A 72,089-nucleotide genomic window follows, 5' to 3' on the forward strand; every position below is an offset into this window, starting at 1 on the left:
AGTAAGTATTATAACTACCAAGCAATTTGTTCATCACCACGGTTATTCTCTTAATTGTACATAATGTGAGCTTCAAGAATCAGAACAAAACGTCAGACAAGCTGCTGACAACTTCTACACCAGCATAGGTAAAAATCTATTCCTTAAAATACACGTAGTATGCACGAGAAAACAAATGAACATAGTTATGGACAATTTGCCGAACAAACTCGTGCATCTCGCACTTTGAATAAAGTTGCAAAGATGTTCAACAATTTCAGCTTGAAGTAAAAAAAGAAGAGGCGTATATTCAGTTATCGCGAATGCTGGTAGCGATCGTCGCTTGTTGTTCACTCTCATTACGTCACTTCCCTTCACGTTGTGGTCGGCAGGTCGCGCTGGTCGTAAATCTGAAGGAAAATGGGGCGTGGCCACGTATTTTATCCCGTTTTATTGTACTTTGTCACGCCCGGGGAGAACGTCCCGTGTCAGTGGGGCCAACTGCTCCTATATGTCACACGGGAATCGGGAAACAGGCGGGACCAGAAGATTTGTAACTCCATTCCCTGGTTCGTGGGTGGAAAAGGTCCAGGAAAAGAAGAGGAAAAAAGGTGCAAGGGGAACCAAGCTCTCACACGTGCATTTTTCGGTAGCACGCATGCACGTTCCCCCAGCAAGCAACAACTCAATTCAACTTTTTTTTTCAGCCGGGCAGCGTTTTATCTTAACTGAAATTTCACCTGTACTTGAACTCAGCCATTTATCATTCCTTTTTTCACGCACTGTGAGCTTTAATTATATGTGTTGCAAGGTAAGTCTTGATTTCGCTTTTCTCTGGAAACGTTAATTTCCGAGAAGTGTCATAAATTGTTGAGACCGAGTTACTAAAACCCAACGGTTTTAACCTCTTCGGGTCCCACGTGTCGTATACGACACAAAAAATTAACGTTTTATAGCTCGTAACAGCTCCACTGTGTCTTGGAATTCAGAAACACAAGTAGTTCTGTCGTCACTCCTAGATGTCAGGAGCAGCCGGAAAATGTTTTGTCTAAGTTCCATCAGTTTTAGCGGGAAAGTTTCACTATTCTTTGTTATAGTGTGTGCTGGACAGTGGGAAATCATGGCGCGCTATCGTAAGTATTTTTTTCTATTTTCTAATAAACTAGTTAGGCAATTTCTGTTAGTGAAACTTTGTTCTTGAAAGATCATAGAAAGAATTGAGCTGATTTACATTGTTTGCAATTATTTGGTTTGACCGTTATGATGTCTGCATTTTGCATGTGTCCTATATGACACAGTGGTTCCTAATGTATAGAAATTTACAAATATCCAAAAAGATTCTGATGTATACATAAATAATATAGATACACGAAAGAATTTTTGCTACACAAATTAATGAAAGACTGATGATTGAAATGACTTATTGTAACTTTTATGCCAACAACACATAAATAAAATGCATTAAAAATTGTACATCAAAGTCAAGATTTGGTCTATTTGTAGTAGAATGCATTTTACTTTGAAGGGATATAGGGTTTTGGAGTGAGGCTCTAGATAATCGTAATTTGAGCAGAAGTAGAGATAGTGATTTGATTTCGTTATTTTTAGGGCTGAGCGGATGCCACTTTGAACTGATACCAATGCCGATACTCTTACCGATACCCACCGATACCGATACTTGAAAATTTCGATAATTTAAATTTGTTCAAAATATTGATCAATATTGATGTGTACATTTTCTTCTCCAATTATATGCATCAATTTATAAAGAAATTTGTCTTAGAATATTCAAGAATTCCATGACAATATTAAAATGCATATTATGTAATCACAAAATATAGTTTTTCGTGCAAAATTGGTGCGAGACAGAAAGAAAGTTTGGATTCTGCATAATTCCCAGGATAATTAGACTCCGCGAAAGTGTCGCGTGGCAATTTTAGGGACCTCGTTAAGACCTAAATCCCGGACAAGTATCTGCTGGTATCGGTAGATGAATTCCAACCGATACTTTCCGATACCGATACATCGGCATCGGTATCAGCTCAGCCCTAGTTATTTTACTTCGCTTTTCTCCACTCCCCTAATCACGGGATTAGGATAACTGATGATATGACGACACTTATGAAGGGACTCGTGCCGAAAAAAGACCCATGCCCGATCACAGATTCGAGCCCAGAACCCCTAGCATCCTATCGTGACATAGTACTTTATTTTCAAATTCAAATTTTGAAAGTTTTTTGCTTGTCTGACTACATTTCTTTAGGGGGATACTTACAATACTTTTTTTCCAGTGAACCCAGATGACATTGTCCGAGAAATTGAACTTGATGGAAATATTTCCGATATTGAGGGCTTCGAAAGTGACGATTCTAACGGGACTGGTTTTCCTATAGAACAAATGAGTGACTGTTGTTCATCAGAAGGTGAACCATTGGATGATGATACTTTAACATCACATCTAGAAAACAGTCAAGGCAGTCAGAGGGTTCTACCGTGGCGACATACAGATAACTTTGAACCTTTACCGGCGTCTCCTACATTTGAGGAGGAAGTTTGGATTGGCAGTGAAAGAGACGTAAATGAATATTTTTCAAAATATATTCCAGACAGTGTTTTTGAACTTATGTCCTCTTGCACAAATCAAGTGAGTATTTCACGCTTAGGTAAGTCACTAAACACGACACCGCAAGAAATGAAAATTTTCTTCGGTTTATCGATTGCTGTGTCATATTTGGGTTACCCAAGAATTAAAATGTATTGGGCTTCGGTCAGCAGGGTGCCTAGTATTGCTGACAAAATGTCTAGAAAACGTTTCTTTTCTATCAGATCTAATTTGAAGATAGTTGTTGATGAAGATGTGACAGAAGATGTGAAATCCTGTGACAAATACTGGAAAGTTCGGCCTCTGATTAGAACCATACGCGAGGGTTGTATGAAAAATCCAAGAACAGTAAAGGTGTCCATCGATGAACAACTGATCCCTTTCTGGGGTCAAACAAGAATGAGACAGTACATACGAGGAAAACCGAATCCGGTGGGCCTGAAGAACTTTGTGGCTGCTTCACCAGATGGTCTACCTCTCGATTTTTTCCTGTATGAAGGAAAAGGAGATACTATCATTGATGGTTATGATTTTCTTGACATTGGTGGGAAAGTGGTGATGCGGTTGTCAAGATCACTACCTCCTGGATGTCACATATACATGGATCGATATTTCACATCTGTTGTACTCTTAGACTGCTTACACGCTGACCGTCAGTGCCAAGGAACAGGAACCATCCAAGAAAGTAGAGTTCCTAAGGAAGCCAAAATGAAAGCAGACAGTGACATGAAACGAAGTGGACGTGGTTCAATGGATCAGTCTGTGCGTGGTGATGGTCAAATTGCAGTTGTGAAGTGGTTTGATAATAAACCTGTAACTTGTTTCATCCACTGAGGGCAAAATTCCCACAAGTGAATGTCGCCGTTGGTGTAAGAAGAGGAAGGAGTTTATTAGCGTTATGAGACCTCAAAACGTTCTTCAATACAATGAGAATATGGGGGGCATTGACTTCCTCGATAGAGTGATATCGATGTACAGGATGAAGTACAAAACAAGAAAGTGGACTGTACGTGTAATAATTCATTTCTTTGACTTCGTGTGTGCTGCATGTTGGATTGAGTACCGAAGAGATTCAGCAGCATTGAAGAAGAAAAGAAAAAGATATAATGGACTACTTGGATTTCAAAAATGCAGTATCTGAGTGGTTACTTCATTCTGGAGAATCTACAGAGTCAGGGGATGAGTTTTTGCCAAATACATCAAAGAAGAGGAAAATATCATTGCCACACCCAAGTACACCAAAGCGAAGAATGGAGCACAACACATGCCAGAAATTGTAGTGGATGGAAAGAACCATAGATGCCGTATGCCTGGTTGTAACAGTGTAAGAGCAAGAGTGACCTGCAGTAAGTGTAAAATTAATTTATGCCTTGTTGCAAACCGAAATTGCTTCAAACTTTACCATGAACTGTAAAATTAGCAAAAAAAAAAAAAAAAAAAAAAAAAAAGATGTATTTAAAAACTGGACACATTATAATGTACCATCAGATTTAGTTTAAAAATTTGTTACTCACATATATAATTGTGTGTACAAATTCTGTAAACAAATTGCAACATATAGAACCAGTGTGTCATATATGACACATGCCTTTTTATAAAAAGTAATGTTGAAAATCAAGAAATTCATATTTTTTTGGTGTTAACAAAGGTAAATAAACAACATACATAAAAATATCTCCAAAAAAGTTATTTTCTCTGTTAGTGGTTCCGAAGAGGTTAAATGTTTCTTTGCTTGTTGTGCAGATAATGTAGATGTCTATCAAGGAAAGTTAAATGTTGGTTTGGCTTTGCGCACTTCGTTGTTTAGCCAGTTTTGTTGGAGGCGTTAACGTGCATAAGCCATTCACTTCGATGGTTTATTGTTTATCGTTTTATCGTGTTTAGAATAACGGGCAAAGAGTAAGACATTTTCAGTGATTAAGTAGGTACGGCGGGGCCAGCGGGGGGCGCGGTGGGCCAAGTACCCACTCAAAATTCCAAATAAAGTATATTTTGTTAACAAAAATTCTTGTTGTATTCTTGTGTTTTGTGGATGATGATTCCGATTTCCTATAAAGGTCTCTATTGCTTTGTAATATAACTATATATTAGTTGACGTTATTCCATAGTCCAGTCTCTATCATTAGCTAAGAACAGTTTTGAACTTTAGAACTTTCTCTGTTTATTCGTTATCTCTCATCAGTAGATTAAGATAATAAATTTGTTGCACATTACAATTCTTCTGAATAACATGTTTATTTAAAATTGTTAAACTGGCTGATTAGTTTCAATAGTTAGGATAGTTTTGGTCGATATTTGACCATGTTTAGTATCAAATTATAAGTTTTTGTGCTCAAAGCATTCAAAGCACTTAATGTTACGATCTTTAAAGCGGCATTGAATGCATATATTATTCTCAATTTTTGTGTAACAAAACAATCACAACTGACTTGAAAACTTAAACATTTTGAGACCCATGACATTAAAAATGTGCAATAATTTTGTATCTAAGACAATTTCAATCATATATATTTTTTAAGTAATAAATTTACTGAAACTGATTTCAGTAAAACTTTATACAAGAGACCCACAGTGGTTATTTGATTCGAGAACAGTTAAACATGTATTTGCAAATCTGGAAGTATCTCGAAAGCTTTGGAAGTGTGGTGATCTCAGCTCTCAACTGTTGGTATAGCTAGCTAGCTAGCTAAACTTGTGACGTCAGCAGGGGATGCCAGAATAATAAAAGTAACATTTAAAGCTGTTGTCATTCGTTGCTTCGTTGTTCCTTTCAGCCAAGTGTGTGTGTGTGTGTGTGTGTGTGTGTGTGTGTGTGTGAGAGAGAGAGAGAGAGAGAGAGAGACGTGAAAGAAGGGACTCTCTTTCGTCTCGCTTGTAAAGAGAAATCAACCCGTAAAATGGTCCTTTTGCGTGGCAGCGTGTGTGTGTGTCTATCTGCACTCTTGCCACGTCCCCAACTGTCTTGTTAAATTACCGCCATATTTCGCTCTCGCCCTGTAGGTTCTACGGCCAAGCTCCTATTTATCACACGATACATTTCCCTTGACGGCTCCATATGTTTAGATTACAGATGAACCAAACGAAACGGGAGCGAAATTTAGAGACAGCGGGAGGGCGCTGCAGGCCGACAACGTCACGACAGAGCCAAGATTGCAGTGTTGCCAGCTGGTGACTATTTAAAAATGACTTTCATACAGAAAAAGTTCCAGTTCCCTTCAACAAGCTTGAAAAACTGAACTTCACGGTTTGAAGGCGAATGGAAGCTAGAGTTCTACGTACTTACAAGCTTTGGAAGTCTTACTTTCTTGAGGGACATGAATGCAAAGAAGAACTGGCCGTCATGAAGAATACCAAATCATTGCTCTGTTTGCGAAAACTTTAAGTTGAAGAGCAAGCGCTACGACAAATATATTTATGGTTTACATAAGATACTGCCGACCTCTGTGCCGTAGTGGTTAGCGCATCGTACTACGATGCCAGGGGCCCCGGGTTTGAATCATAGCATAGGTGTCTCTTCATCAATTTCATCATATCATCTTCATGGTTTGCCAAAAGTGGCAGAAAAGCGAATTAACATTAACCAAATTAATTAGTTCGTTCAACAAAGGGGGTGTAATTGGTGAACCATTCTAGACACACCCAAATATCAACGTCCCATTTACGTAGTACACCATGGGCTGTATTTTGCAGACTAGCGAGGCTCTGCCGTCTGGACACACTGCCAGTATAATCCTCATGTTGGGTGCTGTCCATTATGTTCATGATTGCCTCCTCATCATTCAAGAAAGCTATTCTAAGTATGGAAGAATAAATGTCAACAATGCAAACATGAACGCACATTTTGTAAATATATATTTCTTTCGTAGTTTATACTCAGTTACATATATGTAAGTACTTTCAAGAGTGTCAATTATTCACAGGTCCTTTATTACATACATAATTAATGTATTTTTTCATATATTAAATACTATAAATGGTCTCACACTTGTTGCATTATGTTCGATATGCAAATGAATAAACAGGCACTGTCAAATTATCCTATAGTTAATATGGGCTTCAGTCTCAAAAGTTTAAATTTTAATTCACTGCAGTTTAGAAAGTAAATAACTTCTATCCTTAATTTTTACTGTGTTTATTTTATTTCCATATTTTATGTAATTTATAATGTATTATATTAGTATATCCTTATATATTTTTTGTACAGTGGGATCCATGAGTATTACCGTGCAAATTGTCCATGACTATATTCATTAATTTTTATCTCACATCCTATTGTGTTTTTAAGCGATGGATTTTTATGTATGCTGGTGCAGAAGTTGTCAACAGCTTGTTTAGTTTTTTCTTTTAATTCTTGAAGCTCTTAATGGGTCAAGTAAAGTGCACGAACATGGTGATGGGCAATTTGCACGGTAATACGCATGGATCCCACTGTACATGGTGGTAAAGATCTGAAATACGGAGTATAAAGATACGTTGTGCATAGTAATAATTGAAATATTGTATTCATGTAGGCTATTTTTGTTTTATTCCACTCTCTTCAATTAACATGTATTATTATTATGACTCGCTTTGTTAACTATTGTATACATATTTAATTTAGCGTTGACATGTTTTATGTTTATTCACATTTCAGCACAATAATATTTCTTATCAAACTGTAAATTTACAAACTTAAAGCAGAAAATGTAGAACACTGTAATTGGGCATGCGCCTGTAGTGTTCAGTAAATAAATATATTTATCCTTCTCATGTTATCACCATTCATTCTCATCTTTGCGATTAGCCAAAAGTGGCAGAAAAATGAAGTAAAATAAAACGAATCGATGAATGAATCATTCATCAATGTAAGAAGTTGAGTTCGCTTCAAGTCCATTACGTATATGCACTGATAGGCTAATCGGAACAGTTTAAAGGGGTATTTTAAAAGCTACGTGCCTCTACCTGGTCGATCGAGCCAACCCACTTCGATTACAAGGCCCCAGCGATATCTACGCCATCATCCATAATATTTTAATAAACTCTAGCTTAATACTAATACTTAATTTTAAAAATGCTACTGGTGTTTCTGTAAACTTTCGTTGCAGAGCAATGAAATTTGGCAAAATTTCAAGGGCCCGACCCCCTTGAACCCATGCCTGGTGACGCCAAGAAGTATGGCAGTTGATAATTTAGTTTGTGGCCGCACCTTTGACTTTCAAGATATAAATAATTGGTGGCAGGTTTGATTGTTGATTAATAACTCTGCCACCGTGGCGCCACATTACAATTTACGACTGAAGTGGCGGGAAACAGTGACCTGTCACGTTGGCTCATGCTTTGTTTATTCTGTCCTAACTTGTGTAAAGGGGTTTGTGATTGAACTAATCTTTCTGTGCGTGTTACTCTGCGATTTATGCAGCCAGCACTGTACGTGAGGTTTCGTTTAGGGACTTGTAGTTCCATATAACAGTCATTGTGTTCTGTAGCCTTTTGCAGATCGTGTATCACATCAGGCATGTATTTGTAGGCAGGGGCGGCGCCAGATAAAATTTTCACCTGGGCGAGGTGGATTTTTGGCTCCCCCCCTTATTTCTACACTGCCCCCCCCTATTTTCCACTCCTATACTGATCGCATTTCTAGCTGGCGGCTGGGAAACAACGAATCAGCGATCGACTGATATCGGGCATTTTCGTGTCACAAGCCAAGCCACCGAAAGTTCCGGACTGGACCAAACAAAGGAGCGTCGGATACACACCATGTTGCCAAACGTACTGTAAAACCGGGCAGGGGAGGGAGAGAGAGAGAGAGAGGGAGAGAGAGTTGATCAGCGCCTTTACTGGATAAATGTTGTACAATAGTACACAAAGCACGGAAAATTAGTACACAAAATACCCAATCACTGTACAAATAAGCTAATAAAAACAACTGACAAAAACAGACGTACGCTTGGCAACCTTGTAACGGGAGAGCGATGTTACTCCTACAGCTTTTGCCTTGCAACTGATGTTGACACTCATTGGTGCACACACCCCCAAAGACGATTGGTGGACAGATCAGGCACGTATCTAGAAATATGTTTCGGGGGGGTCCGAACCAAGTGTCTCAGGAATAATAATAATAAAAATAATAATATTTACATTAAAATAATTATATTAAATCAAATTAATACTACTTACAATACATAAATTAATATTATATTATTATTACACGAATAGGTAAAAAGACTGTATTAGAATAGATATATAACAGCGCATATTCATTAAGTAGCTTACCTGTAGTTAAGATCGAAATAATTTACATAAAAACAAGTGACCTGGCAATGAAATTAATGTTAAATAGATGAATAATTGAATATTTCTCGAATAACTAAAATGATGTTACATGTAGTTCTAGAAAAGTAAATTTCTGATTAATACTTTATGCATATTATTTTGAGTAGTAGTGTACATAAATCTTCTTTGTAATGTCATCCAAAGCCGTATGATCCCAATATAATCCTTGCCTTCTAAAAAGTTCAGAGGAAATTATACAAAAAACGCTAAACGAATATATTTTTTATTATTTAATTTTAGTACTTGATAAGTCTTTCGGGGGGTCCGGACCCCCCCCCCCTAAATACGTCCTTCAGATGGAGCTATGTAGGTCGGCCGGTAATTGGGCCTGTGATCAGTATAATAATATCCTTGTCCATATTAGACGGTTTTAAATAAGACAAATAGTAACCTAATTTTAAAATACTGTTATATATTACTGTTAAAGAATACTTTTTTGTAGGTATGTATTTACTTAATACCTACATAATGATATTAAAGTAACAGTAACCTCTTCGAGTTATACAATTTTGCAACGTATGTATTACATGTGCTATAAATTCGGTATTACCGATTGGATACCCTACCGCGCAATAGGCTTCTCGAATACTTATTCATATGTACTTAACAATTGACTATACGCTTGAACTTGTTCGATAATAAAAACAACTTCCATATTACTTTCAATTTATTATCTATTTTTTATACATGGCCTTCATTTTTTGTACATCTTTCTGTTGTATTTTTACTTTCACTAAATTCATACTTTTCGTCCAATAATTTATAAATATTCCTTTAACTTGTGCTGCTTTCTATTTTTCTTTTTTGAACCTTCTTTCTTTCGTGTTATTGTTTTCAGTATGAAACATCTGATTTGTAACAACTCTTTTAAAAATAAATACCCATGTTTAAATTATGAAAATTTTCACCGGGACCTCCAGTACATTCAGTTTCACAATAAACTTAACACTCTTATTACGAAATTTAAAATATTAAATGGAGTTGGTCGTCTTTTTGAAATAATGTTCGGCTTTTCTATCAAAACTCTTGCACCCATGGCTCGTTCCCAGAATTTTTTGAGGGAGGGGCCAGATCTGAAAATGTGTGCGTGTATAGAATGAATATGTGTGTGTATGTGTGTGAGTAAATGTAAATTGATTACAAAATAGTTGAAATACTTTTATTAAGTGTTAGATTTTATTTAATTCTTACTTTCTATTAATAATGATCAATAAGATTTCACACTTATATTAGGCTTGCATTTGTATTTTACTATCTTTATTTTGTATACATTGCAATAAGACCCATACCCAGGCATAGGCGTGCACAGATCCTCTGATTGGGGGGGGGGGGCAAAAGCCTTGATGAAAGTTCAGTCGGGAAGGAAAAACCTCATTTTATCTCACTGTTTTAGTTTCATTGCATTCATGGGTATATATCCAAACAATTGTGTTCATGGATTTAAAAAAAACCGTTCAGCAGCAAGAGTCTGAAATAGTTAAACTTCTCTCTCTGGTGATTTACGATGCATTAGAGAAAATAATAAAATTTTTAGATTCAAATCTTTGCAAACTGAAAACAATATTGATTTAATATGGCACGAAAAATTCTATGTGAAGCCAGAGCCATGGCATTCTCTTTTACAATTTTTTACATTTAGATTGTTCGGCGCCCAGGGCCAACCCACGCCGCCTCCTAGGTACGGCTCTGAACTCGACAAGACTGTAAGAAAATCACATATTGAAAGCGAAGCGAGCAAGAAAATTTTACGAAATGTATTTTTATTTGTATAAAATTTGATATCGAGGGGGACAATTCCCCTTTTATGCCACCTCTGCAGGTGCTCTTGGCCGTCTGGAAGAAACAATGCAAGAAAGACGTGAAAACTAATTCCATCTTGAGTATCCTTTTGTCCTGTTACTCTTAGATTCTACTAGAAAAGTGCGCTTCAAATCTCCTGCATATGGCGATAGCCAATAGCAGCGCACTGCAGCGGTGCCATGTCGAAACTCGCACGGAAAAGAGACAGCGTGGTTGAGCGAAACGCCTTGTCAAGGAGAGCACGGCAACGCCGCACGTCTGTGATTCGCTGGTGCTGTTCAGCCGTTCAAGGCCATATGCAGGAGATTTGACGCGCACTCTAGATGTGACCACCAATGCTATATAATATTACAGCTAGAGCTAAACATGTAATTGTAGAAATGCAACATTATGATCCAAAGTAACTGAAAAAAATTCAACTCGCTTATTATACCCCCCTCTCATCCCAAGAATCAGCCACACAGTCGCTTACAGATAAAGGCTGTCACATGGCGTACTGTATATAGCTTAGTGATTATTGTTTACATTCAATTCTCAGGCGTATTCGACAGTGACGTATACTGAGTACATGATCTGGGCTATCTCACTGTCACGTGGTCCTAGGGTATGAATAGAAATAAATTTACCAACTCCTAAGAAATCAGGTTGCCAACTCATAAGAAATCAGGTTGCCAACCCATAGGAAATCAGGTTGCCAACCCATAGGAAATCAGGTTGCCAACCCATAGGAAATCAGGTTGCCAACTTATAGGAAATCAGGTTGCCAACTCCAGATATGAACAATTTTATTTACAATTTCTTATCGATCTTCCTCCTGTATTTTATTCTCTAGACTTCAGGCTTCGCAGATAGCCTAACTAGCCTAGAATATACGCTCCTGGTATTCGAATAGTTCCGTTTTCCGCAAATTAAGTATGTTCAAATTTCCTTTAATTTTCTTATACCAGCAACATTGAACAGTCATGATAATTCTGTCTTTGGAAAATAACAATGTTTATAAACTAAATAATACGTATTGACAATAATTATGATTATAATAAAGAACTCTAAATGTGAGTTAACAAACAAACGACAACAGAAAAAAAAACGAGAAATTTTCGTCTGGGGTAGTCATGCATCAATAGTTACAAAACTGAAACTACCCAATATTGCAGATTGCAGACTTCTGGAGTCTGCCTATCTGTACAACAAACAGATTAATTTATGTAAAGACAAATTTGAAAAATCGTCGATGTTATTATCGTATCTTTTTATAGGTTATAAATTTTTCATGGTTCGAGGGGGCCCATGACCCCCATAGTCCCTCCCCTGAGTACGGGCCTGCTTGCACCAAACGAGCATTATTAAGTCTTCAATCACACAATTACAGCATTAAAAGCGTAGCCACTATTCCAGTTGTTCTTCATTTCTTCATTGTTGTATTTAACATGAGTTTATCTAAGAAGAGGGTGTACGTACATTTACGGAGGTGTGCAAAGGTGGATTTATTGCCAAAATTCCAATAAATGGGCTTGAGGGATGTCATGAAAATATTCTGTGGAGGTGTTAAATCACTCGACATTATCCTACAGACGTAGGAAAGTGATATGACAAAGCAAAATATGAACAGAGAACCTAAAATAGTAATAACTTGATGGAGTTTGCAACACTGCCCCATGTTTGCATGTTTATACCGTTTTACCTACCACGTACCTCGAAGACAAGACTACATGATATTTTCGAGTGGCGTACATGCATGCTCAGACATATATTTGCTTATTTCATCGACGAAGAGTTCTTATGGCGAATGCAGTTCTGTGCAAGGAGTCGCGAAAATAACCACCTCGCCAAAGTTTCCGCACCAAGAATAAGAGAGCGGAGATGGGAAGGGGTTAGAGTATCAGGGAAGAGAAATGAGAGAGATAGCCTTCATATTTTATTCAGTGAAATTGCCACATATTTCATTCATAAACACGGACGGTAAGTAATCCTTTTCCAGAGGGTCGGGACGAGGCTGAAAAATTGAAAGTGGCTCCTGCCCCCCTTCCTCCGTCGGAAGGGGAACTCCCCTTCGATCACGCGTCGAGAAAGAGACGTTCCGAAAGAGCCTTTTGCATAAGACGCGAAAGCCGACAGTTCAGAGATTTCTTTCGCAGAGCACTTCGACACGAGACCAGCGAAGTTCCTGACCTGCAAAATTTCCCTGCCAAAAAAATCCCTTTTCGATCTTAAAATACCCTTCTTTCACAAACAACAAATTCAAAAATTATGTATCCTAGCATGCCATATCGCATAATGGCTTATCACCACCCGTCAATCTGATCTGGCCGCTGTCCGCCATTTTAGGCGAACTCAAAATGGGATATCCCGTTTCGCCGAATGGTATTGTATTAATAACCTAATAACCCAACCTTAAGCGCTGAATGAATTAAAATAACAGAGCACGTATCTGCCTTTTGAGGAGAGACCGTTAAATTTCCCAAATTTCAAATATTTCCCTGTCAACCAGTTTAAACGAAAGGGAATAATCTCGTCTGTATAAAATTTGTACAAAAGCAGCTACCTAACAAAAGAAATTGATGTCATTTTTTAAAAATGGATTGGATTATTTTATTGAATGCCAAGAAAGTCAGGTTCAGTTGATGATAAAGTCCCTGATCATTATATACATATTATTATTAGTAACGGTATATATAAATCTTAGTACTCACTGTGAACAGACAGATGTACTGTCACAATATAATCCTTATCGTTATGTAAGTGTTGCGGAAGTAAGTCAATTTCATAAGGTAGGTGAGCCAAAGTTAAGCTTCTAGTGCAATTTACAAACCTCCAATGAGAGATAAATTTATGAAATTTTAAGAAATAACTTTTATAACTAATTAACAACATGTACCACATAAATATTTTGCAAAATCGCTTGTAACTTTTGTTAAAAAAAATAGAATTACAAAATCGTTACATCTGTTCTTACAGTTTCGTAGAAAATATTGCTTGTGCTCAAGGAAACATATTTATTCGTGTTTATTAATTTCATATAATTTAGTTAGTTAGTCTCAAGTGCAGTAACGACGCATAATCGGATTCCGTGGCGGAGTGGTTACTTATTGACCAACCCTCGTATGTTGACTGATGTCCCCAAGCTTCCATCTCTTGGCATTTTGTATTTGAGATGTCCTAACATTGGGGAACATTCCTGAAAAAAATAATTCTGTAGTATTTAATTCAGGGTTGGAGCAAAATTTTAGCTAATTCCACCCTACGAATTGTCTTCGAAATAAATAAAAGAAACTCTTCCGCAAAAAAATCACTGAAGTATTTAACATATAAAGCTAACATATTTATAACATTTAGTGATTCATGAAAGTCTGTGCGAATTTAACATTATTAGGTAATCTATAACAATCAAATGTATTTTAATGTGAAGAAGTGTAAATTCCAGAGGCGAGTTTAACCTGTTCCCAAAGTGGTCGGCCATGATCAAAAAGATAATTAAACGAGCTTTCAAAATATGTATAAAATACTCGTATTAACATTCGTTAATTTCAAGGACGTACACACACACATTTATTACCTTAAAATAATGACGATAACTAATCTGTTCGATTCCTGAGACAATAACTTACATAAAATGGCTGCTGGCAGGACGAGACAGTTCGTTTTCTTCACAGTACACCAGAGGGGGACTGGGTACATTGATGTAGTGAAATTTGTTAACTTTGTTAAATACTATTATGATTTTCGTAAAGGTTGAACTATGGTCACCTTTGGCTCACCTACCTTATTATACAACAGAACACAAGTATTGGTTAATTTTTTAACCTCTTTAAGCCCCTCTAAATACATCCTTCCTTGCACTTTATAGTTATGCAATTTAATACAATAAGAAATGTTGTTTCTATTTCATAGATATTTCAATGAAGAGGGATCGAGTGTTTACACTCCCGACCAAAGAACGAATATGTAAGTATCGATATTATCCTGATAAACATTGAAGTATATATAGCGTGTGCTATCACACGATTTGTCATAATATTGTTATAAATAGGTTTGAAACCAGAAACAAATGTCATATTCTGTTGTGTGTATAAAGGAGTTGAAATATTTCGTACATAAAGATAGGTAGGCTAGCATTTGTAGGATAAATTTCAAATGTTTTCTTTCATTTGAACATTGAATTGATTCAAAAACATAACCAGATGTGTTGGGCACTCCTCGTACCGCCCTCTGACGCGACCAATGTTGCCAGTATACCTGGATTTTTTTTTTCTTATGAAGATGCCATAATTAATACCATAAAATTGTCTGTAATGCATAAAAAGATATCGATCTTTTATCAATTCGATAAATACGCACAGTGATCATCGACACATATCAAAAATTTTGAAGTTACTCCACAGCTGGCCTTTATCCGTGTTCTGTTTTACTTCGTACGCTCACATTACTTAGCACTCCGGCAGTTTGTTTCTTTATACAGCATATTTGCAGAAGATTCAACTTAGAAGTATATCAATATACGCTGTATAAAACGCAACTTGTTACTAACTTCGTTGACCTTGTACAAAAACGTTTTTTACACCTTAGTAACTTTTCCCCGTACTGAACGTTCATGTAGAGCATGATTTTCTTCTTTAATGTTTAAAAGATATCCACATAGACAAAGTAAATATCCAGTGTAAGTATAATGTCTCTATCGCTTTTTGTACAACTTACTTACGTTCAAAATACCGTTTGCGTGACTTTTTGGACACTCTGTGTAAACATATATATGCATGCATATACATACATGCACGGTATATAAAATATATGGCTTACACAAGGCTGTCCTCTGTGCATTGTACCGTGTCATGGTGGTGCATAAGGGATGTAGGGGTGATGTGATGAGCACAGCCTTTACCCCCCATTACACAAATAATAGACGTCTATATTTGTTAAAAACACGCGGTAGATCCGGGTTCGATTCCCAGGGCGCGTGAATTTTTCCAGCCATGTTCCTGCATAAAGCGGCTTTGGAGCTCGACCACCACCACCTCTAATATGTGGGAGAGGGACGAAGGCGTCCGGAACGTGGTGCTGACCACATCACACACGTCCTCTCTTCATATGTCTTTACGGTAAGTTGCAACGTGCATGTCTAAAGCAGTTGGCGAGCGAGTCATCCTGTTGGTATGGTTCTGCAGCTCACATTTATCCAGCACAGGATACAAATAATTGTTAAGCGTGCAGTTTTTTTCTCCATTGGTTTGCAACCATGCTCAACAAGAAGCAGCACACAAGCTTGACTTTTCAAGTAATCAAGGGTACCAAGTTCATTTGAAATGTTGTTTTAACTCCACTTCATGCACGGATGGGCAAATCGGGACTGGTCCTAAAAAGTAGGCCCGCAGCCAGGATTTTATGTTGGGGGGCTCACCCCTTATCATCACGGGCGTTGTACCTCCCCGATGGCTCAGTGGTTGCGTCCTCGCTTTGTAATCAAGGGATCCCGTGTTAGATTCCCAGTGGAGGCACATAGTGGTTCGGACCCCACTTTCAACTGTAGGTCCAGTCCCGATTAGCCTTACTGTGTATAAAGTGGACTTAAAACACCAAATAAATCAAAACCAATCACGGGCATTGCCAGCAATATTTGTAGATGGAGCAGGCCGTTCATAAAACTTGATTGGTAGAAATAATAATGACAATAATAATTATTACTACGGTTATAATTGTTAATTTACAATGATGGAGAGACTCTACTGCCCGATCCACCGTGTGAGTGAATAGCCAACACAACTCTTGTCTGTTATTTTTCTTACATGTTGTAGTGTACTGAAATTCATAGTTATTGTATTTTGTAACTTTTACACATATCTTTCGAAAATGGTAGAATACAAAAATACCTAGTTTCTCTAAACTATTCGATCCAATGTTTAATCCTGCTAAGGAAGTAAAATTAATTACCATTATATACAACTTAAATTAGATATTTGTAGTTTTTTTTTTCTGGGGAGTGCCTGTCCTACAGTTTAAAGTGGGATCCGAACTACAATGTGCCTCCACCGGGATCCTTTGATTACAAGGCGACGACGTTATGGCTACGCCATCGGTGTGGTCCGGAGCTCACTTTAAAATGTAGGTCCAATCCGGATTAGCCTATATGTGCATGAGGTAGTGTCTTGTGATTATCGGTCACATTTAAATTGCTCCGACTGAAATGAAATCATACGGTGAAATATATAATTTTAGGCAAAGATTTATTTTATTGGGTTCCGGGTTCGAATCCCGCCTTGATTGCATTATCAACAAACTAAGACTTGCCATACTTATTGTAGTTTTTCGAAGTTCTATGTACACTATATTTGAAGAATGAAAATATAACCAGTATTTTAATTCTCCTCTCTTTAAGAAGCATGAATTGAGGAAATCAGAAATAATATGAAATTTTTAATCACTAACTCTCTACAACTGCATTCAGCTGTGTAGTTTCATACCAACCGTTTTGCTTCTAAACAATGAAGATTTATTATACTGAAGTTTTCCTGAAATAAACGTTTTATTAGATTGATATGCTAATTATCATTATTAAGTTGCAAACCTTTTCTCAAGTGCCTCATTTTCATATGCTGGTAAACAGACTACACATATTAATTGAAGACTTAGGAGAGACTTGCCTTTTCAGCAGCAATGGCCCAGAGGAAGTTTGCCACATTCCACACAAGAAGACTACAAAAACTTTATAAATACATGTAATAGTCTAATAAATGTGATTGCACTTCAAACTTCAGATCCCATTCCGATTAACCCATCTGTGCACAAAATGAACTTCACATGGTTTATTGAAAATATTGGTATTACTATGCCCATTCTGGAAAGATAGTTCATTATAATGATGATAGAAGCTTCTACCCATTGAGAAGTGTTCTTTTTTGCTTCACTAATGCTCACCATATAGTAATTCATAGCAGGAATGTGTGTCATCAATTCACCTGCACAATAAGCAATTAAAGTACTTACGAAACTCACCAAATATCTACAGGTGCATACAACCACCTAAAAACATGGTTAAAATGCCAAGAATATTATTGTACAAAACGTGTCAGTATTTATGATGAATTTCGTATAATGGTCCATTTATTCATGTTTGATAAAAATATCAAAACTTTGAATAATGGGCTTTTTATACAAAATTCTCCAATGTCATACAGTGTTGGGCAAATCTTAATATTAGTTCTCTCTCAATTTCCTTATAAAAGAGATTAAACCAAAAACAAATCAATGTTTGACAATTCATAAAAACAGGCTCATAAACAAATTGATTTGTATTGAACAAGTGAAGATGTTCTTCACCTTACAAAATTGAAAATTAAGATACCCGACAATCAAATTAAGTAGTTAAAATAACTTTATTAATATGAATGCATTGTAAACATTTGTGTCAAAGAAATTATTTGCCCAGCACAACATTGGTCAGAATAGGAACTCAACTGTCAGATCTGGCTAAAATTAAAACCAGTAAGAGACAAAAAGAACTTTAGCCCGCAATATTTTACTATTTCGGTAACTTTCCTTCCGACATTCTTATAAAAATACAACCAAGATTCATTAAATAAAATGCCGGTTACTTTTTGTCTCTTAATGTGAATCAACAAAAGCATGAGGTATATAAAAAATAGTAACAGGATTTATTGCTACAAACAACGGGTTTATTAAAGCGATATCGAAACTCAACGTTATGTACAAGTATTTACAATATGCTCAATTTACTTTCATGCGCGTTTGGTGCTTACATGCAAGAGAAAAACGATTTGCTTAAGTAAAGAAAAGAAGATGAAATGACTATATTTTTACCTATATACATTAAATTCTTTCGTAGAGACTGTTAAAGGAGGTTAGAACACATTACTTGATCGAAAAATTCCGACTTTCACAAAAGATATAAATGTTTCCAAGGAAAAAACGAAATCTTCAAACTCTCGTTTCTGGACTGGACGTTTTCAGTTATTATTCTTTTCCTTTCTTTAAACACCAAATAACACTTAAGGAAATATCACAGCAGTATTATTTTTTCCCCACGATATAATAAAACAGGTTACTCCTATACACGAATAGTTCTTATTATGAATATATTACTTCATAAGTATTTTTTGGAACGTTTATCACGGCGTTTTTACTTTCTCTTGAAAATAAATAGCAAACGCAGTCAACTGTTTTTTGGATATTGCTGATGTCATGACAACACGAACACACTCACTCACACGTGCACACACTGATGGGGGTATTATGGATGCACCGCAGCACCTATCCTCTGTCCATATATGGAGTATGGTGAGCAGTAGTAAGGACCCAAACTGGCCGCTGCAGGGTTGAAGGCGCTGAATGGGTTTCCCGCAAGGGATGCTGGGAGTCCTGGTTTGGAGTAAGGGTGGTACCTTGCAGCTGAGAGTGGGCTGAGGGGTGGGTTGGGGTATGCCCTGTGGAGAGCGGCTGCAGCAGGGCCTGATAAAAGATGTGGATGAGCCGCTGCTGGATTGAGCAGTGAGAAGGTTGAAGCACCATCGGCACCAGCGGAGAGGTTGGTGTGGGTCCTCAGGTGCTGCAAGAGTTCATCAGAGGTGGTGAACCTCTTTCCGCAGTAAGAGTCGCCCGCGATCCAGTTGCAGACGTATGGACGCCCTGCAGCGCTGAGTTGGGAATACGACAGCGCTGCTGCTGATGCTGGACCAGGTGGCATCCCTGGAACCAATCCGGACAGACTCGCAGCTGCTGCTGCAGCGGCCGCCAGACCAAACTTCTGATGATCACACTGCGAACAACCACTCGGGCACGCACCTCCTGCCAACAATTGAGCATTGTGAAGACTGAACTGGCAACCGGTGCAGTAAGGGTCCTTGCAAACTGGCACTAGAGCTTCCCCGCCACTTGCAGTCTTGACACGGGCGTAGCTGACGTAGGGTCCGGCGGCCGAGGACAATGACGTCGGAGGGTATCCCACCATACCATGGGCCGTGAGAGACGGGTAGGGTGGTCTGAAGGCTGGGTTGGACGCTGGATCGAGACCTGGTGGGCAGCAGGAGAGGGCGCTGAGAGAGCTAAATCCGGCTCCAGCAAGAAGGCCAGGCTTGTACGTCCCTAGAGGCAAGTCCTTAGGATGTCCTTGCAGAACTTCCAGTCCATGACGAATAATGGGGCTCGCACCTCCACCAGGAGACTCCGACTTGCCTCCATTGTCGACAGACTTGCGGCCCTCGGCTCCTGGGGTTGCAGACGGGTTACTGTGCGCCCTGGGCGGCGAAGAGGTTTTACCACTTGGAGTCTTGCAGCCAGACTTCTTGTCTTCCTCGCCCATGCCAGTCTTGGACGGTGGCCTGTCCTCCTTCTTCGTGGTGTGGGTCTCGTAAGGTTTGAACGCCAGTTTGTCTGAGGGGTTAGAGAAACTGCTGGTGCTCACGGGCGTCTTCTCAGTCTTCTCTGAGTCCTTCTTCGGCTTCTCCAAGGGAGGGATCAACGGCTTGGCGTTTGGTGAGTCTGCTCCTATTTGGCTGCAGGTCTGTGCGAGCAAAGCGAGTGGACTCTTCTTGGCATCCAACTGCAAAATACAAAAGAATAAACCATGATTAGTTAAATCAACATAACTTCCACCAGATCCAATGTCATACAATGCTAACAATTATAAGAAAGTACTGGAAAGATTGCACAATAAAGGCGTTCAATGACCCGAAACCTTGCGTTGATTGGCCAAAGTATAAACGTTCTTCAATTTCAAATTCACAATACACATAAAGGCTATTCATGGCACCATCGTATTTACAATGAGTACAACTGTTATTTGCTAATGGGAACATTATTATCGTCTTTACAGTTTCGAATAATATTTCTAAATATCTCACTGTACACTCACCTAGGGACACCTAGATTCTGAAATACTAGTTTCCCTGGAATGCGGTGTCTCGATGAAGCGACTATTTCAGGATATTGGTGTCCCATTTTTATTGCGGGTGAGTGTACATATCGACGTGCACTAATTATTACATGAACAATTACAGTATTATTTTTGTTATGTCCATGTAGATTATAAACATATATAATTGAGTTTATTTTTTTTAATTTATAAGAGATACTGCCAATTTACAGTTTGTCTTTAGCACAATGAATGGTGATACAATTATGCTATGAATGAAGTAGAATTATTGTACAGCCATGGACAATTCTGGGTTGTAACGATTACATTGAAAGCCAATGGGCTATTTAAAACCCATTTTCAAAATGATTTCAAATATTACAGTGACTTGATCACATATTGATTCGATTATTCAATTAATGCAAAATGTTTATTAAGCCAATGGGTGGAGTTTAGACTTGTTAAACCTAAACCCTCCACTGATATTCGGCCATGATTCACGGTAGTGACTATAATTGGTACTAATACTAGTAATTGTAAATTCAATCGTGATTAGACTGCACACAAAAAAAACTAGATTTGAAATTACTGAAATGAAAAGTTATTTTTGTTGCATTGATTACAAGTCAACATTTCTTGCTATCAATTTCAAATTATAAGGTAAAGTCTAAATTCAGTGGCGTAAATGGTGGTGCAAGAGGAGCGTCGCACCGTGGCCCCCATTCTAAGAAATAACACTTGTTTCCAGTGGTGGCGATTGGGTTCCAAAACCGGGGGGTTGTTTCTAAAAACGCTGACCAAGGCAGTTTTATTTTTTATTTTCAGTGTTTTCGCAAACTGGAAGCTAGGCTTATTTTGCATTACAGTTAATTAAACACGAAACTATATATATAAAAAAAACTATTTTCGATAAATATCAACCACACACACATTTGGACAGCCTAAGCCAAAAACAGTGCGCGAGTTACGTAGTATTACATTCCGGGTTCGAGTCCTTGTCGCGTAAATGGGTTGTGGACCGTAAAAGGACCTTTTTATAAGTAAAGTATTTCAATTCGGTCCAGGAACCTTTTTCCGGATGAATTCAAATAAGGTCCGGGGACCTTTTTTCCGAACCAATTTAAATTCCAGGATCAATTTAAATACAGACCAGAAGCCTTTTTTTCAATGTAACAATACGGAACTTGGACAGAATTTAAATTGTGAGAGAAAAAAATGTTGCGGTCCTGCAGCGGAACACATGTCTAAAGATCCCCGATTCTTATCGTCACGATTAATCAAAAGTGGCAGAAAGGCGACGCTAAAAAGAAGTATCAACGTTGCTTCTTTGTGGATGATGCCTCATTTATTTATCAATCCATCGCGAGGGGAAAAAAAACATGTAGACAACGAAGTTAGTAATACGTGTGTTTTTTACAGCTTAGGTTTAATTGTATCATCTGCAAATATGCTGTATAAAGGAACAAACTGCCGGAGTACTAAGTGAGGTGAGTGTGCAGTCACGATACAGCTGGATTGTAACGACACCATTGGAAGTCAGTTTCTTTTACAATCCATTAATGCCCGTTACTGTAAATAACCAACTAAATTCGAATTAACATTTACTTCTAATTCTTCAGGACATATCTAACAGAAATCGTGTGCATATGTATCACATAGTTCTTATACTTATCAGGAAATAAAGTTTATTTATATTTTCACTACCTTCAAGGGGGGAAACTGTAGATATAAAAATTCCGTATTGAGTACAGCTAGGGTCGGCGTGCGTTGGAATTGACACCCATAGAGACTGGTCACAGAGGTTACCGCGATCTCGGCCAGGGCATGTGGCTATTTCGTGAATATCACTTCATCCTCAACGCCGTGATTTACGCAAAATTGGAAGAAAAGCGGCGTGAACTAACGAAGCCACTCAATATAGCATAGAGACATGTATATAAGTGGTCGCGGGCTAGATTCCGGCCGACAACAGTTTCCAATAATTCGAATCGTACACGAAAATGTGGCCAACTCCTATTATAACCAGGCTCCAACAAATGTTAAAACTCAAGAAATCTATGTGCGAACATTTTCGATATGATTTTAGCATACTTATCGAACATTATTTTTTATAAAAAAAAGTGTGGTCTAACTCTGTGATCTAACAACATTACAAATACTGAGTGTTAACGGATAAAATTGGATGATGTTTAGAATGCGCGTTAAGGGGTCGGTTTTCTATTTTTATTTTACTACGCCATTTGGCTAATCGCGACAATGAGGACGAATGTTTAAAAGATGAAAGGGCAAACACGCGAGCAGGACACAACACGGGTCCTGTAGAGGAATAAAGATGTTGGTACAGACGCCAGATATACTAGCTAGAATTTAAATGAATTACGGAATTGCTATTGTCATATTATTCACTAACAGATAAAATACACCAACGCTCTTTGCATTAATAATAGCAATAATAAAGAACACGGTTTCGTTAGTTTAATACTGAAGCACTATGAAAGGACTAGAGAGTATTTTACATTTTCTGAGCAATAACAATATTTTAATTTTTGCTATTAGTCCTGCAGAATTGCGTTGGTGAAAAATGTTCTCTATGAACAACTTTTGAAACGTGCTTTTCACTGTTCCTTAACTTGCAAAAAAGACGCACAAACTGGCAGCCTTTTACTATGGAATAATTGTTACGCTTAAATTTATACATACTTTGTTTCCTCCTTGCATTTTGTCATAGATAATTAAAAAATAATGTCGTACTGACTGATTCTTTAAAATAAAGTTGTTGGAATTTGCAAGAGCTGTGATTCGTTGCTGTTTATTCTAACTCTTGAAAGCTGTTAACTTGACCGAGATATGTCGCGCATGAAAAACGAAATACTAACCGTGTAATAAATGCGTAGGTATAACTTGCACACATTTCCTACCAAAGTCTACAGTTAAGGGCGTAAATTTATATTTAAAAAAAGCGAATAACGAACCTGTAAACGATTTAGATCCAAATCGTGCACCTCCTCAGGATTTACCTACGAGCTAGTATTGATTTCTTTATTTTTCTTTAGCAAGAAGCCTGTCAGTGGTTTGTTCGTCTGCTCGTCAAGTCTACGCATGTCGGGTCGGTCCTCTCCCCCCGAAGAGGGGCCGCTCCACGCTCGCTCTACACGGCCTACGGTGGCTTCCTTTCGGTCAACTCCAGCCTGCTCCGGTCCCCTCTCGCGAGCCACATAGATATTATTCCCCCTTAATAATCAGCGTACTTTTCAATTACTTTCTATCGGAATACCGATGCGTCAGGGCAGACCAGACACTCGAACGATTTCTTGGTATTTTGCAATCCTACACAACTTATATGAAACTAGTTTTCACATCTTCGCCAATTTGCGATACAACCGCACGTGACTGTGCTTCAGGAACGCACGAATATCACAGATTCTACATGCGCAACGCAGGCTATCGGAGTGGTAGAACACACACACGAGAGAAAAAATGAGTGACTTATCTCTGTAGATGGAGCTAAGACTTGAATTATTAAAAATATGTTGTAGTACGCAGCGAATAAACAGCATAGCACACCATAATCGCATCTCTCAAGATCTTTATTTTTACGCATCGGATGATACAAACGTTTCTGCGTACTTCGCGCAAAATGACAAAAAAATAGTAAAAACAACACTTACCGTTGTGGGCAGCGGTGACAGATAATCGGGCTGCAAGTACTGGTTACTTCCTGATGTCAACATTCCCCCACCTTCTAGTACCACCATTTGGATCGGTCAACGCTGTAACTTCTTGTAGCTCCAAGTCCAGTTTATTTTGGACAAAAAAAAACGCTATAACACTTGCGTTTATAAAAGACACAATAAAACAACAACGTCAGAACTCTTCAATGCCTGACAAGTTTCTAAAAACTTCCACCACAAGCACTGGTTATCCTGTTAAACGGGGGTGAACTAGGGTGAAACTGTTTCGAACACGAATCCTAACTGAACGCTCGCTCTGTCCTTCTCTGACTGACGCGTTCACGATCTTCCCGTTGCCTGCTGGCGCCCTCTGCTTTCACTTACCTCCCCTCCCCTCCCCTTCGATGACGCAGCGCTAATGCCTTGCGTTTCTGCCGTCAGCTCCTACCACCCATGGCGCTAGTGACGTTGACAGCCGCTGCTTTGAAGCGTTGCCGACTGGGGCCTTCCCCCCTTATTGAACTTAATCAGTAGCCTTTGGGGGGGAGGAGATGAGAGAAGGCATGGAGATCGGTGTTTGATAGATGACATGTGACCGCCAAAGCCTACAACTACAGTCTTTTGAGCAGAGGAAATTGGGGTAGTCATGTGGAGAGGGGAGGGGGGACACCAAAGAGGATCATGGGAACCTTTCAGCGGAGAGCATGTTGTGCTGTCAAAAGAACATGGTCAGTATTTATAGGCAGGTAGCGCTGTTGTCAAACCTTTTCAAAACGATTTCTCCCCTTCTTTTTCTTCTATTTGGACAAAAACACATTTGTCTGCCAGTTCTTTTTTTTTAACAACCATTCTTTCGCGTTCTTTCAAAGCAACTCCCGAGGTGTCAAATTTGAAAAACCAATTGCTAAACCTCTCCAATTCTTCTCTATGCATCGGGATGAAGAATGAAGGAAATGAAATCGTTCATTTTTTTTCCTTTTCAAAGAAATAAGCAGCTCCGGAAGTTGAAGGGTCTCCGTTTGTGAAACTGACGGGTTCCGATGTCGTGCAGTGCACCTACCGCATGGGCAGACGACAGGGGTTTTTTCCTCGCAGTGGGACTGGCAACTCTGAACTTGCGATAAGCAAGCCGAGGAGGCGCCTTGCTGCTCAGGAAATGAGACTGCACCGAGGGGGGTCCTCGGGCTTAATGTTTGCATCTGGCTAATTTTCCTTGTGGCGCCCCCCTTCCCTTTTTTTATTCGAAGTGGTTGTGCTTCCCCATTTTCCCAGATCGGATCATTCTCATTTCTCTCTGCTACTTGCTGAAGTGGAAGCAATTATTCCACTGTGATCATGACCACAGACGGTACACTCACCTCACTTAATACTCCGGCAGTTTGTTTCTTTATACAGCATATTTGCAGAAGATACAATTAGACCTACAAGCGTGTCGATAGACACTGTATAAAACACACCTTATTTAATTACTAAGTTCGTTGTAAAGAGCTGTTACAAACCATAAATTTCATATTGGAAACAATAAGATGGAAAGAAAGGAGTTTTAAAAAAGAAACATAGATGGCAGTACAAAGTAAAATAATACAAATCAATTGTTGGCGAGTAAGTATCGATTTAATAGAAGTATAAGTATGATATAATGATATAAAAAAAGATGAGAGCAAAGTTTAAAAATAGATGATAGATAAAAAGGGAAATGCAAGTGGTTTTCATCATTCAATAAGTACAAGCCTATAGTCAATTATTAGGCAAGCCTAGACAAGTACTCAACACGTTATTTTGATATGTAGGTATTAAATAAAATTCATTCTTATATAAACGTATGAACGAAAATTAATATAATCGTAGATAGTCAGGAGTAAAGAAATGGACAGGTCGTGCAGTTAATGCACGAATAGTGTGTCTCGAATATAGTAAATGTAAAAGTAACTTCCAGTTACATTTCAAAATGATAAACTATAACTGTAATTGAGTTACTTGTTGAGCAAAGTAACTGGAACTGCAAGTCAGTAACTCAAAGTAACTGTGTCACTGAACTACTTTTTGATTAAAATTGCATATTGATCAAAATCAGTTTTCTCACTGAATTATGTTTTTAGCAAAGTAACTATATTTGTAACTGAGTTACGTTGTGAGCAAAGTATCTACAGCTGTAACTGAGTTACTTTTTTGAGCAAAATAAATGTAACTGCCACTGAATTACTTTTTGAGCAAAACTGTAAGTGAGTTACTTTTTTACAAAGTAAATGTAACCCACTTAATTACTTTTTGAGCGACTGTCACTAGTTACTTCTTGAGCAAAGTAAATGTTAACTGTCACTAAATTACTTTTTGAGCAGACTAGCTGCAACTGCTACTCGAGTTACTTTCTGAGCAAAGTAACTTAACGTTAACTGTAACTTTAGTTCTTTTCTACAGTAACTGTCCAAATACTGATCATTATTACGAAATTTTGAAATGAATGTACATCGTGTTTGCGTGAAATAACTGCGTCAAATGGTTCTATTTTGAAGCTACCTGTTTATTCTGGGGCACACTCTACATTAATGCTACTCATCTCCCCCCTCTGGAACTTCCATAATAGGCATTGGACCACCATTAAGACAATGTGTACAATGAGACAAGGCGATTCTAGCGTGACATAAAGACGAGACAGACTCATCTAGACTGATAAGGCGGAAATTTCACCCTGGAAGATTATCCTCACAGATCGCTTCGGGTGAACTCTTGTTTTCGATTCCTGAGAAAAGGGGGGAAAACAAAACTGACGTGTTTTTCCGTGTTGCAGGGCGACCTCCTTCCCGGGTGAGTGACGCGTGGAAGTGGAGGTCCCAGTTGTCGCTGTCAAAGGGGAGCCGAGGAGGCTGACATCTTGTCAAACGGCGCTTGTCAGCCAAGGTGCTCCGGTAGGAAGAGTCTGCTGTTGTGGGAGTTGTACAGACACACTTGTGATTTTTTTAAGGGACACTGAACCACATAATTATATGCTACTAATGAATCTAAGGTTATACATATACATCAGCAATAGTAACGTGTTATTTTATCAAAAGTTTTTGATCGAAAGTTACCTGTACCAGGCAGGCCCGTAGCCAGAAATTTATTTCGGGGGGGGGGGGGGCTCATCCCTTATCAGCACGGGCGTCGCCAGAAATATTTGTTGAGGGGGTCAGGCCATAGGTCAAAATTGATTAGTACAAATAATAATGACAATAATAATTATTGCTTTTTTGCAATAATAACTATTTATAAAAATATACCAATTTCAATCCGAATGTATTGTTATTATCACATATATCGAGAGACGTTGCTACTAATTCCATCATATCAGTGAATATCTAACAGTTATTGTATTATGTTACTAACTTTACACTCTGGGGTGCTCCTTCCACGTAGTGCAACCAATAGTTAACCTCACTTCCACGTAGTACACCCTGGACTGCAGACTAACGAGGCTCTGGCGACTGGCTGGCCAGTATAATTCTGTGTCGTCCTGTGTTTTGTCCTTATTTGTGCTGAGTGCCCCTTTACAGCCTCAGCTTTTAACCAAGGTAAGGGAATTTTAGTTTTCAGACATGCTTTTATTTTTGTTATGATAAGGGGCTGGACCCTGTATAGTGTGAGGGGTGCAAAATAGCCTCAGTGCTGACGCACCCAAAATTTTTTAATTCAAATTTTACACAATCTTTTCAAAGGGCATTAACAGTGAGTGGTAAATTTTACTCATAGAGTTTATATTCTGTGACCTCTCACATAGAAAACTATGAGTTTTGGAAGCTGTGGATCTATTTATTCTTTGGATTAAATGGTAGAATGTAAATGCCTAACCTGGTTCCACTGTTATACAATAGTAAACTTTACTGTGGTTATAACTTTATTTCTGGTTTTAACAATAAAAATAATATTTACATTAGATAATTGTAGGATTTCGGGGAGCTTCAGCCCCCTTAGCCCTTCCCTGGCTACGTGCCTGGTACCACGTATCCATAAATATATTTAAGGAGGTGTCCGAACCAAGGGTTTATCCAGATTGGACATTTCCACTACGGCATGAAATACGTTTTACATCACTGATGTAGGAACGTCCTCTGATTGGCCTGACTTCATCTATTAGGAAGCCGTGCAGGCAAGGCTTTCTGCTAGTCAGGTAAACTTAGAATGGGCCGTGGAAGCGACAGCAAAATGTCATTAGTTACTGTATAAAACACAAGTATGATAACATTCAGAGCAAAAACATGTGCTCCATTTCTTTCAGATGCAAGCATTTACTATCTGAATCAACCACTTCTGTAGAGGTTTTTTCCAGTAAACTGACAAAGCAAAACTGTGGCAACAATCAAAGGCTGAAGACGAAAACAGCCTTGTTCATTGCCAATACACAGGTCCTGACTGGAATTGCACTTATTTTCGTCATAATATTTTGCTCACGAATTTCGAAATAAAATTACGTTTAGAACTCTGGGCTTTACACTTCAATTTCTTCAATATAAATGGTGATACGGTAAACAAATGGAAGCGAGTTTTTAAATTTCCTGCAGCAAACGACAGTCAATTTATCCTACTTCGCTTTGTCTAGTCGCAACGATGAGAACGCATGGTTAATTTTTGTATTTCTCTTCTCTTGCTTCACTTTTCTTTCCGATTTTGGCTAATCGCGACAATGAAGATGAATGACGAATTGACGATAAGCAGTGTTCGAAGTCAGTGTGCAGTTCCTCGTTCCTCGTGAGCAACACTAATGTTAACCAAAGCAGGAAGCCAGGTCGAGGGTCAAACCTGCAACATTTGGTCGTGAGCAGTGGCGTAGCGTTATAGTACGCCCGTATGCCCGGCGTTCCCAGATTTAAAATTTCAAAAATGCTTAAATGCTGTGATTATAAAGTAAAACGTGACTAATTTCATATGTTTGACCTTCATGGCATTATAATAGCTATTTTTCGCGATCCGCTTGCAACGCTCCACTCTCAACACTCGTTCTAGCATAAGGCTTTTCAATGCCTTATGGAGGGAAAGCTTCCATTTCTACAGCACACGCGTAAATAGGCTCTCTTACGCTGGCGTACGAGAGGTCTGCCGTGATTGGTTCATGTGACCCTTCCTGCCTTCTGAAGCAGACGACAGCGGTAGCATTCCTACCCGGTTCTTCGCTCTCATGCAACTCGTGCTATGTGATGCTACAATACGCAATATTGACTGACGTAACTTTACCAATCTGAAATATACTGCTTCTTAATGGCCACTGCATTGTATAATTTATCGCACGAACAGCGATGTGTATTAGAAACTAAAAGATCAACACAGTTTTTGTCAAATAAGTTGGTGAAGTCCTCGTGATAGAAATTCAGCCTGTAGCTGCTCTACCACTTAACCCGCAAAACTATTATTTTTTTATTGTATTTTTTCGTTATTATCTAACTACTTAATATTGTGTGAATGGAAATGTTTAGCATTCATTTGAAAACTCTTAACATCGAATGGTCTCTGGAGAAAATTATTTTAAAATGTTTATCAGCATTCTCAAGATGTAATAAACAGTGGTCTGAATTACTAATCGGCACTGTTACGTCAGTAGAGTGTACGATATTTGGATCATCCACTCTGCTTTTCACAGTGCGCCAAGACGACAGAGGTCCCTGGTTCGAATCCCGGCGTGAGCACGGGTGTTCTTTGTGAGTGTCCCTTCATCAATATGATCACTCATATTCATATTCGCAATTAACCAAAAGTGGTAGATAAGCGAAGTAAAATAAACCAAATCAATCAGTAGTTGGATCGCCCACAACAATGACGTCTACTGTTGTGCAGAGGCGCTTGTGGTTCAGGTAGGTTTTTTAATGACTTGCGTCATGCAGAAAGGTATAAAAAAGGTGTAAAACACCAGAGTTCAAAACATCTGTGGCATAGTGAGGCATCTAATTTTCTAGCTAAAACATGCAATGATGATGTTTTATTGAAAACCCAGCTGACTTCAGGCAAATAATACCCGTGGCGACTAATACCATAAATAAATTATTAAGCAAGAAAGGGCCGACTCTTCCTTCGGACTTGGCGTTCCCACCCGAAATGTCCATGCTACGCCACTGGTCGTGAGTAGGGTTAGTACCGAGAAGAGCACGAGATGGGCTTGTAAAAATAGAGACGAGAGAACAGACACTACGAGACAGACCTCTGCAAAACTATCTTTTTTATTAACTTGATCTAAACTTTCGCTTTATACCTTCCAGGTTTTATGAGACCTCTTTTGGAAGATCTCATAAAGCTCATCGTTGATTTCGTGGTTCTACCCCTTCACATCGCCAGGAATCTTTTGAAGGAATTCAAGCCATTGTTAGTACTCGAATAGCACTACTACTACTACTACCATTGGCGTCCGGAAGGGGGGCAATGGGGGGCGTGCCCCCCTGGAAAATGAAGTCAACCAAAAATTATGTATTTCACACATAAAATTTCATTTTGTCCACAATAATATGTGTTAATTATTGCATGAACACCATAAATTCAGATTTAAGCAATGTTTTTTTAGGGAACAGCACTCTTTTGGGGGGAAAATGTGACTTGTTTGCCCCTCTGGAAAAAATACCTTCCTTGCCCCTCCCTGGAAAAATCCTGCCCACGTCCATGACTACTACTACTAATAATAATAATAATAATAGTAATTTCATCATGTTTCTGTTTATATTAGTTATTATTGTATATATTCTAATGAGCAACTAATAAAAATAAACCAATTTTATTCCAAATTTATTATTATTATTATTATTATTATTATTATTATTATTATTATTATTATTATATCCTTTCTACTCAATCCACCAAACAGCACAACTGTTTTCCTTTTTTTTACATATCAATGCAAGTCTACTGAAACGCATATTTCGTAAATAACTTTTCCACACCTCGTTTAAGAAAAAGTTGTGAAATTTTACTCATGAGACTTGTGTTGTGTGACCTTTCACATAAAACTCTAATTTCTGCAATTTTGATAACTGAGGAACATGTATTCTTTAGATTAAGTAGCAGAATATGGAAAAAAAAAAAACTTACTTGTTTCCTGTATTTTGCACTCAAACTTTCTAATGCATTTCTTACTTTGATAATTCTCTTTGAATACTAACTGACTGAAAATTACTTATGTTATGAAGGTGCGACCCTTTTCCAAAGACACCCATTTTTATTAACTTTCACGTCTGGGCTGCATTTTGCACGCTAACGAGGCCCTGCCGTTTGGACCTACGGCCAATATAATCCTCTATGGGACTGTAGAGTCCTGTTCGTATGTGATTGTCCCTTCATCTATTTCATCTTATCACTATTCATCTTCATCTTCTTCGCAATTAGCCAAAAAGTGACGGCAACGCAAAGTAATGCATTCGTTATTTATGTTATTAAGAATAAAAGCAGCATGGTTCATTCTTCTTTGTAACTTGAATGATGCCAATTTCTAGTGGGGGTCGACAGAACGGTGTGACTCTCCCCCCCCCCACCACCGACGTACCATGACCAGCGACGGCGCCAAGATGTACTTAGGGTTGCTGAAGCGGTGCGGAATAGAATTTACTGGGTACCATGTTGAAAAGAAAGGATTTGATTTGATTTGGTGTTTTAAGTCCACTTTATGCATAGTAAGGCTAATCGGGACTGAACCTACAGTTTAAAGTGGGATCCGAACCACTATGTGCCTCCACCGGTTATCGAACCCGGGACCCTTTGATTACAAGGCGATGACGCTACCTACCACTGCGCCATCGGGGAGGCCCCTGAAAATAAAGGAAAATGTAGCCATTACATGAAATACCAATCAACGTTTGGTAGACATCTATGAAAATATGTCAAGGAAACTGGAGAATACTAGAGTTGACGAGTTGTATCTTTGCGGGTGAACCCTGCCCAAGCCTGGCTGTGCAGTAGCAAGGGGGAGGAGCTACCGGCTGCGCGTCATTATCCTTGCGTTCTGTCCTTGCTGTCGACCACCCAAAGGGCGAGTAGGTGGCAACTACATAAACGTATCTCTCTCACACTCTGCGCGGAGTAGCCAAGGCACCCGCAAAGATACAGCTCGTCAATTGAAAGCAACAGCCTGTTGAATGCAGTCCAATCAGGTATATATAGTGTGTGTTACACTCCAAGAAAGTGGTCATGGACAAGGAGGTATTTAGGAGGGGGTCCAGGGGAGTCCAGGAAAAGAGAAGTCAGGCGAGGAAGAAGAAAGAGTGGAGTGAATGAGCTGTTGGGAGAGGGAGAGAATGTGTACATAGGGCACATAAGAGACAGCGTCAAAGAAACACATGTAACAAAATATTGTAGAGGAATTCAAATATTATGTAGTGCGTACAACTTATGGCTCGCACATGAAATAATAAATCTAAATCTACTAAAATTAAATAATGAAAAATATATTCGTTTAGCCTTTGTTGTGTAATTTCCTCTGAACTTACTGGAAGACAATGATTATATTGGGATCATACGGCTTTGAATGACATTACAAAGAAGATTTATGTTCACTACTACTCAAAATGCATAAATATTAATCAGAAACGTACTTTTCTCCAACTACATGTAACATCATTTTTGTTATTCCATAAATATTCAATTATTCATCTATTTTACATTAATTTCATTGCCAGGGCACTTGTCTTTATGTAAATTATTCCGATCTTTACTACAGGTAAGCTACGTAATGCGCTGTCATATCTCTATTCTTATACAGTCTTTTTACCTATTCGTGTAATAATATAATATTAATTTGTGTATTGTAATTAGTATTAATTTCATTTAATAGCCTATAATTATTTTAATTTAAACATTATTATTATTATTATTCCTGAGACGCTTGGATCGTACCCCCCCCCCAAAAAAAAACATATTTCTAGATACATGCCTGGTCGTGGAGTGTAAACATTCAGACATAAGTTAACAAGGAGCTATAATATGCCACTGCAAGAGTTAGTGTTCGGTTGAGAATAGGGTTTGAAAAGTGGGTGCGGAAGAAATTTAAGGGGTGCACAAGCACCCCATCGCACCTCCCTGGCGCCGCCCCTGACCATGACTGAGTACAAAATAGTGACCAAGATACTTATCAAAAATGGAAAGAGACTGCCTACTTGTATCACATGTTAAGAATGCACTTCTGGAATGCAATTGCAACCCTGTCCTGTCAATCACCTTTCTCCCTTATCTCCATATCTCCATACATCTTGACAGACAAGGTCTATTTTCTCTTCCTGTCAGCCATGATGTACTGACTGACTCCCCTGATTTCCAAATGTCTGGCATTTTGGCATTCACGAGCAGTCACAGGCGCCTGCAAGGAAAAGGGGGCCATTTGATTCTTCCTGGACAAAGCAAAAATAGTTTTCTTCACTTGGGTTGTCTGGTCAACCGTTGATACAGGAAAACTGGCAGTATAACGGAAGCGCTGTTAGACGGGAATCTATTGCAGATAACAGGCATTCCTCCCTTTCTAGGCATTGGGAAGTAAGTGTGGAAAACTTGGAACAATTGTTATTTTTGAAAATTTTCCAGTAAGGGGAAATTCCAGGAGATTGTTAACTCTTAAATCGTCAGGTTAATATATAAATTACTCGTATATATCCTTCAAGTATCAAAAATTGGCTACAAGACGGGGATGCAGTAATCGTAGGAGAAATTTCCACCTTATCATCCCCTTCAAATACTAACCTCCCTGCAAGGACGTACCCCCCCCCCCAAAAAAAGAACTTACCAAGTACTAAAATAAAATAATGAGAATATACTTTTCCTATGAAATCAAAAGGCAAGGGTAATTATTATATTTATTATTATTATTACTATATTTGAATCATACTGCTTTGAAGGGACAGTGGAAAAGAAGATTTATACACTGTACGCTACTACTTATAATAATATGCATAAAATGTTAATCAGGAACCTTACTTTTCGTGAACTGCATCTAACATCCTTTTTATACTATTTGATAAATATTCACATCTTTATCTAATTTCCTTGTTTTTATACACATTTTGGCGATCTTAAGTACACGCAAGCTAGATAATAAATAGCTATACGATGTTATATCTACAGTTGGGAGCTGAGAAGACTGCAAGGCTGAGGAATGCGAAACTGTTGTCGCCGTGCGCAGCCAGCTCGTCTTCCTTTCAGGGTGGCAGCGGCATAAATGAAAAAGGCATGGTACGAAAACGCATTGCAAATGAATGGAACATATTACATAGCAACAAGTGAAAGCAATACTAATAATGGAGGAATTTTACTTTGATGATTAAAGTATTTGTACAATAACATGCTTTCCACTCACCTTTCATCAGCCATCGTCACTATCTGATAAGGTTTGTGCCAATTCCGATCCCGAAGATGAATCGCTGTCACTGATGTTGTCGTCTTCATCACTGTCAATACCACCTAGTGAAATAACGATTCTATCCACAGTGTCCTCCATCAGACCATCTTTCTGCCAGTAGTCCTGTTCGACAGTGATGACATGCCTGTCATATCCTTCCCAGTCAGCTGACGTCACAGATTCCACCGCACTTTTTGTCACTTCCTCCAACCTTGACAACGTCAAATCTCCTGTTATATTTTTCTCCCTCACAAGTCGTTTTATTTTAGCCCACGCTAGTTCAATGGCATTCAATTCGCACATGTAAGGAGGCAACCGAAGCACTGAATGGCCATTCGTCTTCAAAAGTTCGTCCACACGAAAAATCTTATCTGGCGGCCTGTACTTTTCGATCAATTGGAATAATTCAAATTTTTTCATGCTTTCTGAAAATGGCACTTCGTTTAGTCTTAACCAGTCTATCATCTCCTGCTTCACAGAATATTTAGTCGGAGGCTTATTCACCTGTATGTTGTGGTAGGGAGCGTTATCCAATACACAAACACTTGCCCTCGGGAGGGCTGGCAGAAGTTTTTCCCTCACCCATTTCTCAAAGTTAACGGAATTCATCTGTCCATGATAGTCTCCGGTTGCCTTTCCTGCCCCAAATATCAAGTTTGCTACATTTATGAAGCCGTGCCTTGAACCAGCATGAACTAAAATTAACCTATTGGAGGAACTGGTGTTGGTTGACACTCCTTGTACTGAGTCACTTTGCCAGCATTTCCCAAAGGTGAAATTGTTGTCGACCCATGACTCGTCGATATATACTATCACACGATTCTCCGATCTCAATTTTTTAATTGCCCTTAGATATTTCGCACGCCAGTGAACAATATTTGGACGTTCTATGAGAATTTTTCTGTTGCTTCTGCATTTTTTCCAACTGAAACCCATATAATGAAGCAGACGACGTAAACTATGCACTTTCCACGGAAAATTAATTTTTTCACGAATGGCTGAAAGAAGTTTCGGTGCCGTTGGTATTGTATTTTTCACAAGGTAAAATTCTTGTATTACGTCTCTGATGACCCTTCGATCGAATTCGTCGCAATGGAATCTGTATTGCTCGGCTCGTCGTCGTTTCTTACCCGGTGTAGACAGTGACGCCTCGCCCGCTTCATGGGCCTCTTTCCTTATTTTTGATACACTCCGCACAGATACGCCCGTGTAATTACACACACGCAAATTTGATTGCTGTAGCAAGTACTTTAATTTTCCTTCTTTGGCCTCTTCATCACACTGCTGTATCACGTTTCTTATTATCTCCCTAGCTTCACTGTGAATTGTCTGTCCCATTCTTCGCGAAGAAGACATACTCGCACTGCAACAATGGAACAAGAGCACTGAAGTTAGCAAGACGCACACACACAGATCCAAAATAGTATATAATATAGTTGAGAAAGTAGCGCAGTCTTCCCTCCCGAAGCTGAAAAAGAGGGTCGTGGGAGGTTCCAACCCTGACGTCAATCACGGGACAGGGGTGACGCTGTCACTGACCTTTCCGCTTGTTATAGGATCTGCATTTGTGCGAGGGAACTTGAAAGTGCCTTGTGTTTCCTTTTCTGTAGCTTGTGTGATAGTGGGGATTTTCTTGTTTTTGCAACAACAGTAACACTTCAGTAAGATGCCGCGCAATTGTGCTGTTGTTTTGTGCCAGAACAACGCAAGAAATACAGTAGGTGTAAGCTATTTGCTCCCAAAGCATGGCCGTATTTAGGGGGGGGTTAGGGTTCAAGCCCCCCCCCCCCACCGAAACTTCTGGCATGTTGGATTAATGCGAGTTCAGAAACTAAAATTTGTAACATATTTTTAAAAAAATATTCGCAGTTGCACAAAATACAACAGACACACAATTCTGAAATGATCGAGTTGAAATTTTCAAACATTTTGAATTCTGAAATTTGAGCGAAACGGGTTTCATTCTCAGAATCACAGCCCACCCATGACCCCTTCATTTTCACTTCTGCTGTCCTCTTTCCAGTGCTGTTCCTGGATCAGACTGAAAATTCCCTTGCGATTATCCCAAAATTCCAGTTACAACTTTTAATTCCATGTTCGATAAGGGTTTAAATGTCCCTTCATAAGTGTTCAAACCTAGAATATCCTGCTTCATAGCGTGTTACATTCACTATCCTTCACCCAGAAGTCGATATGCGGTAGTACATACTGTACATTTAACCTATATGCGGTCCTATAAAGCACATACTTGTATAGTGCATAGTGGTTGTAGTATATAATGCTGTTTGGAAAGCATAGGAACAATATGAGCGTCGGAAAGTGGGATCGAACTAGTCTATAGAATAGACATCGTTTATTGCAAGTTACAAAATAGCACAACGTTTGTTAGTTTTATTAATAAAGTCCAGTTAGTTAGTATTCGAACAGAATAACCGAAGAAAAACAGCGTTAGATATAAAAATTGAGGTTACAATGCAGGTACCAGGTTATGTTTTATCATTTAACCTTTTGGATCCCAAGCGTCTCGAACGAGATACCCAACTGTAACCCTCACGGTCCCAAGCGTCTCGATCGAGACGCTGTGTCAAGGTCGTAGTTTTTACGTTATAACTTTTCTATTTTTGGCTAGAATTTCGATTTTTTTCTTTTATATTGTTCCTAACACATGTATTTAACAGAAATGTTTCTTGCACCTTTTTTTTTCTTCATGAAAATGGAGGTGAAAAGGCGGGAAAAGGGACTTCTCTTTTCAAGGGAAAATATAAATTTCAAACATTTCAACAATTTTTAAAAATAATTTTTGGGGGTTTTCTCCCTTCCCCCTCCATATATACGTCAAATTTGCATAAATTTTGCATTTTGTGCATTTTGAAAAAGAAATTTGGGGGGGGCGGGGGGAAACGCCATTTTTTTAAGAAAAGTATTTTTGAGGGGATTTCCCCCCTTTCCCCCTCCATATGTACGCCGAATGTGCATAAATTATATATCGTCTGAATCTGTGGTTCATTCTACGTACAACGGTATATCTTTCATATTTCTAGGGCATTTAGTTTCTGAGCTATAGTCGTTTCAAGGTACCGCTGCATTTTGAAGCTTGAATCAGTGGCGTGCCCACCATTCCTTTTGGGGGTACAACTCAAGTTACATTGGTCATACGACAATGATGCAAATATTTTTGTGTTCCTTACATGCCAGCGATAATTTCTATGTGCATTTTGAACTTTTCATATCCTTTTTTCGGGGGGGGGGGGGGGCGGGGAGGCGAAACCTCATTTTTTTAAAAAAAGTATTTTCAGGGGATTTCCCCCCTTTCCCCCTCCATATATACGCCGCAGGTGCATAAATTATATATCGTCTGAATCTGTGATTCATTCTACGTACAACGGTATATAGTTCATATCTCCAGGGAAAATAGTCTCTGAGCTAAAGTCATTTCAAGGTACCGCTGCATTTTGAAGCTTGAATCAGTAGCGTGCCGACCATTCCTTTTTGGGATGTACAACTCAAGTTACATTGGTCATATGATAATAATGCAAATATTTTTGTGTTCCTTACATGCCAGCGATAATTTCTATGTGCATTTTGAACTTTTCAAATCCTTTTTTTCGGGGGGGCGGGGGGGGGGGCGAAACCCCATTTTTTTTTTAAAAAAAGTATTTTCAGGGGATTTCCCCCCTTTCCCCCTCCATATATACGCCGAATTTGCATAAATTTCATATAGTCTGAATCTCTGGTTCATTCCGCGTACAACGGTATATCACTCATCTCTCTAGGGCAATTAGTCTCCGATCTACACTCATTTAATTGAAACTCTGCATTTTGCTCAAAATCGGCTCGGGACCGAGAGGCTTACTTGTGAAAATGGCATTGGGACTCAAAAGGTTAAACCAAAGAATTACTGCTTTCCACAGTTTTCAAAATCCCAAAAATTAAGTTTCATGTGAATGGTCAAACAACATAATTTTTATGACCAACATTTTTCCTGCCTATGGCCATGTCCCAAAGGATCCGATTATGTGCAAGATGTGGGTTTCAAAGTGTAAGAGATTAGATCCTGTTAATATCAAAACAGCCACAGTGTGCTCATCGCATTTTCTGGATGCCGATTACGAACTAAACTTAAAAGCAGAACTGCTGAGCAATGCCTGTAGAACGCAGCTTAATAAAAATGCTGAACCAAGTTTAAATTTACCTGGTTGTGTGGTTTGGTTTGAGTTGGTGTTTTAAGTCCACTTTATGCACAGTAAGGCTAATCGGGACTGGACCTACAGTTTAAAGTGGGATCCGAACCACTTGTGCCTCCACCGGGTATCGAACCCGGGACCCCTTGATTACAAGGCAATGACGCTACCACTGCGCCATGGGGGAGGTCCACCTGGTTGTGTGGTGAATTGTAGTGTGCAACAGCCAAATTACATAATTGATCGAAGTGGACGTGCCAATAAACGTCAAGATTCGAAAGCGAGCAGTGGAAAACTTGAAGAGTTATCTTCTTGCAAAAGAATTTGCATAGCACACAATAATTCAGAGACTTTGAGTACTGGAAATTTACTCAATATACCCAACTCCAAAAATAATAGTGAGTTGAAACTGTGAAAAATAAATTAAAATGTGCTGAAGAGCAAGTAAAGAAACAATGCAATCGTTTATTACATAAAGTGAAGAATGTTAGCAATAAACGTTTGAGGCAACAATTAGTAGAACTTCACAAATTAAAGCAATCTGCTTCCAACGTGACTAACAAAGTAAGGGTGTGTGCTTTTTGTGTATTTCCTAGCGTCTTGTTAATGCTTCTTCACGAGAGCACCTGACACGGTCGTCCCTCGGGAAAGATGTGAGCAACCGGAGAGTCCCGATTCCATTATCAGATTCTCACCCTTTCCTACAGGAATTTCTGTATGTCTGGCAACACTGAAAAATTGAACACCAAGTTGAAGCTTTTCTCCCCACACTTCCTCCCCGTTCACCCCCGAACCTCACCCCGCACTCGCAGTCTTCTCAGCTCTCAACTGTACATCGCAGACCGCAGGACATGCATGATCTTGAAAAAAAGGACTGTCCTCCAAAAATCAGGACGTCTGGTCACCCTCTGGTAAATCTTCTAGGTCAGGGGCAGAACATGCTGATCAACCATCGAAAGAGCTGATAATCATATTATAGCTACCACTAAAAAAGCCATGCGCCTTCTCGGTCTTCTATACACATTTAGCGAAATTCAAAACCCATCATCTCTTGCTTTATTCTTTAAATCTTTCATCTCGCCCATCCTTGAATACTGTTCCCCAATTTGGGCAATGGCCTCAAAAACCAATCTCACCAGAATAGATTCTGTTCTCAGTTTCTTTCTTGCAATTGTTCGCCATAGAATACCTTCCTTTCGACATGTATCCCAATCAGACACCATGGCTGCTCTGAATATTCACACTCCATCCTTTCGTCGTGATCTAGCTGACATGAAATTTTTATACAAGATAATAAATGGCAAAATCAGAACAGATCTCCTAATCAGTGAATTCACACTTAGGGTACCCAAAAAGCAAACGCGCAACCTGCAACTCTTCCACAACCCAACCACTAAGCTATCCCTTCTACAACGCTCCTTGTTTTACAGGCTCCCAGAAATCTACAACAAACTTCCCCTGAATGTAGATATTTTCCTTCCAGAACGTAATTTCTGTATATTACTGACCAACAACATGTAAATCTATCCCATCTTGTTATTGTTTTTATCTTTTGTTATTACTTTATGTTGTTTCAGTGTAAAATGGCCAAATAGACTGTATCTGAAACTTTGAGTTAATAAATAAAAATAAATAAATAAATTAAGAAAATTAGTCTTCCAGAACATTTTAATATAAAAAGGTTTGAAGGCTGTAAATCAGATAGGGGGGGGGGTGCAGGGGTATGATGTGCCCCCAGCTGTCTCAGTGCATTGACAAGGCTCGACCAAACATCCCGCTGTTGACATTTTCCGCGCTGCTGTTGTAAAGAGATCTTTCGGTATTTTATTAAAGTTAGCAAGCCTAGGTGGCGGGTGTATCTGTGATGAGGCGAAAGTTCTGCGTCATCAACCATCCAGTCTGATCAAGATGGCCGACAACGCGCCGATGAAGATGGATGCCACAGGAAAGGTATGCGGTGGGATCCATGTTTTGGATTCTTGATAAGTCAAGATTGAGAACCTCGTGGCTTCAAGCATCGGTCCCTCCTTCCCTTCCTTTCTTCTTCCATAACAAAGAGAGGAAACAAGCTACAACCAGGGACTGGCAATCAGACAGCCACCGCACTTCTACTCCCGGGGCGGCGGCACATTTCATCCCGGGCCTGAGTGACATGAGACTGATTTATGAGGAGGCCTCCGAACAAAGACTTCACCGACAAGGCCTGCCACGGCAAACCAGAAAACACAGCGTTTCGGGTGAGGGGAAAACCATTGCCCGTGCTTCGATGACAAGAACAAGAGAAGGTACATGCTGTCCTCGGATTTTTTCGGTCCCCTTTTCACTCCATTTATTTTATATCCCCTTCACCCTTGTGTTTGCCTCAAGATACAAGGGATATTTCTTCACGCAGGTATACGAAGATTCAAAACAAGATAACGAAATTCATGCTGGATTTAGTAGTGTCCAAAGGTTGTCGATCAACAACCATTGACATGTGAAATCAAGACGTTTTCATAAATTTTCCTTCCGGCATGGATATGGACGAATTCAGAATTGTTTTTCGGTGAGCATTATATATGTGTGTGTGTGTATAATATGATGCGCATGCGCTCTAGTACAGCAACGTCAGCGGTGATGATACACAGCATTACAGTTGAAAAATATACAATGTACTTACTTGAATTTTTTCTATTTCCATTTTCTATCATCGCAAAAGAGTAAGTTTGTAGTCCTCCTAGTCAGTTCTTTTTTAATACAAAAACCTTTAGCACCATCTTGTGGCGGTTTGACAAAACATCTGAATATGGTAATTCTCCCAACAGCCTGGGCTCAGAAGAAGTACAACATGAAAATGCAACAAGCGAACGAAAATCAGTCTCTGCGCAACTAGTGACACGAGACTGCTCCACCAATGAATACGTGAGAGGGAATGGGATTGCGTGGAGGGGGAAGTGACTACAGTTACCAGTATTCGCATCAGCGTGTACTGCTTCGCTCTACCCACTCAATACGCCTTTCTGCCGATATGCGCGGTCTTCCTCCAGAGATAACCGGAACAGACTACGGGTGACTTGGAGCCAGCTTCTATGCGGGATACCTTTTCCCCCAATCAGTACGGGCTGAAATACAAGGGCTTGTGCTGTATCTACCATAGTGTTGCAAACTGTACGGTTAAATGTCTATGTAGAGAGATATTTTTTTACCGTATAATACCGTTGCGAGCATTGAAGCAGGCAGCCAGCCGCAACTCGAGAGGGAGACTGAGCACAATACGAAAATCTCTTATGATCTCTGAATATAATCTTTAAAAATGTAAGTTTTAAAATTATACAAACACATTCGGAAAATACGTGCATCGGGTTACATTTTCATCTCAATAAACATTTCAATTATAATTAAGGCGAAATATTTAATGAAAACTTAGATTAAAAAATACAACCAAGATAGGCAGATGTTGAACTCAGGGACGAAAATCTCTGCGCTGATCTCCTGCTGGGAGAAGTTTAAAATAACCCGCCGTGAGGCGCCACTCGCACTCTTGCTATCACTTTCCATTTATCTGTGATGCAACTATTTGCAGGCTGTGGTATTTCAGTATTTTAACAATACTCTACCTGTCCCGCAATAATATTTTTACCGGAAACGTATCTCTTGTCGAAGAAACGATACATTATAAAAAATAAAACAGTTCTGCTTACATTTATTTAAATATATTATTCAAAAGAATGTTCGTGTGACAACTTGCTATTGTCTATTAGCTAGATGCTTCGCATACGGTACATACCTCACGTCGTAGAACCATAACTTTTTAAGCATTTTAGAGAAACACTTTATTTAGTTCCAGACATGAGATCTGCGAAGTAACAGCTCAATGCAACTATAATCAACTCGATCATTCGGTATGGTATTTAAAAGAGGTTAATTCTTGGTATTTTCTGCACCATAAGTGCCAGAAATTTCTTGAAATTAACGGCTTTTATTCCAGAAGTTCAGATGAGGGAAATTATGTGTATAATTCGAGATCTTCACCGCATCGGGAAATTTCCAAAATTTCCCGTCCCAAAAATATCCCAAGTTCGGAGGCGTCTCGTGAACGCATGCTGCAAATGCGTCAATTGTGGGGAAAAGGACAGCTTGCTCTGCGACGACATTCATGAGCATTTCTACATTCTAATTTCTTCATATAGGAGAAGTATTTATTTTACACGAGAGCGCTCAACTAAGCTTATATTACATTTCTTGGATCTGAAGTGACGCATGCGTTAATTGTGGGGAAAGAATTATTACTTTCTTTCACTTCAGATCTAAGAAATGTAATATAAGCTTAGTTCAGCGCTCTCGTGTAAAATAAATATTTCTCCTATATGAAGAAATTAGAATGTAGAAATGCTCATGAATGTCGTCGCGGAGCAAACTGTCCTTTTTTCCTACAATTGACGCATGCGTTCACGAGACGCCTCTGCAGGAATTTTTTTTTTCACTGGACAACGTTGGGATTATAAAATTCCCATCCTAATCCCGTCCCCAAAATTTCCCATCATGCACACCCCTAGTCACGGCAGTCAACATGATTCTAATATCACTGGTGAAATCTTTCTTTCGTTATTTTGTCACCATTCGAATTGATAACCAAGAGCTCAGCAAGGGAGGGGGTGGCGGCAGAAGGGGCACTTGCCCAATCCCGAGATATCTATTATTTCTATTATAGATATCTCGGAATTGGGCAAGTGCCCCTTCCCCTTGCCTGAGCTCTTGGTTGTGAATTACATAATATGGACCGCGGTGGTCGAGTTGACAGAGTCATGCCGAAGAACCGGGTTCGATTCACGTGGTGAGTGAAATCAGGTGCGAATTGTTCAATGTTCCTATACAGGAGCGGCTCAAGATAAAATTTTCACATGAGCGAAATTGATTTTTGGCGTCCCCTACTTTCCACCCTGTCATTAATAACTTTTCACCCTGGATCCCTAATTTGCACACCCAATAAAACCTTGCCGATGTTATATATTTACTGTTTTAAATAAGAAATATAACCTTATTTTAAAATACTTTAACTATTACAATTAAAGAATACGTTTATTGCAAAATATGCATTTATTTATTTAATACATTCATAATGATATGAAAATAACACTATATCGTAGCTTAAAGTGAATGATGAGTTACTTTTATTTTCCCTTTCACCTATTGTCTATTTTTTATAAGCCTATACATTTTTTCTAAACTTTCTTGTCATATTTTTACTTTCATTAAATCCACATTTATACTCCATTAATGTATTTAGATTATTTTATTTTGTGCTGCCATCTATACTTCTTTTCCGAAACTCCATTCTTTCCATCACCTACATCACCGTGCATAACGAAAACGACAGTAGAACAAAATATTCTCAATGGGCGTCGTCAAAAATTTTTGCAGGGGGGGTCAGGCAAATGATAAAAGTTGAATAGCAGAAAAAATAACAATGAGTATTATTACCACGGTTATAAATGTCATTATACAATAATGAATATTACAAAATAATAAAAACAAATTTTATTCGAAGTAATAGTAATAATTATTACTCCCTCTGTCCCATGATTATAGTCCGGTATGCCAAAATGGTAGTACAGGAATGACAGACGAAGAGGCAGATGGAATGCACAATTTGTACTGATCCTTGAGTAGTAAAGTTCTATGACTCATTCCCTTGTTTCATGTTCTTCTTCTGTATACACCAATGTCACAGTTTGAATATCGGGCAATTATTATGAGACAACAAACAAAGGTGTACCGGACAATAATTATGGGACAGAGGGAGTATATAAATGTGGAGACTCGATCCACCAAACGAGTGAATACCAGCACAACTATTTTCCATTTCTTTTGCATTTCATGCAGTTAGTATCTGAAATGCATTTTGATATTAGCTCTTCAAGAAAAGGCTTTAAATTTTAGGGGAAATTTTTGTTCATAAAGTTGGTTGTGTGACCTCTCACCTACAACTGTAATTATTAGAATTTTGAAAACTGTGGAACCATTTGTTCTTTGGATGAAATGGTAGACTCGTATAGCCTTGTTCCTGTATTTTTCACTCAATGTTTTCGATCCAATTAATTTTAACTTTGATTATTCTGTTCGAATACTAACTCAATGAACTTTATTTCTGTTCTTAACAATAAGAGTAACAAGCTTTTGGCTTTCTTGTATCTCTAAATGAACGATGTTAATTTCCAAGAAGGGGGGGGGGGCACCCGACCGTTCCCGACGCCCATGATTCTGACAAGCATAGGACCGTAAATTTCCAGCAGCCAATCACAGAACGAGATATGAAACCCAATTCACAAGTTGACTGGAAAAAGAAAATTCGCATCCTGTTTGTAACAACTCTTTTTGAAACAAATAACCAAGCTTGTATAATCAAAATGAAGGTTTTGGCGCTACTCAACGAGGATTTCCCGGTTTGACCTTGACGCCCTCCAAGAGTGGCTCCCAGGGCAGTCGCCCGGCCCTGAAACCGGCCCTGTCCCCCCCCCCACACACACAGAAAGTGAGTCGTTGCTCCAGATAATACAGCTTTGGCAAAGAAATTTTCACTTATTGAGCCAACATATGCGTATGCTAACATTAGACGCATAATAATAAACAGGTCTTATTCCATCTCGTTGGGCAATGAACGGGAAAAAAATATGTATTATGTATGCCCTTCAACTTAGAATTTACTATCACGTTGGAGCGAACAAGGTGTATAATCACTAAACCTGTCGAGAAGACAGTAAACGTCAGCTTACCTTCAGAAAATATATTAATTCCAGATACATTACAGTTCATTTCCTCCCTCTCCCCTCCCTCCCCGCCCCTCGGCTGTACGCAACTGTTTTTACGTTCACTTGGCCCAACGACTCGAGTCAGTGTTGCTCCGGTGGAGGGATGTTACCTGTTAGTTTCGGGGAAAAGGGAAATTTTACTCCATAGCAGGATTCTTCAGTTCAGGTGCGAGGCACACCCTGCTAGAAGCTCTATACCTGGCGCTCCTAAACTAACAATTCCTGACCTACAATTCCGCTTAGAAACCAAATCAGAGACAGATTACTGGACATAGACAGACAAGAAATAACAGCAGACTGCCAAACGAAGTTCGCAATCAGGGAACAGTTAAGATGAAGAGAATGGGGGAAAGCGAAATATATTAATGTTGTGGGAAAAAAGGAAAGAGGCGCGCTGGCATGGTTCAGACTAGAGGGATGGAAACAATTAAGGAAAATAAACGAAGAAAGGGAGACGATATGGTCTATGTGCGATGGGGAGGAGACGGGCGAGCATATAATCCTGAACTGCCCTTCTACAAGTGACCTAGGGGACAAGTTTCTGAAAAACTTAACTGCGAGGGAGGTGATAGAAGTGAGAGATTGGAATAGAGGTATATAGAGACTGAACACCAAAGGAACCAGACACATAACTTTATTTGATTGCTAGATTATATTTATTATGTCTAATTTTCTAATGTTCTTATTTCATATTTTCTTATATCTGATCAACTACTAAGAGTATCTGTATAGTAACGTCAAAAGGGTACAATATTAATACATGACTGTAACGAAAGAGTAAGTGTGTGTAAAGAAAAATTTATGTAGTGCGTACAGCTCGCACAAGGAAAATACAAATAAATAGTATTTTGTATCACAAAAAAAAAAGAAAGAAATAGTACTAATAATGTGGTTAGCAGTGGCGTATACTGAATCCAAGATCTGGGCTGTGTCATGTAGTCCTAGGCTATGAATGAAAATAAGTTTACCAACTCCTAAGAAATCAGGTTGCCAACTAATAAGAAATCCTGGTTTTTTTTCAAAATTTTAATTATTTCATATTCAATTTTTTTGTAAACATGGTCAAGTGGAAGAAAAGGCTCCACAGCCTTAACTTCGCCATGTAAAAGAAGACGAAATAAATAAATAAATAAATAAATAAATCAGGTTGTCAACTCATAAGAAATCAGGTTGCCAACTCATAAGAGATCAGGTTGCCAACTCATAAGAGATCAGGTTGCCAACTCATAAGAGATCAGGTTGCCAACTCATGAGAAATTAGGTTGCCAACTCATAGGAAATCAGGTTGCCAACTCAAGAGAAATCAGGTTGCCAACTCATAGGAAATCAGGTTGTCAACTCATAGGAAATCAGGTAGCCAACTTCAGAATCACCAGCATGATCTCACTGATATGAATAATCTTATTTACAATTTCTGATGGATTTCCCTCCTGTATTTTATTCTCTAGACTTCAGGCTTCGCAGATAGGTTAGCTAGTCTAGAATATACGCCCCCGGTGGTTAGGTTAGGAGGGCCATGTTTAGAGCATTTAGTTTTGGCGTTTGTTGCAAGCTGTGTGTGCCCCGCACCACTTCAGTGCTGAACGAATGAATGAACTAAATTATTTTCGTCGCTTTTCTGCCAATTTTGGGTAATTTACAACGATGAGGATGAGCAGTGAGATGATGAAATTGATGAAGGAACATTCACGAACGTATATGGACGACACAAGTCTTACAGAAGCTTATCCTGTTTGCATGGTTCAGGCGCCAGAGCCTCGTTAGTCTGCTATTTCTGTTTCGGTGCTAAATTTCAGATTGCTGTAACATGCCTGCTACACCAAATTGTGAGACAGGTGAGTAATAATTTTATTGAGCAATTTTTATTTCCTGAAATGGTGCTTGTGAAGATAAGACTTATAAGTTTTAGACTATGCAACCGGGTTCGAGTCTTGGCTCTCTGCAAGGATGTTCCTCGTCGATTTCATCATCCTCATCGGCTCGTCCAAAAATGGCGCAAATGCGACGCTAAGTAAAACGAAAATACTAATATACTCGTAGATTGTCCCCGATGATTTTATGCCTTTTCTGTTTAGACTACCTGCGTAATATGCATTCAATATACCCCGTGTTGAGTTGAATGTGAAGTAAATATGGTGCAGTTACCAGTTACCAGTTACCAGTTACGAGTCTTGGCTTGCTTTGCGCAATATGATGTGGAGTACCAGCGTCTGTGGACACCTTGCCTCCTCTTTGAATTGTTTTTGAAATGGCGTGCGATGTTTTCGGTGTTGAATTCCACTCCTGCAGCTGTCGCTTGGGGTGGGAAAGTGAGGGTGGCAGTGGCGGTTAGGCTGTGGTCACTTTTCACTTGTCGTGGCTGGTCGGCTCAGGGTCTTGGTAGACGATGAGTGTGTCTGTGTGGGTTGGCGGTACCAATGGCTCGTGCCGTTGGATTTGGGTTTTCCTGGAGTTTGGCCCAGAACGTGGCGGTTGTCCGCTGGATCACGTCATCTAAGGGTGGAATGTCGAGGTCTTCGTGGAGTTGGACGTTTGTTGTATACCGTCCGTGTCCGCTGATGATACGTAGGACCCTGTTCTGTATGACTTGGAGTCTGCGGAGGGTCGTCTTGGGTAGGTGTTGCCAGGCAGGGCAGTCGTAGAGCAGAGCTGGTCGGATGATTGCCTTGTACAGTTGAAGTCTAGTTTCCAGCCGCAGTCCTGGCGATCGTAGCATCGGGTAAAGTGCTCCCACGCGTTTGTTTCCTTGGTTGACGATTTTGGCTATGTGGTCTCTGAGATAGAGCCCTCTGTCTAGTAGCATGCCGAGATATGTTGTGGTTTGTTTGTGGGGAACAGGTTGTCCTTGTAGTCTGAGATGGTATTCGCGCGGACGGCGTCTACGAGAGAACACGATGGCGGTGCTCTTGTCGGGATTCACTCGCACTCTCCATTGTTTTGCCCAGTGATCGTATTGTTGCATTTGTTCTTGCATTCTGATGTAGGAAACACGAATATCCTTGGCTGCCGCAAAGTATGCGGTGTCGTCTGCGAAAGTGGCTAGGAGGCAACCAAAGGCTGTTGGTACATCCGCTGTAAACAGGGCGTACGGCAGCGGGGAGAGGGAGGATCCTTGGGGTACTCCAGCCGTGGTTGTTCGAATGGTGGAGATGGCTCCTTGAAACACTGCGAAGAAGGTGCGTTGATGTAGGTAACTGTCCAGCAAGCGTACGTAACAGTCAGGTATTCCAAGTCTGTGTAGCTTGTATATGAGTCCTTCGAGCCAAACCTTGTCGAAGGCCTTCTGTATGTCGAGGAATATGGCTAGTATGTGGTGTTTCCAGTTGAAGCGTACCGAGAGATGGTCGACCACCCTCACCAGCTGGGTGGTCGTGCTGTGGTGTTGCCTGAAACCAAATTGGTGGTCTGGGAGTAGATCAAAGTGTTGTACGTGGTTTTGTAATCGGTACAGGAGGAGGCGCTCGAAGACCTTGCTGACGTGAGACAGTAAGCTTATTGGCCGATAGTTCTGTGGGTGTAGCGGGCTTTTCCCCTTCTTCAGGATTGAACATACTCTGACGGTTTTCCAAGCTCTCGGGTAGTAGCCAGTGAGAAGAATGGCATTGTATGTATATTTGGGTTAGGACAATCAGGAGTTTCCTTGGGGCTTGCTTCAAGGCTTCTGTCGGTATTTTGTCCGGGCCTGGCGCTTTATTGTTTGGCAGCCGTCGTATGACTGTGTGAATCGCTCGGGGAGTAATTAGGTGTGGTATGTCTGCATGCGGCTGCTCTCTGAATGTGTCCAGGAAGTTGTCCACCGTTGCTATTTGTTCCTCGTCGCATGGTTCTGTATTGGGAGAAAACTGTTCTTCAAGGTTGTTAGCGATAGCGTCAACTTGTTCTTGTGGTTGAAATAGGAGATTGCCCTGTGGGTCGTGGAGGACTGGCGTCGTTGAGCTGGCGGTGTGTCCGCGGAAATTTCTTGCGAGCTTCCAGAATTCGTTATTTGGCTTGTCCGAGCTCTTCAGTTTTTCGTCCCAAAGGTGTTCCCTTGATCTTTGAAGGTGTCCTCTCACTCGACGTTTCAAGTTCTGGAGGAGCTGCCTGTATTGTGGATGTCGTGTCTGTTGATATTTGCGTCTGATCCATCGCTTTAGGTGCAACAGGATGTGTAGCTTGAGGTCCGTTGTGTTTGGTTGCTCTTGACGGTTTTGTTTGGTGGTACTATTTCGAATTGCTGAAGTGATCTTGGCACCAATTTCCTCAACGGCCGTGTCGATATCTTCCGGGGTTGCAACGTGGAGAGGCAGCTGGATTGCTTCGTGAAGAGTTGTTTTGTACTGCTGCCAATTTGTCAGCGGTCGTGTTGGTGCGGTCGTGAGATGCGTCAGTAGTCTATGGGCGACAACACATATAACCGGCTCATGGTCCGAGTCGAGATCGGCGACGACATACGGCGCTACGGTGAAGTTGATTCCTTTGTGTAGTGTGATGTCTAAGACATCCGGCCTAGCTCCATTTTTGGGGTAGTGTGTCGGATCCTTTGGTGCTGTTACCGCAAGGTTTATAAATGGTATGTGGTTGAACAGCTGTACTCCGTTTCGATTGGTGACCCTAGAATTCCACTCTGGATGTTTGGAGTTCAAATCTCCAGCTATCAGTACTCTGGTGCCTAATGACTGTAGTGTTTGAAGGTCTTGAAGCTCTACCCTCGTTTCCGGTCTTTTGTATGCTGCAACAAGAACCAGCGGTTCAGTTGGTGTGATGATTTTGATGGCCAAGGCTTCAATTGTCTGCAGTTGTGGGATGGTGATTGTCTCTGTGGGAAAATCTCTCTTTATTGCTATCATTAGGCCGCCTTTTGGGGTAGGTCTGTCTTGTCTGTGTATGATGTAGTTTCGTAGGGTGAATCTGTTCTTGGGTTTCAGGTGGGTCTCGTTTATTAGAGCGACGTCTATCTTTTGCTGGTGTAGATAGTGTAATAGTTGCAGTCTTTGGTTGAAAACTCCATCCGCATTCCAGTAGAGGAGAGTCATGTGTCGGTGTACTTGGGTTTTCTTAGAAGCACCCATCGTTGAACATGGCGATGACTGTTTCAATGCACACCGTGATTTTGGTCGGAGTGTCGTCTGCTGATCGGAGTTTTTCGAATCCATTTTTGATGTGCTGGAGAATTTTTTGGATATCCAGGCCATTGATGAGAGTTAATATTTTCTTTATGTCATCGCCGAGGGTTCCTTTTGTAGACGTCGTTGCCGGTGTGGAAGCTACAGTATTTTGTTCAGCTTGTGTGGTGCTCTCCGCTGACGTGGTTGGCTGGGGTACATCGGGTTGGGTTTCTTTTGTTTTGTTTTTCATGACTGGCCATGCCGGAACTGGCGGCAATTTCTTTACTGGTTGGTTGTGATCAGGGGCTGCTGGTTCTGTTGTGGGTTTTGGAGGTTTGTAGTTCGCCTTTGTTTGTTTGTATTGTTGGAAGGCTTTGCATCCTCTAAAGTTGGCTGGATGTGGCTGGCTGCAGTTTGCACATTTGGCCGGTGTAGATCGATCTGTTTTTGGACATTCCCTCGTATGGTGATTGTCTGCGCATTTGACACATCTTGGTGTCGCATTGCAAGTATGCTGACCATGGCCTATTCTCTGGCAGTTGTAGCACTGCAGGGCATCCCTTGCTTGGTACGTCTCTATCTTGACAGGCATATGCAGAAGGCGTGTGACGTCGTACATCTCCTTGGTTATTGGAGACCGTTGGAATGCGGCGAGGAACAGTGGCAATTTTACCCGTTCGTTGCTTAAGTTGTCTTTCTTTGACATCTGGGTTACTTGGATTACCGGGAAATTCTCGTCTCTGAGTGCTTCCTCTATGTGCTTTGGGTCCGTGTCGTATGGTAGGCGTCGGATGACCACTTTCATCGGCCGATCTGCCTTTGGGACTCCGGTGGAAAAGGACCTTCCCGTTTGTCGCAGAAAAGCTATCATCTTGTCGTAGTCGCTGTAGTTGCGGCAGGATATTTTAATGTACTCCGCTGTGGGATGTACTTGCGGATTGTCGAGATTTGGCGTGAGTGTAGATATGAAGGTGTACTTCGATATTATATCATATATGAAAACAGGAGGTGGTTTGCCTGTCCTCCTTGTGTCAGGCCTTGTTTGTATTTCGTCTTGTGTTAGAGGAGCGAATCTGTTTGGGTGGAAGAAATCCTGCTCAACTGTTCCTTGTATATCCGGCTTCACTGTTTTTCTTGGTGTCAGGAATTCTCCCTCCTCTGGGTCGTCCTCTTCTGTGGTGCTGGATTCGCTATCGCTTTCTGCTTCACTTGGTTTTCCGTGTTTTTGGTTTGCCAGTGTGCGTGTATTGGTCTTCGTCGTGCTGGGAGTTGGTAGATTGTCTCTGTCTGTGTCTGCACATGCCACTTTGTTCTTGCTGTTCGCTTTATTGTTGATCTTTTCCTGGCATTCTTGTAATAGCGCATCTAATTGTTGGTCGAAGGAATGTTCACTGGCTGTGTTCTTGGGCTGGATCCCATTCGCTTTTGCAGGCGTCGTTGGTCTGTCCGGTGTTGATTCTGGGTCGTTCTGGGGCATTCGTGTGCCTGTCCACCGCTGTTGACCTCTGCCTCTTGATAAACCACCTCTTGTACGCATTTTTCCTCTTTCAGTTCTACCTCTTTTTCTTTCTATTCGATGATCAGTCTATTTATCCCCCTTGATTCTATCTCTCCTCTTTCTCGCACGTGGTTCCGTTACAGCAGGCAACGTTCGCTTGCCCGGTGTCCAGTATCTTCCTTGTTGTTAGTGTGAGATATCGCCTTTGTTCACTTTACCTCCTCCGCTGATGCTGTTCGCGGTAATTTATTCCGCTCGCCCTGCCGGACCGAGAGGGGGGAGGGGGGTTTCTGTCAAAGTTTGCACACTCTCCTCTCACCTGTCGCAGACGTAGACTAGCTAATACTGTTCCACACCGTCTCGTTACACAAAAAACGCTCACTTGTTGCACTCTTGCACTACACTACTACACACTCATCGCCACACTGTCCTTGTCGTTAATATGAGTTGTTTCTTTTTTTTTTTTTTTCCCTCTTTCTTCACTTTTTTTTTTTTTCTCCGCTGGTGCGGTCGGTGGGGGGGAGGTGATGGTAGGGCACTGACAGTAGGTGTGCGTTCTCTTCTCTCCTGTCGCTGGTCGACGGTAACACTGACGCGTTACACACTACAACTTGCTACCCTTCCTTCTGCATTGCACTTTTACACTACACGCGTCACAATTTTTTTTTTTTTTTTTTTTTTTTTTTTTTTTTCCCCTCACTCTTTGGACACGATTTTTCACTTGGGACACTTGACACTACAAAACACTATTTACACGAAATTTCATAGGTTGGGGGGGGGGGGTTGACTTCTGCTGCTGGGCACGTTCACTACACTGTTTCAACCACTAAACACTTTTTTTTTTTTTTTCCCCCACACACTACACTTTTCTATTTCCCGCCTACGAAACACAATATGAATCGCGGTGTCACTTGTTCCTTCCGGAAAGGCAACCCAGCTCTTTAACTACGCCTTTTTTTTTTTTTTTTTTTTTTTTTTTTTTATATAGTCTGGAATAAAAATATTTATCATGGGAGTTTCACTTGTATTCAACACATTTCATTTTCTGATCTTCCTTACAACTTCAATATTCACACATCTTTCGAAGGATAATAAAACACATTTTTTCACTAATTACAATCGAAATATTCCTTATTTGTGCTACTAAAAGTTATGTTTGTTTGGCATTTGAGTCGCACTGCCATCTAGTGTACGATGGTAATCGCTTTGAATATTTAATTTAAACAGGCACCCTCATGCATGTTATAGGCCTAGCATTAAGATATGTACGAAAAGAGAATCAATTTTAATTCAAACATTTTATCTTTCAGAATAATACGTAATGATTATGATGTACTGCTGTGCGCGCTGTAAATATATTTTTAAAATAGTCGTTAAAAGTTGCCTGAAGTGCCAGATTGAAAGTGCTGCCATCTCTTGGCCAATGCAAAAGTTCCGCCTATTCTACAATTCTAGACCTACTGGGCCAATTAATTCTTCGCCCACTGTATAATCCTATTGGTTGTTGGAATGGGAACTGTACAGGAATAGTGCGCTTATAAGGCATGTGTTGTACCCATACCAACGTAGCCGTTATATTCAAGATTTGGAACCTCATGCTATGAGCTGCACACCCAATACAAATGTATTCGTGGGCAAAATTACACCAGAAAAGGAACTATATTTCAGAACCAAACCGAGGTAGACTTTACTTGAAATAACTTTATGTGCAGGATGTATGTGGGTTCGGAAGGGGGAGTAGGAAGGGCACCTGGAGATGGAAGGGACGAATTATATACTACGAGGGGCGTACAATAAGTTCGTACTCTGACCCACTTCCGGTAATGGTGTCGGAAAATGTATTCTATCACTTTTTGCCATAGTCCCATCCGAGTGCCAGACACTTACGCCATTGTTTTTCTAACGCTTCAATTCCAGTCGAATAAAATGTTCTGTCTTGAATCTGTAACCACCCCTCCACAGCGTCCATGACATCAGAATCATTATGAAATTTCTTACCACGCAGTACTTCTTTTAGTTTAGGAAACAGGTAGTAGTCGCTCGGGGACAGATCTGGGGAATATGGTGGATGTTGCAAGCTTTTGAAGCCACAGGATTGGATAACCGCCGTTGCTATACTTGCCGTGTGACTAGGAGCATTGTCGTGCAAGAACAGATCGTCCCGTAAAAGCTTTTCGCTTTACTCATTTGATCCCAAGTGGTCAGTTAAAAGTGCATGAATGCTGCCGTTTGATATGCCAACAATGTCAGCAAGTGTCCTAGTGGTAAATGAGTGTTGATTAGTTGTTGCACACGATCGATAGTTTCCTGGGTATTGGCTGTTGATGGTGTTTCGGTATGTTGTTCATCTTCAAATGACTCACAACCCCAGCCGAATTCTTATGCCACTTCGTTACCGTGGAATATGAAGGTACTTTATCCCCCAATGTCTGCATCATATCATTGTGGGCTTCTGAAGGTGTTTGATCTTTCAACGGCAGGTATTTGATCACAGCTTGTAACTCTGAAGGCTCCATTCTCCAATATAGGTTCACCTTCTGTAATATTCATACCTTAAGAGTGGCCTGGAGTTTGGCATGAAAATAGTTTTCCTGGCCCGACACGATACAGAGACACCTAGCGACATATCAGGAAACTAGGAATTCTTCTCGGCTGTGTCCTTAGTAGATACATACTTGTAACTTGCACAACGAGAGGATACATAAATTTGGTTCATCAGACACAACCGGAAGTGAGTCAGGGCACGAACGTATTTTACGCTAATTGTACATGGGAATTCTATTTTGTTCATTAATTCTCATATTTAACAGTCTATTTTTTGCACAATCAGAAACAAAGGTTTTAATAACGAAGGCAAAGGTTTCTTTGAATTCTTGTTGTAGACTTTAATTTTTGTTGTTAGTATTATTATTTTACAATTTTTCTACCACTTCGAGGGTGAATGGGGATGAAACCTAAATGAAACACTCAGGGCTCGACCCCTGTTCCTATGGTGGCGACATCTTGGGTCGACCACTCAAGGTGTTTGGCAACTGTATAATGGCAGTTTTTTAGATGATCGAAATATTTTTCTGGCCCTTCTTGATGAAGATATTCAGGGCTAATAATTCTATATCTATAACGAATTGCGTTACGTCATATCACGTGTTTTGTGTGGTCGTGATTTGTTGGTGGGAAAATTGTACAAGACGGGAAATTTTGTCGATGAGAGTGGGAATTTTTTTCTTTAAAAGCTTTACAAAATCGGAGAACACTGACCCGAGCCCTCCCCCTCCCCCCGAAACTGTTGTTGCGCAGACAAATGACCTCTCGCGCAGGCTGGTTGCAGCGGGAGTGGGGGGAGAAGACATCAGTCGCAAAGTGGTTTCGAGTCGGAGGTGACTTGAAACAAGAAGCCCCCTTCATCTCCACGTCATTACCTGTCAGTAAGGACGAATTGTAGACTCTGGACCACAGTGACGTCGACCATCCATCACCTGTCCCGGGAACCACACAGCTTGCATTTCAAGCACTCGCCGTGGCAGCAGCGAGAGAATGCTGATAAGGTCTGTTCCCGTGCAGTGTTGCCACATGCAGGAAAATTTCCCTCGACACAGGGAAAATTTCCCTCTAGTTGTAGGTAAAGAGGGATTTCTTAATGAAAACATTGACATTGTAAGGACATTTGAAGATTCGCGGTTTACATCAAGCTAAATGAAGCATGAAATAAATTGGCTTTGTTTTCTGCGTAATCAGCATGGCCGTATTTAGAGGGGGGGTTTCTAGGGTTCAAACCCCCCCCGAAACTTCTGACATGTTGGATTAATGGAAGTTCAGAAACCAAAATCTGTAACAAATTTTCAATTTTTTTTCCGAAGCATCAAAAAAATACAAGGAGACAATGTTGAAACGATCGAGCTAGAATTTTCATACATTTGGAATTCTGAAAGTTGAGTGGAACAGGATTTATTCTCGGAATCGTAGCCCACCCGCGACCCCTCCATTTTCACTTCTGCTGTCCTCTTTCCAGTGTTGTTCCTGCGTCACAAGGAATATAGACTGACGATTCCCTTATGATTGTCCCAAAATTCCCTTTCCAGCTTTTAAATTCCCTGTCCGATAAAGTCGAAAATCCCCCTTGATAGGAGTTCAAACCTAGGATCTCCAGTTTCGTAGCACATTACGTTCGCGATTGAGGTTACAATCCATGCACCAGGCTAAGCTTTTAAAGAGAATAACTGCTTCCACACTTTTCAAAATTCCAAAAATGTAATTTTAAAGTTAAACAACAAAAACTTTATGACTAAAATTTCCATCTAACTTTTAAAGCTTTTTCCTGAAGGTGTCTAAAGTTTAATGACGAAGTATAATAATTGTGCATTTCAGTACACACTGTATGAAACGTAAAAAAACAAAAAGAAACTTGTGCTGGATATTCACTCATCTGCTGGATTGAGTAAGCCCCCCTCAAGGATATAACAATAATATAATAATAATAATTATTAGTATTATTATGGAATAAAATTGTTTTATTATTATTATGAAACTTTAATAATTATTGTACAATTATTGTTATTATTTCTATTATTCAAATTTCTGGCGACGCCCATGGGAATAATTATGAATGAACCCCCCCCGAAAATTTTCCCTGCCTACGGCCGTGGTAATCAGTAGGTATGAAATTTGAAACTTACAATTTACTATCGAAAATCTCCATTATTCCAAGATTGTTATGCCATTCAGTAAGTCCAAATATTTTACAGAGGAAATGATGGCGTAGTGGTGACGTCATCATAATCAAGGGGTCCCGTGTTCGATACCCGGCGGAGGCTCATAGAGGTTCGGATCCCACTTTAAACTGTAGGTCCAGTTCCGATTAGTCTTTCTGTGTACAAAATGAACTTAAAAACAACAAACTCAAATAATAATAATTGGTGATTAAATTTTGTTATCGCGATTTCAATTTTTTTTTTTTTTTTTTTACAAAAGGGAAAATTTTGCGCAAGAAAGGGAAATTTTAGTTTCTGGTTGTGGCGACACTGTTCCCGTCGGCCTTTTCAAGGGAAAGGGGAGGGAAAGACACGGATATATGTATATGCACGCGGCATGCTTTTCTGTCCGTCATGGTTAATACATGAGCAGGATACCTTACAACCTGGCTGACGTTTATCTATCTTCTGTCGTGTATAACATGAATGGTATTCAACTACCCTTTTGGCTGGGCAAGCCAACAAAAAGCTTAAAGAAGTCGGATTTATTGTGCCCGACGTCGGAATTGATAGACCTTTCTTTGCTGAATGCTAATCTTATGTTGCTACGTGACCCACAAAGGAGACGGTGGCACAATGCGAAGAACAAAAAACAGGGAGGGGGCATGTGTGGAACCGTAGCCCGTGTGTGTAACGCTAGGGGCATGCTTGACTGGCTTACACATCAGAAAGGAGAACAGTTGCTGTGGACGAATTCAAAGAATTAAATGTAATGGTGTTCGTCTTATTATTCCTGGGAGCTCCTGTTTATCTGAATGGTGTAATGGTTCCGGGTTCGACCCCCGCTGTTGATTCAACACCGTGAAGACAGTTGGGGAAGCAATGACGATGGGTAGCAGCAGTGTAGGAAATCGTGGAGCAATTTCCCCCACCAACAATCTTGTCCTAAAAATCCACCACCTAAAATTGCTGGGGTCTGGGGAGGGTTTTGTGATAACAACTAAGATAAGCAATTAGTTTTGACCTCAAATGTATTTTACAAAGGATTGTAGGATGTTTTTTTGTCAATAAATATATAAGGTGGATAAACGAGAATTCAAGAGTTGATATACTACATGGGTTGTAGACTGTGTGAAGCTGCACTATCGGTGTTCAACTGTTTTGGTTCTCGAATACGTTTTTTCTTTATTTGTTCAGCACTTGTGTTCGTCCGAGTGATAAGCACAATAAACTTCTCGGAATAAACTGTATATGTTCTTTTATTAACCCAACAATGATAATATCGAAAACACCCGCAATAATGTCTGTCTCTCAGTGGCGGTGATTACTCCCCCCCCCCCACATTTCGACACTTATTAATAAACCATTTCAACTATTTTGTAATTCATTGACATTTTTAACAAGTTGGCAAAGAAATTAGTTTGCTATTATCTAAATATCTGATACATAAAAAAGTATCAAATGAATTCTTTTGTATATATTTCATAATACATATAATTTATATATGATAATATTTAACATATATTTTAAAAGTATTCATACACGCAAGAGCCCTGCACGGCTGCAATTCGACCAGCGAAAAGGATATAGTTGTTGTTGTTTGCTATTGGCTCTCATCGCATGTGCTTGCAGTTTCTAGCCATCGATACTGCTCTGTTTCGGACAGAGAATAGCTGAAAAACGATGGTGGCGATGCAAGAGCTTCCAGAAAGAGTAGGTCCAAAATCTCTCTCCAGATAGCTGCAACGCGTATAGTGGCCTTAATCGTTGTTATTCAATTCATCCTTGATTTCTCACCTTGCATCAAAATTCATATTTTTTTACAGTGCGCTGCGGGAGCGTTGAGAATTAACCAAGGCGCTGCAGTGAGAGGAAGGGGAAGCTTTTGTGATTCCCTCCCTCAGAGTCTAATAACACTCCAAGAGAAGCTCCCTCCAGCCGAAATTTATCGTTCGCTCTATGCTGATGTAAGATCCATTCCGTTGCGTTATTCTTCCCCAACAACTTGTTTTATGAGAGGGAAAATGTAAAGATGGCGCCCGATGCATTTTAAAATGGGAGCGCATGGGAATTTGTGTGCTGTGCTAGTTTAGTTATATCCCTATTCATTTGGGAGCTCTTCTCTTTAAATTCTGCAAAATAATGGTTCGGGGATTAAAATTTCACAAGTGGACCGTAGTAAAGAAAACGGATAGGGTGGTGGGGCGGGGAGAAGAGATGAGCGGGAGGAAGTAAGTTGGGAAAAGCGAGGCCAAGTTTTCTTGTCTGGCCGCCAGGAGGCAGTGTAAATTCTCCTGAAATACGAGAGGGCGCGAGAGAATCTGTCAGGGGGGGAAGATACAGTGTCGTCATGTAGCACGAGCTCTTAACTAAAGTTTGTTATTTAGTACTCGTCTGGACATAATAAATTCCAAAGGGGGCAAAGTGGATGCTCCCCCCTTCTTTAACCGCCCCTCCACACTTGCAAGGTTCTCAGAAATGCTGTGTTTGTGAATTGAGTGGGCTGGCAATGGCAAGGATCGGGGGACCGTGTTGAACTTGTGATCGATGTAGGGACGTGAAAATTGTGGAGGAGCATCTATCTCGTTTGATCGGTTCTCCTTGCTATGTTTTAGAGCCCAGTTCATGCACATGTGTGCTAATCGGGACTTGCAAAATCTGAAACATTATGGGCGGCCGAAGCCGAAATAAAGAAAAATGCCTATTTATCTTAGTACACCCTATCTCTTATTCTCTTCTATATAAGCAGGGAAAACCGATTTGTCTCAATTAACAAAACATGTTTGCCTAGTTTTTTTGGTAACCACAAACAAAATGTTCAGTAACATTTACTAAACTATACCATATTCTTTGGTATCTTCAAAGAAATTTGCTTGATTACTAAAATAATTTGGTTGTTGAACAGAATTTGACCTTAATTACTAAATATATACAGTTATCTCTTCTGGTAAACAAATACTACAAGGAATCTGGTTACGGTGAACAATTACTAAGAGGAATATGGTTATGGTGAACAATTACTAAAATGAATCTGCTTATTCTGAACAATTACTAAAAGGAATCTGGTTATGGTGAACAATTACTAAAAGGATTTTGGTTCTGGTGAACGATTACTAAAAATGAACTTGGTCTTAGCGGTTTTGGTTAACAATTGGAGCTACTGAAAAAAATTTAGTTCTGGTGAACATTCACTTTGTTTTGAAAAGGTTTTCTCGGGCAATCAGCCAAGTGATTTCCGGAAAGGCTTCCGAGCTTTCGAGAACTAACGAGAGTGACGTTAGCTCTCGAAAGCTCGGAAGCCTTTCCGGAAATCACCTGACTGATTGCCCGAGAAAACCTTTTCAACATTCGCCGCCAGGAAAGCTTCAAGAATTAATTCACTTTGTTTGTCGCCTATTAAAAAAATGTTTGGTTACCAGAGGCTATTTTTTTGTTACTTCAAACAAACTTTTTCTCGCTGTGAAATTCACTCGATACTCCAGACGAGACGACTTTTCGAGATCGAGACAGCGCCAGAACTCGTCTCGTCTCGATACCATCTCTATTGAGGACATATCGAGCAATTTAAGCCACTGGCACGCGTTGGTTATCCTTGACTGAAAGGTTACAGAGTGCGAAGTGTAGTCAACTGTTTCGTCATCTTTCTCGTCTTGTACAGCCGTGCAGAATATCATTAACACACATACACACACATATTTGCCAATCAATCACCTTCGCCAACAATGCTCGGAGCCTCTTCTCTGTTACGCAATTCCAAATAGTTCCTTGAAACCAATTTGCCTTCCTGTTCCACCGACAGGGTGAGTGGGGGAAAAAAACTCAGAGAAAGGCAGGTTAACCTGTGGGGGTCGCGATCTGTCTTGTGCCTGTCTGGGCCGCCATTCCTGGCTGATGCATGAGGCCTCCCGCGGTGCATTCTGGGACCTCTGAGATTCGGAGGAGGCATGGACCAGCTGACTACTGTCTGACACAACATCTCCGCCGAGCAAACAAACAAAAGGGGGAGGTTGGCTGCCTGTTCCTGTTAGTCAACTTCAGACCTTCGCTCGGGGATAGGGAACGTGGCAAGGGTTACGGAGTTTTCCGGTTGAAAATCGTCTCAACCCGTTGTCGGGGGCCCGGATTTTGTTTCCTTCCCTGGAAATGTCTCGTGTTAATTCCACTATGTTTGCTTGAATGGACCTTATTAGTGTGACGTTACGCTGCAAGATTGAGTCCAAACAAAGCAATCACTCACGTGGTTTTAGCCTATTCAGAAACATTGAATTTTCCATCGAATGGGGTAGCTTCAAGAATTGTTATAGGAGTTCTGAAACAAAATTGTGATACGTATCGTACATCAATGAAAACATGAGATTTAGGAGAATACGTGCTCTCTCGTCTGCTGTGACGCCACCGCTAATTTGGACCATTGTTGTTGTAAGTGCACTTTATGCACAGGTAGGCTAATCGGGACGGGTCTACAGTTTAAAGTGGGATCCGAACCACTATGCAATGTAACTCCACCGGGAGTCGAACCTGGAACCACTGTCCGAATTAAGCTTTTTGCTTTGGACACCCCCCTGAGTGGCGCATTTGGGATTTCATTTTGGGAGGTGGCTTTCTTTTCGGTATGCAAATTTGAATATATTACCAGTCAGAGTCAGTAAACTAAACTATATGCCTTGCCTAAGTACCTTAAAATATTGGTTCTAAGTTCTAACCTAAATCATTAAATCTTATCATAACATGTTGTTACGGCTTTATTTTAAATAAGAAGTTTTGGATTATAGCGTTGTTATATTACGTATTTATTGTTCCGCGAATCAGCGCTTAAAGTAAGGAAGCGACTAACATGAATGTAATCTGATGCAATTAACTGAAAGCTGCAATTTGTAAATTAAAATTTCTTTTTTCTGAAAAGCAAGATAAAAGAAAGAAATGTATAATAATTCAACCTTTAAAATGTATAATGATTAATTAACGTATGTATAAAAAACTTCAGTGAATGTAACTTTATTATGATATGGAAAGTATGTGATCAACAGGGAGTGGAGATTAAAACCTCAGGCATAAAAACCTCAGATTTGTGTTAGTAAGGGATAGTGAGATTTTTCACTTCCTGTGTGTAATATGAAGGAAACCGCCTGTGGGAATAGGATTTAAGATAGACTTTCCTAAATTCATTAATATACCATTCAGTATCCTTTGAAACTTCGTCGTTTACTTGACTTGAGGTTTACTCCCTACTTCTCACCCAAACAAAAGTGACTGTATTAACCTATTCCAATAAACAGTTAAACTATACATCAGGGTTCGTGATTCCATGATCCTGAGATGGCTTCAGTGTATAGGTCTGAAGAGTCCTTGCTCCAGACAGAAAGAGCATAGGGTTAAAACTGTGTAAAGGAACATAACAAAGTTCTAACTTAACGTCCATATAGCCTACCTACAAGTTGCTTGCGAACACTTTAATACATGCAGAATATCATCAGTATGCCATGAAAACTTAATTGGAAAGAAATTGCTGTTGTCTTGGCTCGGTGAGGTTGCTCAGTTGCATAATGGTGTCCTGTAATGAGCAATTCTACATACTTTTCGGCAGGAAAATCTTTGATGGCTGCACTATTGTGGACACGAATGATTTTTCAAATGTGTTTGTTACATAGTTAAGAAAAGGAATACTATACCGGGGTGTTCAAAAAAAATGTATACGCACTTTAAAAGCATGTCATAATACGATAAGCTTCAATTCACGTTGGCTACGGGTTCAACTATCGTTCAGAATCAGCAACATATAACTTTAGTGTTCAGCGACGCGATGCGATGCGATGCGATGCGATGCGATGCAATGAGTTGAGAAAGTGCAGCGATGGCGTAAACACGGCTGTCTTTCGAGGCGCGAAAAAACATTCTGAAGTGGTATTGGAAGTTCGAGAATGTCTGTGAAGGGCAACGACAATGAGGCATAACTGTCAAAGACGTAGTGCACTAGTGGACCTACGCCATGAAATTGAAATATCTTGTGCGGCAATCCCTGTGGCTACTCTGGAACATGTCATCACGGATGTATATCAGGTGTGCCCACAGGGGGGTGTCATGACGCGCGTGCGTCATGGGAATTTTTTGGGGGGGACAAAATTTTATACCAATTCTACATTCTCGTATCTTCACACAAAAATGAGGGGATCGTATCGTTTGAATGACTTGTTATTGATTTTTAATTTTGGTTATTACGTACAGTTTTTCTACCTACCTGTGGGTGATCGCGGCGATAGGGTTGAAATCAAAACACCACCTCTTATGCCTTTAGAATCGGTTTGGATGGAGAGGGGGTGGGGGCGTGGTATTCGCATTAATACAAGGTTAGTCGAGCAGACAAACTGTGTACAATAAGGTTGACTAACAATGGCAGTGAGCCTAAAGTATCTCAAGTAAACATATATTGGTTAAATATGTCTGTATTATGCAGTGACGCAACCACAGGGGGGCAGGGAGGTCATTGCCCCCCAACCTTTGACGGAAGCCAATTCTAGGGGGAGAAAGGGGGGACAAACATTAACGACCAAGGGCACCTGTAGGGGGTCACAGAAAAGTAATTACCCCCTTCGATTTCAAAATTTATGCAAATACAAATACGTTTTGTAACATTTTCTTGCTTGCTTCGCTATCATTATCTGCTTTTCTCGTTTTCGTCAAGTTCAGAACTGTAGTTAGGGGCGGCGGGAGTCGGCCATGGGCGCCGAATGATCTAAAAAAAGTTGTAAAAGAGAAAATGCCATGGCGTCCACTGAAATTATTTGCGCCCTAATAAATCAATATTGTTTTCAATTGCAAAAATTGGATCTAAAAATTTTCTTCCTTGCTTCGCTCGCATTCTACTTGTTTTCAGTAATATAATGTATTTAAATAATATGCGCTGTATATTTGTATTGAATAAGCTTTGAATACGTACAAAACTTAGTGTTAGCTTGTTGAATATGTATTTTCTTATTTTATATCGCTCCATGTTGCATATGTGTTAAACATATGTTGCACATGAAAGTTACACATGTATCTTCGGAATGTATTTATCATTCATTTTCTGCCATTCAAAAATACAGTTTGTGTGTTTGATTTCCATTATTAGCTAATGTGAAATTGACGGTGTTGAAAAATATTTCAAATCGTTTGTTCCAAACAAATGCTTTAGCACAGACTTCCACCCCCTTTTTGCGTAATTTATGAGGATAATAACTACTACTACTACAACTACCAGTAATAATAATAATGGCATTATTATTATTATTATTATTATTATTGGTACGTATATCCTGGTACTTGCCCCCCCAGACCAAAATCGTGGTTGCACCTCTGGTATTAAATTTTTTCTACAAATTTTGTCTGACAAAAATAATTTGAGTGATTAATTCGGCGTAAACGGGGGGGGGGGGGGTGTTCTACCTTTTTGGGGGGCGCGCGTCATGAACCTTGGGGGGCATGGGCACCCCTGATGTATAGCATCGTGTGAAAAGGTGTTTGCAGGCTGGTGGTTTGCAGTTTGAGCACTTATTGTAATTGCACGCAGAAACTGTGTCTATGTTGTAACTTTTCCCGTTGAATTGTTGTAATTATTACTAATACTCTCAATAATATAGCAGCTATTTCATTTTAAAGTGTGTATACATGTTTTTGAACACCCCGGTATATGCTTTGAATCCCATTTTGTTTGAGAGGAATGAAAATTATTTCCTTCCCCAGGAATAATTCTTTTTTGGGAGGGAAGTTCCCCGGCAACCCCCGTTAATTCGCACACTGCCCAGGACCCCTTGATTCCAAGGCGACGACGTTCGGGGAGGCCCTGTATACGATTCTCGGTTCATCTGTATTCTGTAATTTGACTGGCCATCCCTGTTATTGGTCATCCCCTATGTGTTCTCCAATTGGGGGGGGGGGTGACTTGATTCTTGCTCTTGTCAAAAAATAGATCCTCCAGTTACGAATGTATCAAGCCACCGCAAGTAAAGTACAACTAAAACAAAAGTGCATAATCTGTTCACCTTTGCAAATCTGAAACGACAATGTGATCATTAGCCAAGATTCATTTTTCTTTGTTTATTTTGTTTTTTTTTTGCGAAAAACAAAATGACGTCGCATTTTACACGGCCCGATGTCGAACCATATCATGCACGAAGCCAGTTAGTTCATTTCCAGCTCGACGTAGTCCGTCTCTTCGAATCACGTCATCGTTATCCGTCCGTCTGTCCGATCCGCGTCTCTGTCCTCCTTCCCTCCCCCCGTCCCCCGTCAGCGCGAATTCGCGTCTGAGGATTCTGACATTTTCCGCCATTAGAGGTCTCTGGAGTAGCGGGCGTCCTGTAATCGGAGCTGACGGTGTGCCACTTTGCATCAAACTTCAGTAGGCGGCGGGTGTCACAGCCCAGAAATCAAAATATGCACACGGAGCAGAAAATTTTCTAAACTTTGCTTCTTCTCGTAAAGAATGTTGGTCCCTGAAGAAGGGGAGAGGGCAGGTGGGCTAGGGAGGAGGGTCAGGAACGCATCTAAAAACATATTTTGGTGGGGGGGGAGTTCCGAACCAAGTCTCTCAGGAATAATGATATGTTCATAATAATACAAATGTTTAAATCAATACGTTAATATAGTTTATAATTCTATTCATGATGCAACCTCCGTGGCCGAGTGGTTTGCATGGCGCTCCACGACACCAGGGATCCCAGGTTCGAATCCCGGCCTGGGCTGTTTTGTGTGAGTCCCTTCATTAGTATCATCACGTTATCATCCATCCTCATCTTAGCCAAAAAGTGTCAGAGAAGCAAACAAACCAAATAAATCAATCAATTATTTTTATTACATGAATAGGTAAAATTACGGTATAAGAATAGCGATACGTATTCATTATGTAGCTTACACGGAGTAAAGTATTAGTATAATTTAAATAATTGATTGATTTGCTTTACTTTACTTCGCTTTTTTTGTGACACTTTTGGCTAATGTACGAAGATGAGGATGAGGGATGATATGATGAAATCGATGAATGGACACTCACGAACGTCCATGCCCAGGCCGGGATTCGAACCCAGGACCCCTGACGTCGTAGCGCTCTGTGATAACCACCCCGCCACGGAGGTCGGCGATACGGAGAGAAGGTAGAAAGTAAAAAAAAGAAAGAAAAAGTATGGGCGAGGAGAGAGAAAGTAGAGAAAGAGGAGAATGAAAGAGAAAAAGTGAAAAAGGAAAGAGAGAGAGAGGAGAAAGGTAAAATGGAAGAAGCAGAGAGTAAATGAGAGAATGATAGAGAGTAAAAAGTATAAGGAACGAGAGAGAAAGATATCTAAAGAGAGGAAGAAAGTGAGATGTAGAAGAAACAGAAAGATATAGAGAAACAAGAAAAAAGGCGAAATGGAGAGCAAATGAAAAGAAAAAAAGAAGATATGGAGTGCAAAAGAAAAAAGAAGAAATGGAGTGCAAATGAAAAGAAGAAATGGGGTGCAAATGAAAAGAAGAAAGAAGAAATGGGGTGCAAAAGAAAAAAGAAGAAATGGAGTGCAAATGAAAAGAAGAAATGGGGTGCAAATGAAAAGAAAAAAGAAGAAATGGAGTGCAAATGAAAAGAAGAAATGGGGTGCAAATGAAAAGAAGAAAGAAGAAATGGGGTGCAAATGAAAAGAAGAAAGAAGAAATGGGGTGCAAATGAAAAGAAGAAAGAAATGGAGTGCAATTAAAAAGAGGAAAGAAGAAATGGGGTGGAAATTAAAATAAAAAGAAGAAATGGAGTGCAAATGAAAAGAAAAAAGAAGAAATGGAGTGCAAAAGAAAAAAGAAGAAATGGAGTGCAAATTAAAAGAAGAAAGAAGAAGTTGGGTCAAATGAAAACAAGAAAGAAGAAATGGAGTGCAAATGAAAATAAGAAAGAATAGGTGGGGGTGCAAATGAAAAGAAAAAGAAGAAATGGAGTACAAATGAAAAGAAGAAATGGAGTGCAAATGAAAAGAAAAAGAAGAAATGGATTGCAAATGAAAAGAAAAAGAAGAAATGGGGTGCAAATGAAAAGAAGAAAGAAGAAATGGAGTGCAAATGAAAAGAAAATAGAATAAATTGGGTGCAAATGAAAAGAGAAAGAAGAAATGGGGTGCAAATGAAAAGAGAAAGAAGAAATGGGGTGCAAATGAAAAAAGAAGAAATGGAGTGCAAATGAAAAGAAGAAAGAAGAAATGGAGTGCAAATTAAAAGAAATAGAAGAAATGGGGTGCAAATGAAAAGAAAGAAGAAGAAATGGACTGCGAATGAAAAGAAGAAAGAAGAAATGGGGTGAAAATGTAAAGAAGAAAGAAGAAATGGAGTGCAAATGTAAAGAAGAAAGAAGAAATAGAGTGCAAATGAAAAGGAGAAAGAAGAAATGGGGTGCAAATGAAAAGAAGAAAGATGAAATGGAGTGCAAATGAAAAGAAAAAGAAGAAATTGGGTGCAAATGAAAAGAAATTGACCACCTTGGTCATCCACCCTTGAGCTCATTCTTGAGACACCTCCGCGCCATCTGAAGAAGACATCTGAAGGCAGGGAACTTTGGGTGGGTAATTCTATAGAACAGGAAACTGTGTATTTGCAAATGCCAGACTGGTTATATCAGCTAAATCTTAGCTAAACATATCTGCGGCCTGGACGAGAATAGATTACGGGTCAGTGACAACACCAGAGGTCAGGACAGGAGGACACTTTATGTCTGGAGTCACTGGATGTTGACTGTGACGTTTGGAGAAAGTGACAGGAATTTGCACATCGAAACGAGACAGATTGACTCATTCACGAGATAGTTAGGGGACAACCTGTGTCATGTAGGCTATTTGTGAACCGTAAATTGCAGTGGTGTCAATCTCTTTGTACTGATAAAAGAGATACGAGATAAACTTTGATGCTATCCCCAAAACCATGTCCCAAGCCTCAACACGGATGATTCAACACGACGCCTAAATGAGCTCCACGTATTTCCATTTATCTCAGAAACGGTTGACTGGAGAGAAAAAATGTTTGAACAAAAATTGTTCAACATAAAATTCCTTACAAAAAAGGTTATCATAATTTTTTCGATTATCTGTAGCGTTTTCCTGATAGTTGTGTAACATGGTAACTCTTTATTTTGTCATACTTGTAACACAAATATTTCCCGAAAGTAAACTTATTCACGAAGCATAACTGTTTGTGTTTTCAAACGTCATAAGTACAGTCACGGACATTACTTCGAACTATTACACAACTCAGAGTAGGTAGCTATATCTTATTTTCAAAAAATACTTAGCAATATTTTATGTTTATTATTATTGCGTAAAAAGTGTTACTTTAATGGAAAACTTCTCATTTCATTATTAATGTGTTGAATTGTTTTCGAGTGTTCATATTAAAATTTCACAAGAACAGTAAACTTTGGTGTAAAAAAAATATACTTTTGCACTAATGTTTTCCAAAATGCAAGAATGAGCGAACCCTTCCCAAGCAAAGACTTAAACGCTTGAATGCTTGCCAGTGTTGCTGCTTTTCTGCAATTTTCTTTTTTTATGCTACGATAATCAAAAAGATCTACGATAGGAGAACCACAAAATGTCGACTAAGTTGGAATGTAATCTCAAACCGAGACAGATCCTTGCATCGGCTTTCTCTGTATGTAGCTACCGAATATTATAGAAAGTGTGTACTGGTCACCAGGGGCGGTCGGGAGACAGGATCGCCGCCCTCGGGGAGAGGCGCCTAACCGGGGCGACCCACTTTAGCAGCGACAAAACCTTATTTTTAATTACATAAGTGGTGCTCTATTTTTTTTCTTTAAAATGAGTTGGGTAATTCTATACAAGAATTAATTAGTTACTACTGCGTAACTACAAAATCATGCAGAAAAAACAAACATATTTTTTAACATTAAACACTTAAAAATAAGGCTATTATGTTTCGTCATTCAAGGATTTACAGGATTCTTGTTGGGAAACCTGATGGTAAGAAACCTGTAGTCATGTTTCTACAAAGTAAGAGACAGCTTAAACGAAAACTAAATGTAACAAAATAGTGTAGAAAAATCAAAAACATGTAGTGCGTACAGCCTATGGCTCGCACAAAAAGAAAATAAATCTAATCTAATCTAATCTATTGGAGTTAGGTGGAAAGTATCTTTCTTGCCCGGGTGAAAATTTTATTTTCAACCCTTCCTGCTGGTTACAAGGTAGATTCCGAAAACTCTTCCCACCTAACCAAAAATTCAAACTGGTTCCAGCCGAGACCTAAACTTTCGCGTGCAATAACACAATACCTCGGCAAACCATGGCGCCTAACCTCACCAAACACTCAGGCAACAGCCGTGGCCATTTCAAAAGGCCTTGCATGCTTCACCTCCGGGGCAAAGGGGCCGAGGAAGCCTTTGCCCCCCTCCCCTTCCCCCAAAGGAGAAAAGAAACAACGGCCTCTCCACCGTCAGTATATTTATGATATGTTATTGCCGACATAAAGAATAGAAGGCGGCACGGCTAGAAATCACAAGGGCATGCCCCGGCAAGTTTTATTCTTTTACAATGTCTATTGTCAAACAAGGCAGTGCGGATGGTTATTGCTTCTCCTAACCTCTTTGTGGGCAATTCTGCCATAAAATATACGGCAGACTGTTTGTACACGCGAACTTTCTTTAGAAGCGACATAAAACATCAACCGTCTGCCCTGTCCGTTGCTGTCTATATAAATGGCGATAGCGTGGGACAATTAAGGTGTCTGTACATAATACAAAATTTATGGCTCCGCCGCTTATTGCCATTACCATACCTCGCACCGATGCCTCGACACCATTCTTCAGGAAAAGGTGTTTCCGACCAACATGGCCGCCGCCGAGTCTGGTATCCACCAAACACCGCGTACGTGACTGAGTCGGGAGTCGCACTTGCACCGTACGTGCATGTAGGGCGCAGGATGTGTAATTTATGTGTCGTCTGCTCTTGAGCGTTTGGGGCCACCCATGTCTTTTGCGATGCAGCATGCGAATGCGTGTCGTGAGCATGGTTTGTCGGAAGTTGATGAAAGTGCTCTTTTTTATTCAGTTGGAACCAGTGCTCGAGGGATGGCCAAACGGATCCGGATCCGGATCAAAAAGTAACGGATCTGGATCCGGATCCGAAAATTCCGGATCCGGGTCTGAAAGTTTCGGATCTGGATCCGGATCCGGGTCCGAAAATCCGGATCCGGGTCCGAAAATCCGGATCCGAATCCGGATCCGAGAGTTTCGTATCTCAATCCCATTATAATATTACCACACCTTAAAAGGTATTATGATCTTCGATTACAAAGAAATTTTTCATTAGTTAGTCCTACAAGAATTTTTTTCAAGTGTTGTTCCTAAAATACTTTGCTACGCATCGGCTAACAAACTCGAGCAGAAAAATAATCTTACTTGTTTAACATAAAATGTCAGAGGTGATTTTGTAAATGCCATTGAAACGAATAGCCTATGTATTCATTCGAATGTATTGGAAATGAAAACACACATAAATGTGAGACATTCCATTCCAGGATGAAACCTTTAACACATATAACAAGATAGAAATGTTATACAAAAATTATACAATTGTTCTACAGCTACAGTTTTACAAATTAAAATAAAACATTATAATATATGCACTGTTATATAATTACAAAGTGTAAGACTAAGAAGGGAGGTTATCTAAGTGTCCCCCTCCGATTTCCATGAAACTTGGCAGGCGTATAGTGGGGCCCAAACGAAGAAATACGTGTTTTTTGTTTCAGCTAAAAAACCGTTTTATCGGGCAAAACCCCCTCAAAGGTCAAGATGAGGACAAATTGAAGTGAGGATCTGACCCCTGTGTCCGTCCCATTTCATGAAACTTGGCAGGTGTATAGTGGGGCCCAATGGAAGAAATACGTGCTTTTTGTTTCAGCTAAAAAACGGTTTTAGGGGGCAAAACCCCCTCAATGGTCAAGATGAGGACAAATTGAAGTGAGGATCTGACCCCTGTGTCCCTCCGATTTACATGAAACTTGGCAAGTGTATAGTGGGGTCCAATGGAAGAAATACGTGTTTTTTTTTTGTTTCAGCTAAAAAACTGTTTTAGGGGGCAAAACCCACTCAATTGTCAAGATGAGGACAAATTGAAGTGGGGATCTGACCCCTGTGTCCCCCTCCGATTTCCATCAAACTTGGCAGGTGTGTGTATAAACGGGCCCAAATGAAAAAATACGTGTTTTTTTGTTTCGGGTAAAAATCTGTTCTAGTGGGCAACCCTCCCTCAAATATCAAGATGAGGACAAATTGAAGTAAGGTCTGACCACTGTGTTCCCCTCCGATTTTCATGCAACTTCGCAGGTGTATGGAGGGGCCCAAAGGAAGAAATACGTGTTTTTTTGTTTCGGCTAAAAAACTGTTTTAAGGGGCAAAACCCGCCTCAAATGTCAAGATGAGGACAAATTGACGTGGGGATCATCTGACCCCTGTGTCCCCCTCCGATTCCCATGAAATTTGACAGGTGTATAGAGAGGCCCTATGCCCCCTGATTCTTCCTATGTCATATTTACGTGGTTTCGGGATCAGATCCCCACTTCAATTTCTCCTCATCTTGACATTTGAGGGGGGGGCTCTATACACCTGCCAAGTTTCATGGAAATTGGAGGGGGAGACTTAGACCTCCCTTGTAAGTGTATTAATTAATTACAAATCGCCAACACGCGCACACACACTATATATATATGTGTATGTATGTATATTACATATATATATATATATATATATATATATATATATATATATATATATATATATATATAGCAGGTAACAATATGTTTGATATAAGCACATTCTTACTTTCTAAAGAAGCGCATGTGGGATGGCAAAACAGATCCGGATCCGAAAGTTTTGGATCCGGATCCGAAAGTTCTGGATCCGGATCCGAAAGTACCGGATCCGGATCCGAAAAATTTTAGGATCCGGAACCAACCGGATCCGGATTTCTGATCCGCCAGGATCCGGATCTGGCCATCCCTACTCGAGACGAGGATGAATGTTTTGGAGGGAAAATAACTCCAACAAACCCAACTCCTCCAGTTAGGAAAAACTCAAAAGTACTCAGGCCCGTAGCTAGAATTGATCTCTCAAGTCTTTGAATTGAACGCAATTGAAAGTCCTTGAACAGCGTTCCTATTGGAAATCTTGAATGGTCTGAAATTGCTCATGCACACGATCAAAGAAATTTGGACAAGTTCACATTTGACCAAAAGATGGCAGTGTGTACGGCATGGAAATAAATAAATAGACTAGCGATTACTCGTAACAGA

At 39.9% G+C, this 72,089-nt stretch overlaps 2 protein-coding genes across 2 annotated transcripts; both read right to left on the reverse strand.

Annotated features, from left to right (window-relative positions):
- Positions 1 to 18,341: 18,341 nt before the first annotated feature.
- On the reverse strand, positions 18,342 to 24,596 carry noc (zinc finger protein no ocelli). The gene is made up of 2 exons (XM_083141531.1): positions 24,221 to 24,596; positions 18,342 to 20,240 (listed from the first exon to the last, which is right to left on the reverse strand). Exons 1-2 carry the CDS (start codon positions 24,305 to 24,307, stop codon positions 18,933 to 18,935), a joined length of 1,395 nt encoding a protein of 464 aa, XP_082997657.1. The 5' UTR covers positions 24,308 to 24,596; the 3' UTR covers positions 18,342 to 18,932.
- Positions 24,597 to 34,517: 9,921 nt separating this feature from the next.
- Positions 34,518 to 35,162, reverse strand: LOC146003492 (uncharacterized). Its single transcript, XM_083141783.1, has one exon. It carries the CDS (start codon positions 35,160 to 35,162, stop codon positions 34,518 to 34,520), a length of 645 nt encoding a protein of 214 aa, XP_082997909.1.
- Between the last annotated feature and the right edge of the window lie 36,927 nt (positions 35,163 to 72,089).

The sequence above is a fragment of the Lepisma saccharinum genome, chromosome 20, assembly GCF_977018435.1.
Source record: "Lepisma saccharinum chromosome 20, izLepSacc3.1, whole genome shotgun sequence".
NCBI lineage: Eukaryota > Metazoa > Arthropoda > Insecta > Zygentoma > Lepismatidae > Lepisma > Lepisma saccharinum.

Excerpts from the sequence above, each read along its gene's own strand:
- noc (XM_083141531.1), bottom strand. The coding sequence starts at position 24,307 with ATGGTGGTACTAGAAGGTGGGGGAATGTTGACATCAGGAAGTAACCAG. Across the intron at positions 20,241-24,220 it reads TGTCACCGCTGCCCACAACG|TTGGATGCCAAGAAGAGTCC; the intron begins GTAAGTGTTGTT and ends TGTATTTTGCAG.
- LOC146003492 (XM_083141783.1), bottom strand. The coding sequence starts at position 35,162 with ATGAATTCCGTTAACTTTGAGAAATGGGTGAGGGAAAAACTTCTGCCA.